General features: G+C 41.5%; 3 protein-coding genes and 1 pseudogene across 3 annotated transcripts in view; all 4 read left to right on the top strand.

Annotated features, from left to right (window-relative positions):
• The window catches only part of LOC128615567 (protein shisa-6-like), an 85,922-nt gene extending 82,218 nt beyond the window's left edge, over positions 1-3,704 (top strand). The window contains exon 8 of the mRNA XM_053637762.1: positions 3,142-3,704. Within this exon, the coding sequence (XP_053493737.1) occupies positions 3,142-3,704 (563 nt within the window). The remainder of the gene's footprint in view (positions 1-3,141) is intronic.
• A 19,074-nt stretch (positions 3,705-22,778) lies between these two features.
• LOC128615621 (transmembrane protein 238-like) lies at positions 22,779-25,937 on the top strand. Its single transcript, XM_053637848.1, has 2 exons — positions 22,779-23,277; positions 25,855-25,937. The coding sequence occupies exon 1, from the start codon at positions 22,846-22,848 to the stop codon at positions 23,269-23,271; it is 426 nt and encodes a 141-aa protein (XP_053493823.1). The 5' UTR covers positions 22,779-22,845; the 3' UTR covers positions 23,272-23,277; positions 25,855-25,937.
• Positions 25,938-28,373: 2,436 nt separating this feature from the next.
• Positions 28,374-29,910, top strand: LOC128615615 (dynein regulatory complex subunit 3-like; annotated as a pseudogene).
• A 9,458-nt stretch (positions 29,911-39,368) lies between these two features.
• Positions 39,369-48,980, top strand: LOC128615564 (forkhead box protein K2-like). The gene is made up of 9 exons (XM_053637760.1): positions 39,369-39,856; positions 43,144-43,335; positions 44,354-44,495; positions 44,589-44,735; positions 44,850-45,043; positions 46,530-46,732; positions 46,835-47,026; positions 47,111-47,305; positions 47,413-48,980. The coding sequence occupies exons 1-9, from the start codon at positions 39,549-39,551 to the stop codon at positions 47,601-47,603; spliced, it is 1,764 nt and encodes a 587-aa protein (XP_053493735.1). The 5' UTR covers positions 39,369-39,548; the 3' UTR covers positions 47,604-48,980.
• Positions 48,981-72,089: the final 23,109 nt, after the last annotated feature.

The raw sequence follows: 72,089 nt of genomic DNA, 5'->3' as shown, positions 1-72,089 counted from the left end.
GTAACCAACAACAGGACCAACAGTAACCAACATTTTAGTAATTAAAATGAACCACACCTCTTTATTGTTACATTTAATGTTGTCCATGAAACAAGTCAGTTCCTGTTCTCACTTACGTTATAACAGCTGTAAACAGTCATTCCGTCACCTGCCCTCTGTTTATTCTCTCTCTCTCGAAGTTAATAAGACATAAAAATGGAGCCTGTCGTGTTACCAAGAAACCGCAAAGAAGCGTAAAACTCCTCCCTCCTGAAGATGTCGATAAACTTAGGCTACTTTACACGACAACCACGTACTAAAAACAGAAAAGGTTTTTCCTTCGCACTTTCGAAAAGTTTCGTGCACAGACAAAACGGTCCCCGTTCACATGGATCCATGAAAACGACTAAAAACGCTGTATTGTGCACACCAGGCCAGTAGATGGCGATGTCACTTTGTAAAGAAACACTACACGCCGGCGCACATAAACATTCACGTCAACGTGTCCGCCATGTTAATCCGGGAAAGACTGCCCTATAAACAAATATGAGTAAACGGGGAGCTGTGTGTTTTCTGGATAAAAAGCACCATAACGTTTACATTTCTCAAACGATTTCAATGGTTTATGATCTACGTGGAGAATAAAAATAGTTCTGTCTCCAGTTACTTACAATCTCAATAGCTAGTCTTGGAAAATGATTCATTGTCATAAGGGATTGTGAAAATTCACGCTTGTCCAGCACGGATCCGGCTCATTTTTCTTGGTTAATAAATGCCGAGACGTCCCTAATGTAATATAATGTAATGTACATTAAATGTGCATAAAGGATTTTTCATTGTGGAAATGGATTTTTCTGTCCTCAGCCCCATCTTTTAGCTTTTCTTGTGCTCCAGGTCAGAATTCTGTTAACAAAGCTCATTTTTAAATACTGAAAAAAATCGAAATAGTGCATCTTTAAGTATTAATAATAGATCATCACTGTACCAAAATGGAACAAAATCAGCAAATACAAATCGAATAGTGAGACGCTGGCAGTCCGTCTGCTATCTATATTTCATTAGCAATAAAAGGATACAGATGTACTATACAGATATGGAGCACTGCGAATGGGGCTGTCGATGGTATTTCTCTAACGGATGAGTAAAAAGACGAAAAAAAAGATGAGAACTGATAAGATTTGACCAGGTTGAGAGCTTGAGACTTTCTTATGGCAGCAGTTCGCATGTAACTTTAGTCATGCTCTCAAAGCAAGGGCAACTTTCCTTACGGCACCTAACCATTCATCAACTCCCATGAGTTACCCTCTTCTTACGTTCCTACAGAACAGAGAAGGCCAGGAAATGAGGACACACTCTAAAGGTGTCACAATGGAGGACATGCATATGGGGGAGTTTTGGAAATACTCGGCCCAAGGGAGAAACTTACTCCAGTTAAGATTAAGAGATACAGGCTTAATCTCCAGCTGGATTTCTGGATCAGCAGCTCATATTGTCAGTGGAAAGTATAGGGAATATAGGGAAAGCATATCATGGTCTTTGATATTAAAAATAATACAAATCTGCAGCTTCAGTCTTGAGGATTATTGATGTCTCTAAACTGTACTCCCACTTCCTTTGACCTGCATCCTAGCAAATATTGTTAGTTTTTAGGGCTAGCTTGATGACAAGGAGTTCCCAGTTGTCCGTGTAATCCTTTCCCTGTGCTAGCTCTCTCTAAGCTATAATCTCAAAAGTTATTACTAACACATGAAACGGCCTAGGTGGATGAGAATGTTGTAGAATATAATCCAAGTGTTGTAGTGTTGAGAAGCCAGCTGAAACCAAGGACACGAAAAGTTGGAAAATGCCAGGCTAAGGCACAGACATATGGCACCAGACAGTAGGTCCAATTAGGGGTAGCTTTAAAGGTCCTTGAATTCCTAGGAAATGTGCAGTTTCTTGAGAGGGCTGATTACATATATGGAGTTGGCAACCAGCCCAATGGTCCTGGTCACCTGATCATCTTCTGTATCATTGGTGTGAACTTATATGCAACTGTAGGGATTGGATGGGTCTTGGATGTACGGAGCTGGCTGGAAGGATCCCACCAGGATATGGAGAGCTCACAGCAGATGCAGATCTATAAGATCTATATCTCCCCATAGTCCCAGAATTGATTGTTAGCTAAAAAAGGATGTTATAGTACTATTGTAATATATTATTTGCTTGGTGAGGTTGGTTAAAATCGATGGATTTTGCATGCTCTTGTAGTATGTTAACCTACAAAATAGGCGGTGAAATTAAGTGGTTGAGGGATGGTGAATCAATTAATAGTTCACTCTGCACCTCCTCCCACAGGCTGTGGTGTAAGGCCATAATTAGGGCGTCCTCATTCCCGCAACTGTTGGCAGCTAAGGTGCAGCAAGGCAGAACAAAATCTGCTGCTGACATATTATATTTTGAGAGTCTCAAGAGCTGTTCCTCTGAGTTCCTGGCAGGTTTGGAATGCTCAAATATGGGCCTGGACAGGGTGATTAATCAGTCATAGAATTGATGCTAAATAGCTGCTGCTTAAACCGTAGAGCTGAGAGTAACTAGACTAATAGCAAAAGATGTCTTGGAAATGTTTGCGACTGGAAACCCCCAAAGAATGATGGGCTTCAGGTCAGTTGTTGGTTGAGGTCTTAGTAGATGAGGTGAGCTGGTGAAGCACTTGTTGTCGTTGCTCTTACGTTAGCATTTACATTTGGCAAATAGTACTTCTCCAAAAGAGTGACTTCATCAAAAAACATATCTTCATGCCTGCACAGCAAGGTCCATTTGACAGGAGTTGGTACCACAAGTTGGTACAGCAGAAAAACAGTACAAGTCAAAGTTGTTTAGTTTTCAATTAGTGCTAATTTGCATGCTTGGTGAAGAAGTATGTCGTTAGTCTTCATTTGAAGACAGCCAGTGACTCAGCCAGGGGAAGGTCATTCCAGCATTTTGGTGCTAGAACAGAGACAACCCCAACTGGGGTTGAATTGGTAGTAAGGAAAACAAGATGGAACCCAATGACCTGCGACTGCTGGACAGTTGCTGCAAAGTAGTGAATAGAACATTACGACACACATAATGTCTCTCCCTCTATCCAGAATGAATAAGGACTGGTGTGAACACAATCTTTGCTTCTTTGTTTCTCAGGTGAGGACGACTATTACGGGAGGAAGTTCCACCTACCTGATGTGACCCCGAAGCTGGTGAAGTTGGCTCCGGAGACACCAGAGCACCGAGTGAGGCCACGTCGTGTGCAACGTGCAATGTCTCAGGACCATGTCCTCTCACCTGTCGTCTCGCGCCGTGACTATGTTGCACCCGCATACACATTTTCGCAGGATATGCTCTCGGCCGATCGCTTGCAATCCCGGGATCCTTTGCTCTCACCGGACAAGCTGCTCTCGCTGCGGCGAGCCGATTTCCGTGAGAAGACGATGGCTCGTGCACTCTCGCACACGGACATCTTCGTGCCTCCCACGCCCACCATCGAGCGACACCACAGGATAGCGAAGGCGCACTCACACTCGCAGCAGAGCGATGGTGCCGGCGACGACGGGTACAGGGGGAACGATGGGCTGCTGAGCGTCAGTGGCAACAAAAGGCAGGCGTTCGCCTCAAGACGGACACACACAGTCGACCACTTGCAGTACATACCTGGACATCACCATCATCAGTACCGCACGGCCAGCAAGAATGAAGTGACAGTGTGAAAACAGGGACAGAAGGACAGAGGGAGGAAGACAGAAGCAAGCATCTACATTACAGTACATGGCAATAGTGCAAAACAGACAGAAAGGAGAATAAAAGGAGGGGAAAGAGGGAGAGATAGAGAAATAAATAAGAGTACGAAGAAAGGAAATAGGAAAACATCGGTATCACACTGCTGGCAAAGCAGAAGTGACAGTCTAAACATAGGGAAAGAGGCAGAGAAAATGACTAAAAGGAGAAGGTATGGATAAAGGTGGGACATTAAGATTACGAGTCGATTTTCTCACAGTTCAGAGTGAAAGAAAGCGAAAGACTGGGCAGGAGGTCACTGAACACTCATTGTGGTAATATAAACAGTGTGTGTGTGTGTGTGTGTGTGTGTGTGTGTGCGCATGTGTGCGCGCGCGTGTGTGTTAACGGAGGCGTCCCAATTTTCAGTTCTCTTCTTCCTTCTGCTTTTGACCTTGACTTGTTCCCGATTTCATCTCGAAGCTTCAGCCTCGACATCTTCTGGGTCATTTGGAAAAAAAGAGAAAGAATACACTTTCCTCCTCATGCCTCCGGCCAATGTAAGGGCTTACACATTAACACAGACACGATCACACCCACACACACACGCACACACACACACACGCACACACACACACACATGCGCACACACACACGTAAGAAAATGGGCTGCAGTCCAACAAAAACCAACAAAGACTTGAGAAAAAAAAACAGGACTGAACAGCAAAAGCCCTGTATTAACTTTATACAAATATACAGTGTAAAGAGACTTACAGTTTGTAATTCTAGTTCTCAGTTTAGCTTTAGAGATTACTCATAGATATGAAGAACAAAAAAAGGTCATGGGTGTGCCATGCAAATGAAAAAAACAAAAACCAAAAAAAAACCAAAAGACATTGCCCCATTTCGTTAGAAGTGGAGTAAAGGTTAAAAAAGCACAATCAATACAGTTAACAGTTGAAACACATATTTTATTATTTTCACATTCTGTCAATTCTTTTTTGGTATATCGACCAGCTCCTATCTGCCTCTTAGAGGCGCTATGTGCCAGTTTTCTTGCGTACAGGATTGTAAATACGCTGTGATAGCTGTAGTTCAGAGAGTCAAGTTAGCTCAGATTTTTGGGTTGTTGTTGTTTTCCAGACCTCAGTGATCTCAGTTTCACCATCCAGTCGTACAGTAAATGTGTCCGTGTGTGTGTGTGTGTGTGTGTGTGTGTGTGTGTGTGTGTGTTTGTAAGGGTGAGTGCATGTATGTGATATTAAAAAAAAAAAAATGTATCGATTATGAACATGTGGTTGAGTCAGACGATGTCTGATAAGCTTTTGTTGTTGCTGTTGTTGTTGTTTTTTTATTTTAGTTTTTTTATTTCTTATTTTAGCAGATCTTTCTCCTCTGGTATTGATACTGATGTCTCAACTGAACCTGAAGAATACCTCTTGTGTTTTTGGTTTTGTTGGTCCACAGTTCAGGTTTGGTACACAGCGTACAAGAATGGCGGAAAGAGTGCTGCAAACATTTCCACCCGTCACGTCGTCACGGCGAATCTCCGCCCATGCGCTCAGCCCCAGATTTGCTAAGATCTAAAATGCCGTTAGCTCATTTGTGTGGTGTACGTGCCAAAAGTGGGCGGGTTTACAAAGAAAGTTCACGTAAACTAGGTCACGTGCGAAGTTAGGGACGAAACCGAGTGGAAATTACGTTCTGGCGTGTGCTGATTCGGTTCCGATCTCAACGAATAAACTATAACCCCAGTTAAAAGCGATGGGATGTGTTTTGACAAAACATGATATGAACACAAAATAAAGAATTTTTTTTTTCATAAAGTATCTATGAACGAAGAGCTTTATTTGAGACATTATATATAATATGTCACCATTTTAAGAAACACCATTGGGCTTCATTTAATGCGCCTGATACAAATCACACAGGAAATGTGGTGTTCATGAGGATCTGGTTATTTGGGAAATTGTTCCTCCATTTTTGCTCCTGAATTTGTGTAAATATCAACACAAGTATAATGCGAACCTCGACCGATCGGCTTCGAATTGTGCTTCTGTTGACGAGTCACTGCGAATTTATATACGGATCGCACTTATCTTTCTCAATTACACACCAACTTAATGAACATTTTGTGAAATTCGCCAGATCGAAAGTGACTCCAAGAACGACTCCATAAATAAAGTTGAGCAAACTAGACTTTCAGTTAGTTTTTCAAAAGTAATGGCACCCTAGAGAAGGAGGAAGCGTGTAGTGTAGCCGAGCAGCTGCAGTGGCTAAGCTGCATTAGTGGAAGATTTAGCGCATGTCGTTCTTAAGGTGGAGCTCTTTCCCAGCGTAGTCGTCATGGCGTTATTTCAGTCTCTCTGTGAGTTTTGACTTTGGTGGAGTTTTATATATGTAAATCAGCTGCGCTGTGAACATAGTTTACGGAGGTGCAAATCGAAGTCTTTGTGAATCCGAATAAGGTATTTAATGGTTCGTCGGTCCGGTTTGTCCACAAAAACATTTACATACGGCTTCACTAAACGATTAAACAATGAAGCCAGTTTAGACTAATGCCTAATCTTGGTAAACCTTCTAATTATTCAAACTTATTAAATGATAAATGTCTTCAACTGGACTTCCACAGCTAAACTAACGGGGTTTTTTTGGTTGTATTCATTTGCACCCACATTTGCTGTTCCTAGAGTGACTTTCAGGCTGCGCATGTTCGTTAAGGAAAACGTGCAAAACCAGACAGGACGTGCAGTTGTGCTCGTATGAAAGACATGGTCCTGCCTGGACCCTGTTAATAAATCATCTTTCAAGTATGAGCACGTTTTTATGCACGCAAATAATCAGGGCCTTTCAGTACTGAATAGTGGTTAGACATGAAATGATGAAGGTTCTGGGATGTATTGGATTGAGACATGTCCAATCAACCGAGAGTGTGTGAGTTTATAAGAGCACCAAATAAGGAAAGTGGACAGTGAAAGCAGGCGAGCCATATGGGGCCAGAGCCACTGAAAGTGATGCTAATCCTGACAAAAAAGACAAATGAGCACCATTAATCCACTAATCAACAAAACCCAACAATAATTAATCTGCGTTTAACTCGATGTTGTTTGCGGTGTATTACAGCACTGATTTCTGTTGGTAAAATAATTACACACACTATACACAATACTGCTATAACAAGCTGACCTCAAGCATAACTGTGTAAGAAATTCAATTCTTCAAACTTGAAGTTTCAAACTAATTTTGTGTAAAGCATGCACGGGAGTGTGTGATGATGTGACCTGTGATTCTCTGTGAAATGTTTTATTGACTGTACAGGTAGTTCTCAGATTGCAAAGCGAGGTGGTGAATGTTGTCTGATACGTGGACTGTTATGATCTTTCTGTTCGGTTCTGTACCATCATCATCATCATCATCATCATCATTATCCTCAGTCTACATGAAGCTCACTGCTGTTTCTGATAAGGATCAATAAAACCAACCAATAAAACATCAAACTAGCATGGTCCTGCTTTTCCTCCCCCCCACTGTTTTCTCTTCGTTTCTTCTCTTTTATGAACAAACATCAGCATTTGGTTTCAAGCTTTAACTGGACGCGGCCTTACCCTGCGTGACGCAGCAGCTCGTTTACAATACGCGCAGGTGGGAAGTCAAAGCCAGCTAGCGACTAGCGACACTCAGAGGACAACATGAGAATTAGAATTGTCGCAGACTTGGAGACTTCACGAGTCCAGGTCCTGCGTCCCGGTTCGCCTACTATCCGTCCTAAATAGGTTAGAATTAGTGTATCCCAAATCGTTGTCTGTTGATAATGAGTATCCCAAACACGCCTGGGTGGTCTACTATTTCTGCTAGATTTTCTAAATGTGGATCCGTGCACACTGTCAGATAATATTGACCACGACTCTTTGTGTGAGGGAGGGAGACGAGGAGGTTGTTTACAGTGATGGTGTGCGTAACTAGGCAACAACATTGTCTTCCATTACAGTATGTCCCAATACTTGCATACTCTTTTGCTACACACACAACAGGATGTACTTCTTCACAAAAAGAGTCTATACTTTTAGCGCATAGTATACAGTGAGTAGGCGAATTGGGACGCAGCACCGGTTATTAATAGGTGTGTGTGTGTGTGTGTGTGTGTGTGTGTGTGTGAGTCAAGGTGTGTGTAATCAGTAATCTGGTGAGTGTGAACGTGAGAGTGACTGTGTAAGATGGGAAATGAGACGTGACCCCCTAAAACTTGATTTTAATCAGCTTTACACCCTCATAAACACACATTTTAACTATTTGACTTTTCTCGCTTGTCTGCTGTGATCTGATTGGTCGAGAGATCAACTTCTCAAACAGTGGTGAAAGCAGCCTTAATCCTGTTACGGGCGTCTGAAATTTTGGCACTCTGTATGTATAATTATGTATAATTACCCACGTCCTTTCAAATTTGCGTTTGACCTCTGTGTAGTCTGAAAACTCCAAATTCAAGGTGCATGCTTTCATAACCTTGTTTATTTTAGTAAAATTATGTAGCATGCATGCTGAAACCATTAATAAATGATAATATATTCAAAGATCAGCTGCTAGGGTCCATACACACACACACACACACACACACACACACACGCACACGCACACACACACCGAGTCATCACATTATACACACTGAGGTGGTAGGAGAGTTACACAAACTTTCCAGTTTTGACATAATTCCTTTCTGTTATTTAGAATTAAATGCTGGCCCTCCCAGTTTTTGTATTATAATGAAATTAAATGAACATTTGCACACAATGATTCACGTTTTCTGCTGTTTTCCTCTCGTCTTTCATTTCATAAGGATGTTCTTTCTGGTATTTTCTCTTCAAAGGTTTGGCAAAATTATAGATTTTGAAAAAAGAGATTTTGAAATCAATGCAAATTGTCATTCTTGGGAAAAAAAAGCGATATATATTTTTTAAATTATATATATATATATATCATCTAATTGCCATCAGTGCACAGGAACTTCAGTGTCGCCTTTGTCTGCGTCGTGATTTCCCCGAAGTATAAATATAAAGTTGCGCTCTCGTCACTAATTACAGAATAAAGAAATTAACAGATTTCAATACAAGACCACGGATGGATGGATGTCGAGTCAGGTAAGGGGTAATACACAAAGGATTATGGTCATAATTGAAAAAAAAAAAAAATCTAAAAGTTTTCCAAAAAACTGTTCCAGGAATCAGACCCGTAAGCATACTGCTATGTAATATATTCTGCTAAACATCGCGATGACGTCACATGACGCGTCTCGGCCCGAATCTAAGGAAACTCTGAGGTATTTTTGAAAAATACTGTGGTGTTTCCTTGATTTTTTTGCGTCCGCTTCTGCGTGACCGCCTTTCCATGTTAATCTTTATCTCTCTCCCTGTCTGTCTGTCTTAATGTCAGCCTGTCTGTCTCTCTCTCTGTCTGTGGCAGTGGGAGACGGAACCGGACAACAGTGGTTCCGCTTCTCCTCAAACAGGAACTTGCTCAGACTGTAAATAGAGGCAGATAGAGCATCTATTATCCCCAGCGTCTATTTGCATTTAGATGGAAAAAGAAACGCAGCAGGTCAAACTGTCTTTGTCTCACTCTCACCCTCTTTCACTGAGAAAGAGACAGAGCAATACAGAGAGACAGACAGAAAGGGGGAGAGAGAGAGAAGGTGGACAGAAGGACCAATGGACCGAAAGACAGGTATAGAGAGACACGGGCACCCACATGAACCTGCATCTGTCTCTCTCTCTCTCTTTCTCGTCACAGAGATAATGAGGCCACTTGTTTTAAAGACTCTGTGTCGTCTCTTTTCCATCATCTCTCTATTATCTCCCCTCCTCTCTAACAGACACTCTCTCCTCCCGATAAAGCCTTTATTGAATTCTCTCTACCTTCTTCTTCTTCTTCTTTTTTTTTTTTAATCCGATCATCTGCTTGCTAATTTCATCATTGTGTGTAGTTAGCCATTAACATTTGGCAGCAGATAGACTCCTAGGGCTGCTTCTCACTATATATGCTGTGAGATAATGGCTTCTGCAGCACGTTAAATGTCCTGTGAGAAGCGATTTGGCCCTGAGCCACTGTCTCTGCACATGTTTTATTAGCGGTTTAGCCGTGAGTACATTAAGGCCGTCCGCGATGCCTTTGTGTTTGGCGTGTTCAGTATGTCATTTCTGACAGTAATATCTAGCAGCACAAGCTCAGCTAATGAGATCCAGCACTCAATAAAGACCCCAAGACATTATACTAAGACCTCTGAATGAGCCTCTCTGATTTGCTGCGGTGCAACTTATCAGACTGTACAGACCCAGCTCATCACGGAATCTAAAACTTTCTGCAAATTCACACCTTTATGAAGAACTGGTCAGGTTTCAGGTCACAGAGTCTCTCTCGGTGTGCTGTGTGATTCTCCGTGTGCTTTTGTTTATGTTTGGCCACTCGCTTTCGTTTTGGTTTTGGTCCTGTCTCCGCACCCGTGCCATCATGAGTTTGTTACCCTAACGTGTGCACCTGTACTGTGTCGAGTTCTTTAATTCGTTGGTCTCTTTATACCCTTCCTGTGGCAAAGTCTCGCTGATTGTTTCACATATTTCAGAGCTTTATTTTCTGTTCTATGTTTATTCTGGTTGTCTGATGGATGATGATAAATTATCCTACGCTTGATGTTCCGTATATACACTATAAGGCCAAAAGTATGTGCACCCCTAATCATCACACCCATATGTGCTTGTTTAAAATTTCATTCCAGATTTATTCCCCCTTTGCTGTTACAATGCACTCAGCCCTTCTGAGTAGGCTTTATACTAGATTTTGGGGGCGTGGCTGTGGGGATTAGTGTTCATTCAGCTACAAGAGTGTTAGTGAGGTTGAGCTCAGGTGCCTGATGTTGGGACATCGAGGAGGATCTAGTTCCAGTTCATCCCAAACGTGTTCAGTGGAGTTGAGGTCAGGGATCTGTGTCTTTTTTGGGCCTCTTAGTTCCAGTGAGGGGAACTTATAATACTAGAGCATGTAAAGACATTCTATACAATTGTATGCTTCCAACGTTGTGGTAAACCCCAAAGTTTGTGGTTTGGGGAAGGAACACATATAGGTGTGATGGTCAGGTGTCCACATACTTTTGGCTATATATGTAGTGCATGCATTGAGCCCCACTATGAGTCTTGGATTTGCCCAAATAAAGCCATTGTTAGAAAAGCTACTCTATCCTATAATCCTAGTCTTAATATCTTGCAAGAATTCTGAAAAGATATTTAGAATTTTTTTTAATGGATTTAAATAAGTGAGATGATTATCATTATATTTTGTTGGAACTGACACATAATGTTGAAAGAAAGGTTGAAGAATGTTAACTCCGCCCCTAACCTTAGCCTAAGTAGCTTTTCATCCATCCATCCATTTTCTATACCACTTATCCTACAGGGTCACGGGGAACCTGGAGCCTATCCCAGGGAGCATGGGGCACAAGGCGGGGTACACCCTGGATGTGGTGCCAATCCATCGCAGGGCACAATCACATACCCATTCACACACTACAGACACTTCAGACATGCCAATCAGCCTACCATGTATGTCTTTGGACTGGGGGAGGAAACCGGAGAACATGCAAATTCCAAACACACACACACAGGGCAGCGGCGGGAACTGAACCCCCAACTCTGGAGCTGTGAAGCGAACGTGCTAACCGCTAAGCCACTGTGCGGCCTGTAGCTTTTCACTAAGGAGTAAAACACTGTGTGTTGTGCTGTTAGAGTAAAATACTGAGTGATGGTGTGCTGTGATGAAGCAGGATTGCTGTTACCGCCCTAAAGTGGATTATTTTCCCCTAACAGCATTCCTCTTACACCACAGCGATTTGCACATTTATATTAATTAAAGGGCAATACGTGATCATTTTTTCTATTTATAGTTACATTTGAATTTGCACCAGAGAGAGAAAGGATAGAGAGAAAGAGAGAAAGGAGAGCGAGAGAGAGAGAGAGAGAGAGAGAGAGAGAGAGAGAGAGGAGAGCGAGTGCGAGAGAAAACGAGAGAGAAAGAAAGAGAAAGGAAAGCAAGAGAGAGTGAGTGAGAGAGAGAGAGGAGAGCGAGAGAGAATGAGAGAAAGGAGAGTGAGAGAGAGTAGAGAAAGAGAGAGAGAGAGAGAAAGGAGAGAGATGAGAGAGCGAGAGCGAACGAGAGAGAGAGAGAGAGAGAGAACACTTGAGTATGCACAGTGCCTGCGACATCAAAGTCAAAGTGTCGCCTCTTAAGCAAGCGGAATTTATTTCTGCTCCCGCTGGGTAAACAGGGAGCGTTAAACATCGTCTGTCTGCAGAGTTTGTGGCTTGTGATTGTGTGATTACACTGACAGCCAATCACAACACTCTCCTACATCCTCTCTCACAACTCACACAAACACTCCAACACTCACACTGACGACACACACACACACACACACACACACTCACATCCACACACTCACACTGATGACACACACACTCACACTGACGACACACACACACACACACACACTCACATCCACACACTCACACTGACGACACACACACACACACACTCACACTGACGACACACACACACACTCACACTGACGACACACACATACACACACACACACTCATATCCACACACTCACACTGATGACACACACACACACACACTCACACTGACGACAGACCAGACAACGTCCTCAAACACCAACAAGACCAAATCACACACACACACACACACACACACACACAGACTGAACACACACACACACACACACACACAGAGACTGAACACACACACACACACACACACACACACACAGAGACTGAACACACACACACACACACACAGACTGAACACACGCACACACAAAGACTGAACACACACACAGACTGAACACACACACACACACACACACACACACAAAGACTGAACACACACACACACACACAGAGACTGAACACACACACACACACACAGACTGAACACACACACACACAGAGACTGAACACACACACACACAGACTGAACACACACACACACACACAGACTGAACACACACACTCAGACTGAACACACACACACACACACAGACTGAACAGACACGCACACAGACTGAACACACACACACACACAGACTGAACACACACAGTCAGACTGAACACACACACAGACTGAACACACACACACACACACAGAGACTGAACATACACACACAGAGACTAAACACACACACAGAGACTGAACACACACAAACACACACACACACACACAGACTGAACACACACACACACACACACACACACACACAGACTGAACACACACACACACATGCACAGACACACACACACACACGCATGCACAGACACAAACACACACGCACACACATGTGCACACAGACACAAACACACACACACACACAGACACACACATACACACACACACGCATGCACAGACACAAACACACACACGCATGCACAGACACAAACACACACACGCACATACATCCAAACACACACACACACAGACATCCACACACACGCACATCCACATGCACACACACACACATGCATCCACACACACACACACACACACACACACACGCACACATACGCATCCACACACACACGCGCACACGCACACACACACACACAGGTTTAACTGTGGATGTTATTTCAACACCATGCATAACATGCTGTAGGTTTCAAATGAAATAAATCCTGGACTCTGGTTGGTCAGAAGGTGTTGATTAGTTTTCTAGAACAGCGACTCTGACAGTAGCGCAGGTTTATACTAATACACTTGTTCTAATACGTTATCGTTTCTATAGCGACAGCTCGTTCACAGGGACGCGTACAGCGAACGCTCCACTGATAATAAACCGATTTTTTTTTAAACACTAATGTGGTGAAGTTTTCTGTAAGGAGGAATGTGTTTATGTAAGGATTAGGGAAGGAGTCTCCAGTGTCAGCGCTGTAACAGTCCTCAGCACAGAGGAGTTTCCGCTTTCTGCAGTTTCTCAGTAACACGACAAGCGGCGTTCTTGTTCTTCACTAGAGAGAATAAAGAATAAAGACAGACGCTGCTGAGGGACGACTGTTTACAGCGGCTATAACGCCCGTCAGAACAGGAAATTCTAATGTAGCTATTAATGGATAAAAAGTACGACATTTTCTTCTTTACTAATTAAAATAAAGCTGTAATTGTTGGCACGTTGCTGTGGTGTAAGAGGAATAAAGAGCTCACACTGACTCAGCACCACACACACTGATTTATTCCTTACGCAGCAGGTGCTAATCAAGCTGTGTTTCTCCACATCGGTTACTTTTTCTAAAACGAAAATTTTTTCCTCGTTGATTGAATTTATTTTGTTCAGACTCTCTGTGAATAAACTGTGAGGACTCGGGCATTTCTATTCACACATAAAACACCAAGGTGATGGAGAACAGCTTCTCCATATTCTCTGTACGTGTCAGACAATTAAGACCTACCCATCCTGTCTATATAGAGAGGTGTGTGTGTGTGTGTGTGTGTATGTGTGTGTGTCGCTTTGGGTAAACAGATCAATGGCTCAGCTCGGTCTTATTTCTGACAGATTTGTTTTCTCTCTGCTCTAATTGGACAAGGCAGCACTGCTGTCTCTGTTTCTCCTCAGACGCACACACACATGCATGCACGCACACAAGCGCACACACACACGTGCACACTCAAACCCGGACACACACACACCTGCCTGCTGCATCTCTTCTCGCATCCCAATGATGGAATTGGTCGTAGAACACAACTTTCACCAGGAGACTACAGATCAGTGTCCTTTAACACACACACACACACGCACACACACACACACACACACACACACACAGAGTTCCACCTGCACAGTGATAAATAAATAAGGAGCTACTGTCAAACACAGCAGTGAAGACAAACATGCCACAGTGTACCGTGTGTGTGTGTGTGTGTGTGTGAGAGAGAGAGAGAGACCAAGGACACTGTCCCACTCTACACTCCCACACACACACACACACACACACACACACACACACACACACACACTTCTACACTTGTCTCTCAGCACTGCACTGACTGAAATGACATGAAATGTCTCCTGGGAATGAATCAGACTCAGAATCAGACTGAAATTGATTCGTTTGGTTTGATTGCTAAAGTGGGCGTGGCTGAAAAGAGGGCGGGTCTAAATACTGTACATACACCTAATACTTGTCATTGCTTTGAACAGTGACACAGTGACAACAAATATCCGAATCACTCAGATCAGGTACACAGATCTGCTGCTGAGTAAATAATTACATAATCCGTGTATGACATCAGTCACTTTAGTGAACAGTGTTAATGTTTATTTACTTCCCTTTTGCTTTATTTCCTCCACATACCTTCAACATACTGTATTTCTGCAGCTATTTGTTTGTTTGTTTTACTTGTTTTTATTTTATTTTTATTTTTATTTTATGCTTATACATAATGTTTATGATTGTGTATTTATTTTTTATTTATATGTATGTTTGTTTATTTATTTAGTATTTTTAATCTTTCTTTAATAAATCTAAATCACTTTGAAATTCTGGATGCAAAAATATGAGGAAGAAGAAGAAGAAGAAGAAGAAGAAGAAGAAGAAGAACAACAACAACAACAACAACAACAACAACAACAACAACAACAACAACAACTCTGAAGTAAATAATAATTCATTTTATTCCAGCTCTGGTATCTGTTTTTACACTGCAAGCAGAAATGAGAAAACCCTCTGACTGCACTTAATATTCTGCCATATAGCGTTATATATATATATGTACTTCTATTGACTAACAGCCTCGTTCCCGCTCTTGCCTCTCATCACCCCCTTCTGCCCCCTCCCCCCCCCCATACTCCTCCCTGCAGCTCCTGTTGTGATTTCTGACAGAGTGTCAGTGTTTGAGTTATTGAGCCGCTCCTCGTCTCTTCCTCTCCTCAGAAACACGTAGGAGAGCAAGATAAGGAAAGAAAAAGACAGAAAGAAAGAGTGAGATAGAAGCAGAGAGAGAAAGCGAAAAAGAGACAGAAAGAGAGAAAGAAAAGGAAAGAAAAAAGATACATTGAGAGAGACAGAACTGCATTGCCCTCTAGTGTCACATCAGCTCTATTACATTATTCCTGTCTGTCTGTCTGTCTGTCTATCTATCTATCTGTCTGTCTGTCTGTCTGTCTGTCTGTCTGTCTGTCTTAATAGAATACTTTTCATTGTGTAAGAACAAAAAAGTACACACACCTATAGAATTAATAATAAAGTAAAATAAATTTAAAAAACAATCATTCAACAAATTAAAAATAATTAATTAAGCATAAAATGAAAATATGAATTGAAAATTAATGAAAGATACTATCAATTAAATACCAAATTAAAAATATGTTTTGTACTTTAAAACTACTACTACTACTACTACTACTAATAATAATAATAATAATAATAACAATTATGGTAGTATTATTAACATCAGTAGTATTATTGTTATTATCAGTACACTTATCCACAATGCACCTGTGCTCTCCTGTTACTCCCCAGCTGTCAAGTGTCATTCGTGGTATCTGTGTGGAAGTGGTGTTAAAGGATGTCATTAAACATCTCCCTGCTTTTGGCCGGATCTGTGTGTTTCTGACTGAATAAAGAGAATGAAGAACAGATAGAGAAGGAGAGAATGAAATAAGAGCTGAGGAGAGAAAAGAGGTCATGGAGTTTCTGCCTTCATTAACATCTAAATGGCTCATTAGTGCTAATTAACCACAAACAGAGAGAGAGAGAGAGAGAGAGAGAGAGAGAGAGAGAGAGAGAGAGAGAGAGAGAGAGATGGAGAACAGAAATAAGAAGCTATGACAGTTAGTGTTAGTTTGTCACCATGGCAACAAATCAAAAACTAAAGAAGATCACAAGATTACCATATGAGGAAGACACAGAAATTTAACAGAGAATTACAACAAATTTATTGAGAGCTACATTGCTAATGCTAATTGAAAAGAGTGAAAAACAATAAAATGATGTGTCTGTGCTGTGTGTAAACACTTGGCTTGACCTTGGATTGTAAAATATGTCATCAAAGCTAATCAGGATGCCAGTTTCCAGTTCATCTCTCTATCAACATCCACCATTGTTCATCAATCCATCAAACATCCATCAACATCCATCATTCATCTATCCATCCACCATCGTTCATCTCTCTATCAACATCCACCATCGTTCATCAATCCATTAGTCATCCATTTGTCAATCATTCTTTAACCATTCATCATTCACCAACGATTCATTGTCATCATCATCTTCATTATCATTCCATTAATCATATGTTCATCATCATCATAATTATCATCGTCATCCATCAGGATGAAAGGGTGAATGACTGAGTGGGAAGAACGACAGAAGGAAAGACTCACTAAATTAGATGAGAGGAGTGAGTTAGAACCTTTCTTGGGAGAGAAATCTCTCTCTCTCTCTCTCTCTCTCTCTCTCACACACACACACACACACACACACACACACACACACACACTTGCCTTGTGGACAGACTGTAAAGAGTGTGTGATGTGATCCGTTCGTCTCGATCTGAAGCTCTGATATCATTCAGTTCAGCGTTTCAGGTAAGACTCTAATTATTTTATTTTTTAAATATTTTGCAGATTAGCAGTTGGATGTTTTATTTTATTTTATTTTATTTTATTTTATTTTATTTTATCTTGTACTGACCATTTTGAATTAATATAAAACCAACAGATTTCCCTTCATAATATATTTGGGGATTTTGTCATTTCTAAACAACATACGTAAGTGGGTTTCTCTTCATTTTATAATAATAATAATAATAATAATAATAATAAAAATAATATATTTATTTTACTGTATTTTTATGAGGGTGTGGTCTAGTAAATATTTGATGTCTTCTTTGCATTTTCTGCAGTTTACTGTTAAAAATGAAAGTTTTTCTTTTATTTCTCAAATTTTCCTTTGTACATCACCAGTCATGTAATACATGTTTAAGAATTTAAAAACCACTTATGACTCAAGTATGTTATTTAGTACTCTAGTAGTGGTTATTTATCTCCATGGAACTCATACTAAATGTAATTATTCTCTGTTTGTCATTACTAAGCGCAGCTTGCTTTATTTATTGCATTTGTATAGTTTTTTATTAAGTTATTACGTTTCAATTCCTAAGTTTAATTTAGATATTTATTGATCCATAAAGTCTGAGTCCGCTACAATGAACTGTTTTCCTTTCACTTCTTATGAAAAGATAATTATATTAAATTCTACATTTTACACACAATACCATCTTTATAATGTAAGCAAGTAAAAAAAAGTTGTTTTTACCAACACACTGGACTGGAGACACACTGAACTGGAGACACACATGACGTTGGTGAGGCTAATAATGTAATAATTATAATTAAAGGGTGTAGCAAATACAGTAGGAAGGGACTGTGACAGAGCCCAGCTTGTATTATACATCTCCTGAAACATGAATAAATGAATAAACATGAAGGATACTGAACAATGGGGCAACAGAGCAAGGTAGTGCAACTTTGGCAACACATGGGGGAGCTGTGAGAACAGAGAGAGGTTAGAGCCTGAAGTGGAACATTGGAAGCCAAACTGGATTAGGGGTACATACAAAAACTGGACCTGGATCAGGACCTAAGACAAGGGATGGAATGAGAAATTAATTGGAACTGCATTGGTGTCCAAATAGATCTGAGGCCAAGACAAAGACTAGAACCAGATCAGGAACCTGAGGTAGGTACAGGACTATTGCAATGTGGTGTAAGCAGGACACAAGTGTGTATACGCAGAGTGTGTTTTATTAGAGTGAATCCAATGATCATCATCAAAGTCCGTTAGGGGGGCAGGATACAGGCAGACAGCAACAAACCAGTGATCCAAAATCAGAACACAAAAATAGGCATGAACCAGAAAACCAGAGCGCAGACTTACAATGAAGATGCCTTCACCACTAGACAAAGACACAACAGGGTATAAATAGACAAACTAATTACGATCAAACGAGGGATCAGATGGACACAATTGAGAAATACACTAAAGAAAGAATGGGGCAGAGACAATACTAGAACCAAAACAAAGACACATGTCAAAACAAAACAAACACAGATGATGTGAAATCAATATAAATGACATGGGAACTGTGCCATGTGCTGAGAGAAGGGAAAGGGTGACAGCTAGAATTGGCCAATAATGTTACTATATTGCATGAGAATGAACTAGAACTGGATCAGGGGCTGTGACCAGTATAGGAAAAAGAAAGAGCTGGCCAGGAGTGGGACTGAAACTGTAGCAAGGGCCAATATGGGTCTATAGCAAAAACAAAGACTGGAACTAGATCAGGAGATGAGAAATGTATGGCTTCAAGGGTCAAAGTCAGGTTTGTCCAATCTTATGCGGAAAAGTCTGGTGTTGATGCAGGCTTTCATTCCAATCAACCAGAAGCCACACCTGGGTCTACCGGAAGCCAAGCTCAACTGATTAAACAGGTGGAATCAGGCTCCTCCTTGATTAGAATGAAAACCTGCACCCACACTGGCCGCTTGAGGATATGATTGGACTCCCCTGGTCAAAGTGATGTTGCCAAGTGAAAAGCAAACACTGGAAATGGAGCAGGGGCTGAGACAGGCATGGTACTGCAGCTGGCTAAGAAAGGGACTGGAACTGCATCAGAGGACAAAACAGATCTAAGGCAATGAAAAGGACTACAATTTGATTAGGGGCTGAGACGAGTACAAAGGCAATGGAACAGTATCAAAGGCCAAAAAAGATCTGAGGCAAAGACAAGAACTGGAACTGGGAATTGGAATTGGAGTTGCCCTGTGCATCGGAGACAAAACAAATCTGAGACATGAACACGACTGGAGTTGGATCTGGGGGTGAGATTGGATCTGGGGATACAGGACTGGAGCTAGCTGAGACTGGTACTAGAAATACATGAGACGTTAACCTACATTACAAATAGAGATGTTGGAACTGAGACTGACTCATGGACAGGAGTATAGATCAGAGATCAGAAGCAGGTTTTAAGACTAAACATGTGGCTTACTTGACTAAATCCTTGAGGCTTCCAGCCAGGTATAGTTTTTCAAGTATAATTTTTCTTGAGAGTTTATGAACAAACATGGCAGCTTTGTCAGGGTGCAACTTTTCAATGCAAGATTTTTCTTTTTTAGTTATTAGTAGTGGACATTTTTGGTGTGTTAAGCTGCCAAGCTTATGTCATCTTTCTATCACTTCACAGTTTACCGGCCATGCCGTCATCATCGTCTCCTCTGGAGCTCATCGCTCTGGCCGAGCACTCTCTCTCTATTGCTCGTTCTCTCTCTTTCTCCCTCACTCCTGAGCCGCTCAGTCCATACACCGATGGCACGGTGCTCAGCCTTTCGTGGCACGCTGGAACAGCGCGTAATACCTGCGAGCTCTACCGCAACGCCATTGTGCTGATCACCACTGGGGGCAGTGTGCTGATCGGTGGCCTCGTCTTCACTGGCCTCTACTTTGCTGGAATATATAAAACATACGCCACCATCCTGGGCCCTGTCATGCTCTCGTTCGGACTCATGGTGCTTGTCATTGGCATAGTTCTGGTGCCCATTACTCAGGAAATGAGGCAAAATGCATTTAAGAGAATGTGCAGCTGGTATGGAAGTCAATACTCTGTGTAGGACAAGAATATAGGATGTTCACGGGAAACTGTACAGCATATTCAATTCAGTTCAATTCACGAAGCAGCTTTACGGAAATCTGGATGTAGAATAACACTCCTAATGAACAAACCAGAGGAGACAGTGGTGAGGAAGAAACCGTGAGAGCAACCAGAACACCTCTTCTGGTTGACACCAGACATTGGGATTATAAATCATTACCTGCCGCAGGTGTAGAAGAGTAAAGACAAACGGTACTGCATGTGCTGAAAGGATGTTCAGATTTGACCTTATTCAGAATTGCCGACTTAAGTCTAAAAATTACACTGATATTCACACTGCGTTCCTTGTATTCAAAGTTAGGTTACAAAAAATATCAGGGCTAGATATTAAATCCTCTATTAAATCCTCACTGCACACACTTAACTATGAATACGGCCCATTGTGACTAAATGTTCTGGCATGAGCTCAGAGGACAGACTTTATTATTACCGTAGACACAGAGATACACCGCTAGAAGTTCCTCCTACCTGACCGAACAACTGCACTGGAAATAATCACAATATCGTGTTCGTTCTGCGTGTAGGAGGACCACGTTTTCATTGTAGTGCAGTAAAGTGCTGAGAGTGCCACACTAATAGCTATTCACCAGAACGGAAAGAGAAATTTAAGCACAATCAAATAAATGATCAGCGTTCTGCATGTCGAAATCAATACTCGGCCATTCACAGAAACTGATTTTGGCGTTCTAAGTGCTTCAGCTATAGGAACTTCACTCGGAGCTCACACTAAACCGGATGCATCTTTCAGACCCATGTACTGTATATGTATTACATCACCTATTGTTTAAAAAAAATAAATAAAAGTTTTATATAGTATAAAAATACCTCTTCTCATTCTATTCTTGGAGTTCCTGCAAACAGAACGACTTTAAACACTTTGAGCGAATACGACTGGTGTCGGGTTTGAACAACATGACTGTATCACATTCGTCATTCACCCTACCCATAATGCACCTCATCGCTCTCAGGGTTGGAGAGAGTTTAAAAAATACAGACTGACTGTAAATATTATGTTTATGATGATATATATATATATATATATATATATATATATATATATATATATATATATATATATATATATATATACACACATACTTTATATGAAACATTAAAGACATTATATTTAATATTGACGTGATTTAGCTTGTAAATTAGCTTACAAGCAGAGTGGCACTCATTATTGCTTCAACTACATATTAGTCCATTCATATTAGTCACAGATTGTAGTGTATTGTGTATTACACCTGACAAATATGAAATATGAGTAATGAGAAGAATGAGGATTTATATAAGAGTACCATAAACTGCAGTAATTACTCTAGATTACTTTATGAGAAACATATACTGTAGACTGTATACATAACCCTGTAATATGTCATTTATATTGCTCTAAATTACACATGGCGACTAACTGTAATTTGTCGAAACAGACTACTGACTACTGATTGTGTGATGAATGAGTGCGGGATTGACCCGCAGTGTTGTAAAGACTGTAGTAAAGAAAATGTAGAACAGCTGAAGCCAGTCCACGTTACACTGTTTAGTCAGACCCATCTTTTTCAGTGCCTCGGCTTCGGCACACGTTACGTTTTACTCACAGCACACAGAACTGGACGTGACCTCTAGCACATTTGCTTAGTGCAGACATTTTGCATGCAGGTGCATTTGCCTGGTAAATGTCCATGTGGGGTGAAATACTGACAACGTGCGAGAGAATCTGCCTTGTGCGCCAGGAAGTGCTGAAAACATGTCAGGATGAGGTCATTCATGAGAACTGTACCATAACTGTATGACAATACACACATTCATTAACTGATCGATTGATTGGTTGATTAATCGATTGATTAATGAACTAATTACTTCACTGAAAGTAACAGCAGTTATTATGAAAGTTATAGCTGCTATTATGTTCTGTAAGGAGGAACAGGAACTACATTTTTGCCGATGTGCCTCAGCATTAAATGTATTGTAACATTAAACATAACTGTAAGGAATAATATGTATGATGTGTTGTTTTGCAATGCGTAAAAAAGTATAATAGTTGGAAATTGCTGTGGTATGAGAGGAATTAAACACTTAGGGGTGTGCTGGTTGGGGGGGGGGGGGTGGATGGGGCGTTGGGGATTAGTTTCAGGGTGGTAACAGTAGCCTAACTCCGCCTCATCACACGTCATGACGCAGAGATAAAAGTCGCGTGTTGGGGAGTTTGGAGAGTTCGCGTCTTTTCTGGACTTGATGGCTATCCATAAACAGGAGACCGCACCTGGCGCGCGCTGTAGGAGGTGCAGATGACGTCACGCAGGGCGGTTACCTGCTGGGTAAGGCGGTTTAAGGTGCAGGCGCGCGCTCTCGGACTCCTCAGCATCCTGAGTGATGGAGCTGAAGCGGATTATAGGCCAGTGCGCCCCGCTCTTCTTCCTGGCGGTGACCTTTGACCTGGTGGGCTTCATCGTGCTGCTGGTGGGCCTGTGTGGGTCCCTGCAGATTGGAGGCCGCTATTACGGGGATTTCCTGGCGCTCACCGGCGCCGTCCTCATGTTCTTTGGCGTGGGAATGTGGGTGATGTGGTACGCGGGGAACCTCGACGCAGACGGGAAGCGCAGCGGCTTCTGGCGGATCGCTAGGAGACTGACCACGCGCCTGAGCTCCATGCGGGGGAGAGGAGACAGCGGGAAAACCGAGGAGGAGGAAATGGAGCAGGAAATGGAGGTGGAAGAGGAAGATGATGGAGGAAAGAGCGAGAAAAATGCTGCTTACACCAACGAAGCGTACGAACCTGCGGACAACGAGACACCGTGAGAGCAGGCGAGTTCAGCCTCATCATCATCATCATCATAATCATAATAATCATAATAATCATAATAATAATAACAACAATACTACTACTACTACTACTACTACTAATAACAATAATAACAACAACAACAACAATACTACTACCACTACTACTACTACTACCACTACTACTACTACTACTACTAATAATAACAATAATAACAACAACAACAATACTACTACTACTACTACTACTACTACTAATAATAATAATAATAATAATAATAAGTTAATAAATCATTTAGTGTTAAAAGGGATTCTTCAGGGGTTCTTCCAAATGTTCTTATAAACGTGTCGGACAGGGAAACTCTCTGTTTTAGGGTTCTACCTAGAACCTTTAACAGTTCTCTCAGAGTGACGAGATCTAGACCTGTTTCTCAGCGTGTATATTTCATATCCTAATCACAGAACATGCTGAATAAAAAAACATAACATCTAGAGTAGGCCAGAATAAAAAAAAAACATAACATCACTATACTGTACCATTACGCAATACAATAATAACTTTATAATAATAAATATAATAATTATAATAATAATAACAATAATAAAATATATGATGGTGAAATACACCGAACAGGCGGCTACATGCTCATACTCATGAGTCTAAAAATAATAGAAATAATGTTAATTGTATTAATAATAATACAAAAGAATATTTTGTGGAAAATGGAAGTTATGTAGAAAAACTATACACTTTTGTGACACCTGTTTACAATAAAGACATAAATAACTTGTTTACAATAAAGAAGTCGAAATGTCAACAAAAAAAAAAACTAATTCCTTTGACTAACTCTGGTCTAATATACTACTATTATAATATTATATAATGCAATACTTAGTGTACATGATAGTGTGATAAAATTACTAAACTGCTATTATGCTTATTAATATTAACAATGACAAATATAAGGTGGTTAAATAAATATTATCTGCAGTTACACGCTCCTGCTAGTATTGTTACTAATAATAATATCGATAAAGCCTCTGATGATGAGTCTAAAGATTGCAGAAATAATAATAAACCAACAAAACGATTAAAAATACAATTTATGTTCTAATAATAGTAATAAACTACAGCGTCATCAATTACTGCTCCTGTATTACTGCTCTGCTGTTACTATATAGTGTAATTTACTTATTAATGTACTTATTAATGTACTTATTAATGTGCTTACTAATGTACTTATTAATATACATATTAGTCTTCATTTTAGCAGTATGAGTTTAAAGTATTATTTCTGAAAATAAACCTAGAGTGTAAAAGTGTGATTTTCATTCCCCTCAGATCTGTTGTGTGTGTGTGTGTGTGTGTGTGTGTGTGTGTGTGTGATGGTTTCTACACTTAATTTGTGGTGCTGAATTATTGATATCAGTCTGATATGTGGTCATGTGATGTCGGTGTGAACAGTCTCAGATTAGATTTCATTTAACGTTTCCATCTCCTCCAATACAGGGATCATTAATGTGTCAGAAAGTTGGAGGTGTTTTACACACTATTTACATTTAGAGAGTGAGGCTGGTGTTCAGGAGAACACACACACACACACACACACGCACGCACGCACTGTAACCAGCCTGTAGAGTGAAATGTAAAGATGTATTTAAAGCGGCTGTATGTAAATGCATGGAAACAGCAGTCAGGAGCATAAAGTCAGACGTCGCTGATTCTACACAGACCGACACATAATACACGCAACACAATATATCTCAGAAATCCTCTTTACTCTGAATTTGCTAATGCCGGTCTGTAAGTGCAGCTGTTAAACTACATCAGTGAATGTTTAGAACAAGTGACTGTTGAAACAAAAAAAACACAACGTACGTGAGTGAAAATCACCCCCGAGCATTTCATCACGTTACACATCTATAGGAACTTAGTTCTTTTAGCTCTCGCACGTCATTCAGACGGGATAGAAGAAGAAGTCTTTATCACATATACATTAGAGCACAGTGAAATTGTTTTCTTCACATACCCCAGCATGTCAGGAAGTTGTGGTTAGAGCACAGGGTCAGGCATGATACAGCACCCCTGGAGCAGAAACGGTTAAGGGCCTTGATCATGGGCCCGACAGTGGTAGCTTGGTGGTGCTGGGGCTTGAACCCCCGACCTTCTGATCAGTAACCCAGAGCCAAGCTACCAGGTGTAAAGTGGAGTTCTGTCTGTAAAGAAATGACTGAAACATTGGGGCTAAAACCCCTGAGATACTCTGAGAATAATCACGTTACACTCCTCCACATGGGCAACTAATCCCGTCTGAATAAAGTCCGATCACATAGTGTTACTATCGAACCCAACACGTTTGCAGTGAGAGGAAACACTCCACACACAGTGCATGTGTCCACTTCAGCTTTACACACAGTTTTATTTATTACCTTCTCCAGCCGGAGCTCGTGTTTTATTTTATTTCTGATAAATGAAAGTCACAGACATTTCATTTAGATCTTCTCATTCTACATGATTTAGCCTGGATGGATTTCGTGTGTGTGTGTGTGTGTGTGTGTGTGTTTAGATCGCATTTTAACCACTCCTCTTTGTGTTTTCAGGTTGTACGTGGAGGATTTGATAATCTCTGGAAAACAGAACTCGTCACTTTATTTCACTGTGTTTCTGCCAAAAAAAAAAAAAACACCCCTGTACAGATTTCTATACACACATACACTTACACATGTAGTGTATCAGGCACACTTTCTGTGTGTGTGTGTGTGTGTGTGTGTGTGTGTGTGTGATAGTGATCCAGGGGAAATGTTTGTTTGTTTCTCCTCTAAAGTGTCGTGGTTGTTTACACGTGTTTATGCGAAGCTGTAGTGACTGACCCCGTGTGTTTGCTCTGTGAGTTCTGCTCCAGCGAGAGGATTTTGCAGTCAAACCGGCCGAGCCTGGATGCAAACGTGTGTTTACATGAGCTCAACCTATACACTGTCTCACCAGGAACTTTTATAATAATCATAATACCAGACCTTTAGAGAGAGAGAGAGAGAGAGACAGGAAGTGAGAGTGGTCAGACAGGTTTTAATGAAAAGCTCGTGTTTGGTTTCACTGCACGCTGGAAAATCACCAACGTCCAGAAAGTCTCGCCTTCATCACTTCATCACTCAGTTTCACTGACCTTTCTTTCTTTCTTTCTTTCTTTCTTTATTCTCAGCTTTGAGTCACTGTCACTTTACCTCATCATTAACAGTGTGTGTATCAACATACACACAACATGCACCTTGACCAGTTCATTTAATGTGCAATAATATGATTTGTATAAATAAAGAAATATCTCATTGTTTACATCTAAAATAATTAATAAATGTGTATAAAGATTTCCAATTTGGTTGTTTTGTGTGTGTGTGTGTGTGTGTGTGTGTGAAAGGAAATTCTCTTATATCATGTACTCTCATATTATGAACTGCTATCAAATACCTATGATGAATGTATACATTTAATTACCTCTTTAAATAAGATGATCAACTGCCATCCTTTATTATAGCTGGCACATGTATTTTCTGTCTCTTGAAAAGACTTATTTTCATGTTCTGTGTGTTTGTTTTGTCTATCTGTCTGGCCCCTGCACCAGTAGAAACTGTCCATGAACTGCTGTTATCAATGTGTATAAATACTCTTGGTCTGCATGAATAAACTCGGATGTCTATTTGAGCGTGCATGTGTCCGTGTGTGTTCATTTAGGCTCCCCAGATCGATCTGAAACGCTCTGAGGAGAACCACACTTTCTAAGCACAGAACTAAATGTTAATAGAAGTAATTGTAGAACAGGCTGAAAGGCATGACGGAAGATCTGAAAGGCATAATCTGAGATTCCTGAGATACATGGAAATCTTACAGTGTGATAAAGCCAGTTTTAGGTTTGATATTCGCTGGATATTCACTTTCCCCTGTCCTTGTTCTATAGAGGCGACAATCTTACACAGATTTCAACACCAGTAGTTTTAATAATATTCAATTATTTTATACGGACATAAAACATTGACTCAAAAACGCCAGCGTGTATTAGAGCTGCAGAATGTTTCACACCTCAGAATGCTCTGACCCGGTATCACTGCACAAGGTGCCTAAGGGACCGTCAGGCAATTCCACCCACTGAGTTAAAACGTCAATGCATTTATTAACAATGACATAAGTTTTAACATACAGAAGTCATTTAAAAACACGTGTTTACATTCTGAAAGCTGTAGGAGAATTATAGCGAGATGTCTGACCTGTTCAAATAATTGAGTACTGTATTTGTTTAAAGGGAGGTATTAGCAAAATCTCACCTGTAGTACATCAGTTTGGCCACTGGGGACTTAGTACAACTTCTGGAATGTGAAAAAACAAAAACAACATTCAGGTGAGGTGCATGTCATTGTGAGCCTGGATAGAGCCTGCTAAAATACATCACTGCCGTCTTCTTTTACTGATGTTCAGTTATGTAGAGACAAACCGCTCCAAGTGGAGGATTATTCTGGGATAAAGAACAAATCTTCTGGGCTGCAGCGCCTAATGCCCAGGCTGGTTTACTCCCCTGATCTCAGGGGCATTTGTTTTTTGTTGTTGTTTATTTGGTTATTTTTTTATTTTTTTTTTTACAAAAGTCCTCTTCCATATGAATTTTAAAGTGCTGTAGCAGACCACAGAGAGTTTTACAGATGAACAATAATCGGACAGCAGCTGTGTGTGTTGTCTCGCAATCACACTGAATAAAGAAACTCAACTGTATCTGGTATGTTAATGGAAGACAAAAAGGTCCAAGTTCTTATTTACAATTTATTGCTTCTGGGAGAGTTTTTATAAATATAATTTAAAAAAAAGTCTAAACTTCTACAGAGAATCACTCAAACTAATGGGGGGGGGGGGGGGGTGTCAAAAAGCATAAATCTTTGTTTTACTCATAAAAAATGTATTCTTTGATTTTATATCATGATATCATGACCTTATGATGTTCAACAACAACAACAACAACAATAACAACAACAACAACAACAACAACAACAACAACAATAATAATAATAATAATAATAATAATAATAATAATAATAATAATAATGTTTTATATATTGTATGTGCACCACAAATAAACATCTTAAAGATAGACCATTTATGGCACTTCATCTCTAACCGAGCTTCACCTCGACAATAATAACATCGAGAAGATTTCGGGATTAGAGAAGCTCACTTGAAGGGTTGGATACATTCCTGAAATTTCAAGACCTGAGTTTGTTCAACATTTCTGTAGTTAATAGATGCACTGCAGAACCTGCATATCCTCTCACTTGGTAACAATTTGATCTCGCAGCTTGACAGTAATATACCTAAGAAAATGTAAGAACCTGTGCACAATTGAGCTTTCTGGAAATCCAGTCTGCAAAGATGAAAACTACAAAGTTTCTGTGGCTGCGTACCTGTCATACCTGTCAGACCTGGTTCACCTAGACTACAGGCTACTAGATGACCGAACTGGACAAAAGGCACAGTACCAGTATGGGAGCACAATTGAGAAGATAAAACACAACGAACTGCAGGAGCAGAAGGCAGCAGAGGCTCCGAAAAGATGGAACAAGATCTTCAGCTGCCTAAGGAAGAGTTTGTGGAATATTTGAACGGGCCTCATCTGTTTGGATACAGTTGGAGGCATTATTCATGCAGACTTTTGAAGCAGGTGCACAGCAAATGCAAAGGTAGAATGAGATGGAATGCTTCTTCACCTGTTTACAAAAGGTCATGGCTGACAATCAGCAGAAACGAGCTCAAATAGTTGCTGACTTTGAGAGGTCCAGGAGACGGGTGATGGCTGAGATGCAGCAGACCACAGCTTGTTGAAGGTCAGAGTCAGAAATGAGATTGTGCAGCTTCGGGACACTCTCCTGACTCTGGAGCTGCAACTAGTGGCTCAGTTAGAGGACATCATTCAAAACTTTGGGAGAAACATCACAGGCATGGTTGGAGAGGTATGCGCGAGGCATATTTGCTCAGTGTCGAGGTCTGGAGAACCACCAACATGAGAAAGTGCTCGAGACTGCTGTGGCAACACTGCTGAGAGCTGGAGGAGGATTTGCCTGATGATGTGCGCTTGCTCTTTGTGGACGAAGACACGGTGATCGACGTGGCCAGCGAGTCACATGACACACACCTGCAGAAGTTTGACAACAGAGAGGATGAGCTCTTGGCATGGATCAACAGCACACTAATGAAGACGATACATGATGACAAGGTTGAAAGGAATCGCGAACGCATCTCAGAAATCCAGAAATATGTTGATCATGTTCGAGACCAGCTGGAGGAGACACTGTTACCTGATTACCACCAGTAGGAGGAGCAGCACTGGACTGCATGGTAAAACCTTTTAGTCGACTTAACTTAAAATAATAAGTAGCCTTTTACAAGTTTAGTTTTTTTTCAGTAGAAAAGTTTACTTCACCAATAAAAAAGTAATCTTAACTTATAAGATGTAGTTAGGAAAACTTAAGTTTAGTCGTCTCAACCTCTTTATTCAACTAGCATTTAAGTTAGACATATTATATATTCATAGCACATTAAATATTAAATAAATACAACTGTAATCCAAAATGAGAATAAAAGTATAAAACGAACAAAAACGCAGCGTTATCGCACCTCAAAGGCCCAGTACGTTTACTCCCTGCAAACACAAACACTTACAGTACAAAGCCTTGTACACAAACGGAAAATAAAACGCGGTTCAAATGTATTTCAATGTTAAAATTTCTGCCTCACTTGTCAGCAACAAACAAACAAGAACAAATTATATTGTTACAAAAAAAACATGCTGTATTGTCTTTTCTTCAACAATTGTAATCAATAATTCAACAAACTACCTGCAACACATTACCGTTTACTTTTCTTAGACCTGTGCTCCACAAACACACACACAACACTGATGAAGCGCACAATAAAGCGATATCACTGCTATAAAAAGAACGTGTGGTTATGGTCAGCTATAAAGCCTAGTTTACAGTGTTATCTCACCTGAAAATGAAAATGTGATGATTATTTACATCCCCAGGTCATCCAGGATGTTTACATCTGTCTGTCTTCAATCGGAACACAAACATAAACGCAAACGAATGGGCGCCAGAACTTTGTGTCCAAACAGCAGATAAAAGGCCGCATCAAAGTAATCCATGCACTTCCACTGTGTAACCTGATGTGTTCTGGACTGAACACACGTGTTCTGTGGACACGTCTCCACGCTGCTCCTCGGTTACAGTCAGAACGCACGGTTCTGAAATACTGCACACTTCACCGAGGACCTGAACAGTCAGTGGTTCTGATCAATACTGTGATGTCTCATGCTGCCTCATCAAATGATTTTTCAGGTCAGTTCCTCTTCTGAACGTACAAACAGGATCAATACACTACCCGGGTACGAGACTAAACCTGCTGTAGTGTCCGTACCTCAGTGCGGAATGCCTTGATGCGCTGATTCTACTGGTGTCGTGTTCATTTTATTGAAAGTTCCTAGACTAGATTGCATTAAGTGTTTGTAACAGCAGGACAGTTTAATAGGTACATGAAGAAAGCACATTAAACAGCACACGCAACGGACACGAAACCCTGAGCGTCTTAAATGAAGTTCTCTTCAGCTTTGAACAGTACATTTCCTGCAGCAGCTCTGGGACTTCCGCCATCGTTCTAACGTCTTTCAATAAAAACTCGATTTTTTTCTCTACTGTAAAGCGACGCTGCTGCACAGCTACCATTTTATTCATTTAGATTTTCAGCGTGCAGGCCACAGGTTGAGAACCGCTGCCGTAAATGACATTCAAATCGGCAAAATTCGCCAAAAGGCAAGTGGTTTAATCATGAAGAGAGCCGTCGACTCATCCACCCACCTGATTCCAGCGGAGACCCCTGACCTCCTGTACTGTAGGTATGAAACGTTTATTTTACTTCTACTGTTACAATCTTTTCTCTCCTTTCTCTAGACAATTTATTTTGAATCTTTCCTCATTTATTGGGTCTGGAAAAGTGTGTGTGTGTGTGTGTGTGTGTGTGTGTGTGTGTGTGTGGCCTCTTTCTCACACATAAAAGCCAGAACGTTTGTGATTTGTATTTTTCACACCTGCAAGCTTCAGACAATAAATTTGTGAAAATCTCGTCTCACACACACACACACACACACACACACACACACACACACTTATAATTCTCCACCTGCAGCCAGTAAAAAACACAGAAAACACCCCTCAACTTGAAATATCAACTCATACACTTGGGTCGGTTTCTTCAACTACCAGTCCCTTCTCCGTTTACTGAGCGAGATCAAGTCAATAATGTTCATGTTCTGGATTCTTTCAGCTGCTTTTGTTGTAAAGGTGTGTTAGAGATTGTGTTACACTGGATTTTCTATAGAGGGTTCTCCCTATATTACACAATAGTGTCTGCTCTAACACACACACACCCATACTACCCTCATGGCAGGTGTATGGGTGTGCTAGTGTGTTTGAGGTCAGGATTCAGGATTGTAAATCTTCAGGATTATCAGTCAGAGACATTTTTATAAATCCCTTCCGTGTGCGTGTGTGTGTGTTTGTGTGTGTGTGTATGTTAACGTGGCATCAGTGTCGTCACACAGGCAGGGCGAGGACACCTTGCTCCAGTCGGACTCGTTAAGCAAGCGCAGGAATGCTGCATATCTCAGCTGCTGTCTGCTTTCCAGCACACGCTGAGATCTCAGCTCCAGAGCGATGGACTTCACCAAGCGTGTGGGACGCTGCTTCGGCTTCTTCGTCTTGGCCATCGTGCTGGATGTGGCCGGCCTCGTCCTGTTCCTGCTCGGCATCTTCGCCCCGCTCAGCTTCTGGGATTTCTTCGTGCTCTCGGGCCCCATCATCATCTTCCTCAGCCTGCTCTTCTGGATCTTCTGGTACTTGGGGAACATCAACGTGCCCTACCAGCAGCTCCTATCCTGAAGGAAAGGAATGGAGGAGTGGAGCAGAGGGGAAAGAGGGATTGGGGACTCTCGAGTTTACGAGCAAAGGGGAGAAATCAAGTACTTTAGGGGACCTGTGGAGTGTACGCTATGGTTTAGCACAGAGGTAAGATCCAGATGAATACATTACTACTTTCAGATATGAAGATGTTTATATCTTGGCCTTGTCCCAAGTGGAGTGGCAAGTTTCATTCTGAGAATGTGGAAATTATAATAATGACAATAATAAGAAGGATTTGAGCAACTTTGTCCTGAGAGGTTCTAAATAAAATCCAAAATGTATCAAATGATGACTTTTAACTCGTCCCTGCCTCTTTTAAGGCCTTGATGTGTCACCTGAGGTTTTAAGAAATAATTCTGAAGTATATATATATATATATATATATATATATATATATATATATATATATAAAATCACAAGAATTGAACTCTCCATATTTGGTAACACTTTCTTCTTCTCCGTTTAGGGATCTGCTGTCATCATGACGTGTCAAAACCCTGCATGAACAATACACCTTGCACAAGACTGTGATGAACTCCCCAGGACTCAATCTGCACTCTGTGCACTTTGTTTAAGGCTGCTTGTTCTGAAATTGGAACGAAGCCGAGTCAGTGATGGCGCTGGTACTGCTCTGTATTTAAATATGAGAAATAAATGTGATTTGAAGGCATGAAGGTGAGTTGAAGTGGGTCAGAGTTATACTGTACAAAGAATTCACTGTAAACATTATAATGACGATCAGATTCCAGGCCAAAGCTGTCCAACTGGATGAGCCAGTGTGTGTGTGTGTGTGTGTGTGTGTGTGTGCACACCCACTGGCACACACCTTGCATGTTTCAGCACTCAGGGAACCTCTTATACTGAAATTACAAGTTACAAGAACAGAAACCAGAACTTCGGATTTATTTGGTGTGTGATGATGATGTCACTGTTGTGAAATGAGATCTTCATCTGTGCTTCTCTCTCTCTCTCTCTCTGTCTCTCTCTCTCTGTCTCTCTCTCTCCCGTTCTCTCTCTGTCTCTCTCTCTCTCACTCTCGCTCTCTCTCTCGCTCTCTCTCTCGCTCTCTCTCTCTGTCTCTCTCTCTCTCTTGTTCTCTCTCTTGCTTTCACTCTCTCTTTCGCTCCCTCCCTTCTCTCTCTCTTGCTCACTCTCTTGCTCTCACTCTCTATCTCTCTTGCTCTCTGTCTCTCTCTCTGGTTCTCTCTCTCTCTCTCTCTCTCTCTCTCTCTCTGCCTCGACTGCCATATTGTGTAGACCAAAGGTTACTTTAGAATAAAAGACACACCTCCTAAACTCAAAACAGTCAATGTTACCTCCTTGTGAGATGTCGAGTTCTGGATTGTGATTGGTCAGAAGGCGTCGGTTAATTTTCCATTCAATTCTAACTCAATGTCTTGATTAGCATAAAATAAAATAAAATAAATCAAATGGATTTAGCATCATTATCCAGCTACCTGAACGCAGCAGTCTGATAAGATTAAAGTGAACTAGCGTAGCTTAGCTGTTGTTTACTCAAAAGCTCTCGAGCGGTAGCTAGCTAACAGAAAAGAGCCAGGTTTTGTAGCAGGGTAGCGAGTGGTCGAGAAACAGGGCTGCCACATAATTAAAAGCTGTGCTGGAGTTAAGTAGTGAGTTAGCTGACGCTAGATAAACTACTGATCAGGGTTGTGATTGGCTGATCAACTCCACTGAACTTAGCCGACCCTGGAACAACTCTCACTGGAGAAACATCAGATGCGGGAAGCAGAGAAGTGTTTCTCCTGAGCACGCTGTTAAACGTGATACTGCAGGACTTGATTAAGGCTGGTGCAGAGAGCCGTATAGGGTCCCTATGGAGTGATCATATTGCGGTTTAGCGCACGCCCTGAGCTTCACCCAGGCTTTCAGGGAGAAGCCAGTAAAAGCTTCCTGATATAATTACAGGCTGTGTAATGTGGAGTGTTAGACATCGACCTCTGCCCTTAATCTCTGCTTTTAATAAACAAAACTCACCAAAATCTGCCCCAGATGCGTCTTAATCTACACCACAGAAATACACCACGACTCTATCCAGGATATATAATCTTCCTTACATTTTAAAAACACTTACTGGTTCTGTGAAAATCCGAACTGATATAAAGAATAGAACATTCCCAAATAACTTCTCTTATAGGATAATAATGAACAATGATGCTGAGGTACACTACCACCCCCTGAAGCTGATTATTCTCCTGTAACAGCACATTCCTCTTATACCACAGCAATTTGCCAACAGATATCATATTTATTTATTAAAGAATGATATGATGTGCTTTTTTTATCTGTTTATAGTTGCATTTAATGTTGTGGAATGTCCTCGCTTATATTATAGCAGCCAGCCTCTTTATTCTCTCTTCTAGTTAACAAGACAGAAATGCAGCTTGTCGTGTTACAGAGAAAGCGAAAAAAGCAAAGCGCTGACACTGGAGACTCCTTCCCCAGATGTTAAATACACATCTCCTTAAAGAAACCTTCACCGTGTCAGTGATTTTTAATCCGTTTACATGGAGCGTCCGCTGTACCAGGCCCTGTGAACGAGCTTTTGCTATAGAAACGATAACGTATTAGAACGAGCCCATTAATATAAAGCTGTGATGTGCAGCTGCACTACTGTTATAGAAAACTAATCAACTCCTCCTGACCAATCAGAATCCAGAACTCAACAGCGCTAGTGTTAGGTGGAATAACTAATGTTTTGTTTCAATCTTTAAAACGAGCACTAAAGTATAATAAACTCTCTCTCTCTCTCTCTCTGTGTGTGTGTGTGTGTGTGTGTGTGTGTGTGTGTGTGTGTGTGTATTCATAAGAAATGATTGGCTGGTGAAATGTTCAGACTGTAACGTTACATGCTGCAGTGTGGTTGTAGAGTTTTGCTCAACTATTAACTTACTGTTCTTGATAGATAGACAGACAGACAGATAGACAGGTAGGTAGGTAGATAGATAGATAGATAGATAGATAGATAGACATACAGTCAGACAGACAGTCAGACAGACAGATAGATAGACAGACAGACAGACAAATAGATAGATAGATAGATAGATAGATAGATAGATAGACATACAGTCAGACAGATAGATAGATAGATAGATAGATAGATAGATAGATAGATAGATAGATAGATAGACATACAGTCAAACAGATAGATAGATAGATAGATAGATAGATAGATAGATAGATAGATAGACATACAGTCAGACAGACAGTCAGACAGACAGATAGATAGACAGACAGACAGACAAATAGATAGATAGATAGATAGATAGATAGATAGACATACAGTCAGACAGATAGATAGATAGATAGATAGATAGATAGATAGATAGATAGATAGATAGACATACAGTCAAACAGATAGATAGATAGATAGATAGATAGATAGATAGATAGATAGACATACAGTCAGACAGACAGACAGACAGATAGATAGATAGATAGATAGATAGATAGATAGATAGATAGATAGATAATGTCCTCCCAAGGTTTCTCTTATACATGAACACCCATAATGGGCCATCTGATAGATATAAAGGGGGGATCAGAACATAAATTTATCCTAAACCTGAATATAAAAATAGCTGATACAGAGTCAGACCATAACTTTTGTTTGCCTGTTAGTCTTTCAAACCTAACCACAAGATGTTCCAACATCTGCACATCACAAATATCATCTCTCTCTCTCTCTCTCTCTCTCTCTCTCTCTCTCTCTCTCTTCTCATGTTTAAAAAATTGCAGCGATATCTAAAAGTAGTGCGTTAATGCAGATCTTTGTGGTCTTTGACTGCCATCTAGCGGCCACATTATGTAATAACACTGCAATGTTCTCAAGATTTTAAAATATATATTATAAACCCGCATGTTGATCAAACTGATAAAGTCCCTTCAAGCATACAGAAGGTTTGTTTAGGTAAAATAACGAGCACCTGTCGATAATCATTTTATAATTGATCATTTTTGTTAAAAAAAAAAAAACTGGCTGTACTGACCCCACTGTAAGTAATACACTAAGGAGACTGACTGACTACTGACTGATCCCTCCATCTGAAAAGGAAAAAAATATATCTTATCATTCGACTGATTGTACCTAATAATACAGCACCGTCTGTGTAAGGTTTAGTTTCAGTTTGTCCTCGTTATCTGAGTGATGATTACAGAACCCTCCAGCAGGGGGCGGTGTGCAGGTCCGCTGTAAAATCAAAAGAACACGAGCTGCTGTTTTCCCGGTTAGATGGCCAGCTCACCTTCTACAGGAACAACTTTCTGAAGGGAATTTGTAGCGAGGAACCCTGGTGAAGCTTCTGGGGTTTCTTCATGACTGTAAATGTAATTCAGCGGAAGCTTTGGAGCTTTACAAACAGAGAGCACAGTGTCATCTACTGCTGGTGTGAGGTAATTACAGGTAATTGAAGTCTCAGTGAGGACTTTTATTCTGAGCCAATCGTCTCTAATTGAACACTTGCTAACTTGTTCAGTTCAGTTCAATTCAGTTTTATTTGTATAGAGCTTTTGACAGTGGACATTGTCTCAAAGCAGCTCTACAGAAATATATAAATTCAGGATATCATATATATGGGTGTGTGAATGTGTGTGTGATTGTGTGCCCTGCGATGGACTGGCACCCTGTCCAGGGTGTACCCCGCCTTGTGCCCGATGCTCCCTGGGATAGGCTCCAGGTTTCCCCGCGACCCTGAAAAGGAGTAAGCGGTTGAAGATGGATGGATGGATGGATGGAATTTATCCCTAATGAGCAGCCAGAGGTGACGGTGGTGAGGAAAAACTCCCTGAGACGATATGAGCAAGAAACCTTGAGAGGAACCAGACTCAGAAGGGAACCCGTCCTTATCAGGGTGACACCGGATAGTGCGATTATAAATAAATACACCCCTTCTATAAATGTGCTAATACTACATGCTAAAATAGTGCAGTTGTAAAACCAGGAAATTCATTACAGTTTCTACATGAAGTCTGTTTTGTTGAACTTTTCCACTGTTCACTGATGGAGACTTGAGTATAAAACTGTTTGTGGTAATTGTAGTGCTAAAGGTATCATAGCATAACTGTTCTGAGGTCCAACTGAACTGAGGTCCAAAGCATCTTTATAGTGTTTAAGTGGTACCATCCTCAGTAATTTCAATGATCTTTAGGCTGCACCATGTGGAGCCATCCTCAGCATGATGAGAACTCCAACCAAAAGTAGGGCACCAGGATGGATCAGGCAGGTCCAAAGAGCAGAAGGAGTCGGGATCACTGGTGTGTCAGGAGTAGCATGTGTAGCTCGACTTGTGGAGCAGAAAAGCTCAGGATTCACATCAAAGCCACACGTTCAATGTGAGCTCTGACCTGATTTCCCTGCTTGCTGTAAGCCTTTACTCTCTCTCTCTCTATATAATTACTTTTGTGTATAAGCTAGCTAATTTCACCTACATTCCCTCTACACAAACACTCCTGCTATAGAAGTGTATTAAAAAACGATCTGATCCATAAACAATGATATATCTAAATATTCAAATGTACTATGCCACAGTGCTGTTGAGTTCTGGGCTGTGATTGGTCAGAAGGTGTTGATTAGTTACAGCACTGACAATAGTGCAGGTTTATATTATCGCGTTTTCTTTAAGGAGTCTCCAGTGTCAGCGCTTTGTAATAGTTAGAGGTAAAGCCATAATTTTAAGGTTTCTGGCATCTTCATGACAGAGGGGTTTGTGATAACACAACATAAATGAATAAATATATTTATTTATTTTTTAAGATATGGTGTGCATTTTGTTTACAATATTAAACCTCTGTTTATAGCAGTTTTGTTATTTACTTATTTTGTTTCATGCAGACAGAAATGTATATTGTTTTGCACTGTTTGTGATTCACAAACAAAAAAAATGAGTCTTTCAATCATAATTTTATTCACAATATTCCAAGCATGGAATCGTGACCGGAGTCTATATCGCTACACCCCTAATATTTATATCCACACAACAGCCTGACCGCGCTATGAATTGTGGGTAGCGAGGTGTGAGGTCCTGCTCCATCTGCTGCAGAGGAAGTTGGAGGTAAAACCCGGAGCGGATCTTCAGGAACAGGCCCAGAGCCTGCTGAGGAGGAATTCATTCATTCATCACTATAATGAGGCTTTAAACGGACATCTTTAATGTGGTGACGTCATCCGCCATGATAAATCAACATCCCATTCAGATTGATCACATTTATTAATCTCTGTATGAATTTTATTTTAAAATATTTATTTATTTTAAAAGTTGTAAGGTATTTTAGCTCTTGGTGGGGGAAAAAATTAAGCAGAATAATATTTATCGAGAATATTTACATGTAATTATTTACAGTAAAAAAAAAAAATATTAAACTTAAAATGAGTGTTTGATTGGCTTTTTGTGTGCCAAAGACCTGGAATAAACATTAATCAAGAAAAACAAACAAACAAACAAATCAAACATATTTTTCTACTCTAGCTTTTATTATCTGCTCGTTTTCACTGCCATGTTACTTTTACATGCCTAATTACTGCACTGTTATTTATTTTTACACAGGTTTTAAAAATGAAATATAGTTTCAGTCTATATTACTATCATTTCCTTCTTTCCGTCATGTTTGTATTGATTTAATTATTATTATTATTATTATTATTATTATTATCTGCCTATTTGCCTAGTGTGATATTTTGTCTACTTCTTGTTGCTTTATTGTTGTTTACACTTCACTCTGTCAGTTTAAAAGTATTAAAAGTTTCTGTACAAACTCAGTTCACTATCATTTGAATAACGTTCTTTTCTAAGTAGAATAAAATGATCTGAAAAATTTCGTGTCGGTGTTTAAAGTTTAAAAAGTTTAAGTTAAAAAAAAAAAAAAAGTGAAAGGCTCCGGTTCCGTGTTTTGTTTACACTCGGCCGTGTTGATGTACGGCGCAACCGACCTTCACCCCAGAAACCGCCCGTGTTCCTCTCTCCTATTGGCTCACATTCGAATTACAGCCTCTCCGTTTTTAGGTCTGATTGGACCGCGCGTGTGTCAATAACGCAAGCGCGGCTTGTGATTGGTTCTCTTCCTTTCTCCTCCCGTGCATCTTTCTCTGAGCCGCTGCTCCGCGGTCTGGCACGTTTACGCTTCTCCTGTCCAGACCCTGCTTCGGTTTTATTTGATTTCAGCTGGAATTTCTGGACGTGCCTGTGAACAAATACTAGTTTTATAGCGACGTCGGCTATAAGGAGGCGTCAGGAGAAAGCATCGCGTTTGTTTTGGGCAGTAGGTGAGGATTATACGCCGTTGTGTGGGGTAACATGGCGGCGGTGTCGGTGGGGGTGAGCGGGTTGTCCGGACCGGCGGTGGCCCGGCTGGAGGGCCGCGAGTTCGAGTACCTGATGAAGAAGCGCTCGGTAACGGTGGGCCGGAATTCCTCTCAGGGCTCCGTGGATGTGAGCATGGGCCACTCCAGCTTCATCTCCCGCAGGCACCTGGAGCTGTTCACGGCCGGAGAGGAGGACGGGGCAGGGGGGGACTTCTACCTGCGCTGCCTCGGGAAGAACGGCGTGTTCGTGGACGGCGTGTTTCTGCGCAGAGGAGCTCCTCCGTTACAGCTGCCCCGAGTGTGAGTGCGTCCACCAAACACACACTTTCACTATCGGCCATGTGCCTCTCTCTCTCTCTCTCTCTCTCTCTCTCTCTCTCTCTGCCATTAGTGTTAGTTACACGCACGCGCGCGCCCGTGACCTAAACTCATCTGCCTGCTAGCGCGTGAGCTCTATCCCTAACATAAATAATCATCATTGTTTAAAACTGCAAGATCATTTTTTATGTAGGCACGAAAACACACAACATTTTACTACAGCGTGTTATTAAAACGCAGAAATCGGCGCTCGCGCGTACTGTTTATCGTTATCGTTATTGTTGTTGTTTTGACTCTTACGTGGCGTGGCGTGGCGCACGTGCGTCTCCTGCATCCCCATGGAGTGTTTCACGATTACAAGACAGTTTAATAAGTAAGTAAGTAAATAAATAAATAAATAATCATGTTTAGAGCGCGCGCGTTGTTTTTTTTATTGTGAGGTTTTTCTTTCATCACGTTAAAAAATAAATAAATATATATTACACTAAACTACACTCTCAGCAGCTCATCTAATTAGTCTGTTAGGTTTGAGTTTAATTTCAGTTCACTCCTCTCTCTTTCGCCACAGATAACTGCCTAGCATTAGCATTGACGTCATCCATTCATAAATAAACACTAGAAACGTAAATGTTTTCGATTCACTTACTTTTTCATTTCCATAAAATTCCCTCGAAGCCCCGTTTTATTCGTGAACCGTCGCTTAAAATCACACACGACTTATTTATTACTAGTTTTATTATTGCTGTGTGTGTGTGTGTGGTTGATTTGTGTAAATGATAGGTTAGTGCAATAGAGTAAATAAACAGTCTGATTTCTGAGCACAGTTTCAAGGCTGATGTTAATGTCTGATACACACACACACACTTTGTACCATTTATTCCGAACAGTGTTTTCTGTTTCTCTGCACCACCAGCGTTTCAGCTCACACGGTGAGACAAAACACTTTACTGTCATAACCAGAAGCTGTGTGTTTGTGTGTAAACCACACCCACTTCCTTGTTTGTCTTTAACAGCAGGTGTGTGTGTGAGAGAGAGAGAGAGATGCTAATTGGAGGAACCAGAGTTTCACAGATGCAGGACAGAGGTCAAAACTGCCAAAGTGTCTGCTTTAAATCCTGCAAATGTCTTGTGAAGGAAAGGAGAAAGTTAGGAAAGCGTGTGATAAAGGATTGTTTCGGACATTAACACATGAATGAACTCTGATAAATTTGTAAAATGAATCAGAGTTTTATAAAAATCAGAAAAGAGAAGTAGCTGTTTCTGTATTGGGCCAATAACGGCACAGGATAGATAAATGAAGTGTTGTCAGTAGTGTGTGTGTGAGAGAGAGAGTATAATGGTGCAGGAAGGTCAATCTCAGGTCACACACTGGTGTAGTGTTTGAGCTCTTATTGGTTCTGTTAAACAGAAATTTCACCAATTAGAATTAGCACACACCTGCTGTTAAGTTTGTGCGGCAGAGAGAGTCCATTTCCCAGGGGAAGGGGGGTGGGTGTGTGTGTGTGTGTGTGTGTGTGTGTGGTCAGAGAGGAAGTCCAGATGTGCAGTGTGTGTAATATCTCACACTCTGACTCGTACACAGGAACAGGAAGTGGTGTTTAGTGCTGTTACAATCCTCCTCCTGCATCAGTGTTGATCCAGACACCGAGTTATAGCACAGTGTTGAGTTCTGCTCTCTGATTGGTCAGAAGGTGTTGATTAGTTTTCTACAATAGCAAGTCTGACATTAGTGCAGGTTTATATGAATGCTCTTGTTCTAATACATTATTACACACACACACACACACAGTGTCAGGGATTCCAGAGATTTGGGGGCTGGGTGAGGTGGTGTGTGGATGTGACCTTCACACGTAGCTGAGCTGAAGGGGATGTGAGTACGCTCTCACACACACACACGCGCCACCTTCTGGAAAATATGCACTGTTTAGAAAGCCAAACATTCCTTTGCTAACAAGTGTCTCACTCTATATATACACGCACACACACCTCCTTAACAGTAGATGAAGACAAACCTTGTTTGTGTGTGTATATTCTTTATGGGTTAGTGTATTTGTGCATGCGGTGTGTGTATGGCTCTCTGTGTGTGTGTGTGTGTATGGCTCTGTGTATGTGTGCATGCAGTGTGTGTATGGCTCTGTGTATGTGTGCATGCAGTGTGTGCATGGCTCTGTGTGTGTGTGTGCACACATGCAGTGTGTGTATGGCTCTGTGTGTGTGTGCGTGCATGTATGTTCATGCTCTGAAAAGCAACATTTGAAAGGTTTCCCATGATTTGGTTGAGTGTGTGTGTGTGTGTGTTTGTGTTTTTATGGGTGTGTCATGTTGTGATGTTAAAATGCTTAACAGCAGCTTCTTGTAAGGACTTGTTTTTCTTTTCCTTGCACAAATGTTTATACACACACACACACTCACGGCTGGGACAGGAGTTTGGGGTGACGCCAGTCGGAGTGTCGCCGTTCAGCTGCAGTTCAACTCAAGTCGCTGCGAATTCACTGTAAAGTGTTTAAATATGTTTTGTCAAAAAAAAAAACAAAGTTAAAATGTAATAAAAAGCTCAAACAGCAGCTGATCGCACGGACCAGAAGCTATCGTAGTGGGTGTGGCCTAATATTCTAATGAGACGTATATCTAAGATGCCACCTGTGACATCACTCAAGCAACTAAACACTAAACGCAGGGTTAGAATTGAGCGATTATCTCCAAACCTCGACATGCTGTTCATTTTCCGTCTCTCTCGCGTGTTCTGTGGAATTTGGCCGGAGCCAGTCGGCGTGCGTGTCCTTTCTGAAAGGTGCTTGGACCCCGCAGATCGCTGATTGTGGCTATTTGTGTGATTCTGTTCTTTTTTATGGAAGTTTCCTGTGCGTCTAAAATGCTACAACAGGTAAACACACAGGGTTTAAAACCATGAACATGCAGGACTGTGGCCATTATACATAACTTACGCCTTTTATTTGTTTTCTAACATTAGATTTTTTCACTTATTTTATTGAATTCTTTGAGTTTTGGTTCTGTGTTTCTGCATCTCCGTGCTCGGCTGTTTACATCTGCCACTCGGAGTGTTTACAACCTTAGTTTATCAAGAGAACACTTAATTTAGCACAGTCTTGAGACAAACACACATGCACGCACACACACACAGCCTCCAGGGCCTCGTTATGAGACACACCACTATGCTGAGAGTGTGTAATATGATGAAACATTATTCATCATCATCATCATCATGTGTTTTTATTTCTCTACTCTGTTTCCCGTGTGTGTGTGTTTAGGTGCACATTCCGTTTCCCCAGTACGAGCATAAAGATCACCTTCACAGCATTGGGGCAGGTGAAGAAGGAGCCGAAGGAGGCGGAGTCTCCGGTGAAGGCGGTGCAGCCTCAGATCTCGCCGCTGTCAATAAACATCCCTGATAACATCGCTCACCTAATGAGCCCTCTACCCTCGCCGACTGGGACCATCAGGTACAGACACACAATCCTGTTACGGATTTATTTAAGGAAGGTTATTTAAACGTGTATAAGGATATTTTGGAATGATCTTTCAACATAGATATAATTTGGTAAAGAGGTGAAATATAGAAATGCATGTACTAAATGAGGGAAGTAATAAATAACAATCAATGTGATGAGGTTGTAAATGTCAGAGTATGAAAGTCATTGATTGTTCTGCTAGCAATTTTTTATTTTATAAATACTGGACAAAAATCTCTGAATTTATAGCGAGTCTACATCTAGGGGTAAAAATAAATAAATCGCGTCTTAAAGTGCTCTATGAGGCGATATATTTTGGCAAATCATCCATTCTTACAGTGTGTACTGGGAGCGAATGGATCGGGGTAAAGGGTGCCAATACTTCTACACTCTGTGATGTGTATACCTAGAGTTAAAATAGAGAGAGCACGATTGTCTCTTGTACAGTCTGTGATATCGCGGCGTCTAAAACAGGAAACCTGTGCGAGTACGTGTAGAACAGACGGCTGGGAGTGTAAGATGCTGTGGAGAAAACTTATAAACATTTTATAATTATTATTATTATTATTATTATTATTTTTAAAATTCTGTCACTGTGTACGTTATAACAGCTTCATACCAGCACTGCTGCTGAGAGGTGAGGTGAGACTGCAAGCTCAGCAGAGATTCGAGGTCGGCCATACCAGTCAGGGTCCCGCGGTCCGGTTCTGGCAGAGACGAACAAACAAACGTTCCGATCTGTGGAGTGTGAAAACGATCAGCGCCAGAGTGTCGTATTAGCCTGAAATAGAGCTCCAAAGTCGATTCCGCTGCCTCCTTCTTGAGCGCTGTAGATCACAGAGGGTCGGAGCTTCACGAGTGCAGATGATTTCCACTGTGTTGAGGGCTCAGGCTCTTCAAGAAGGAATGTGATCATGTGACCAGTGTGCTCTCTGTAATAATTTAAATCTGTGTACATGACGGTACTCAGAATCATCCCTTCCTCTCTCTCTCTCTCTCTCTCTCTCAGTGCGGCGAACTCGTGTCCCTCGAGTCCCCGTGGTGCCGGTACTTCGGGTTATAAACTGGGCCGCTTCGTGTCCTCAGACCTGCTCAACGATAACTCCCAGTCGGAGAACGATAAAGAGGCGTCGGGAGGAGACAGTCCCAAAGTAAGAGCTCCTGCACGCTTCCCTTCATCGTGGAGACTGTTGCGATGGTTAAGTCATGTGATCTGTAACCGTGTCCTGTCCGTCTCTCTGCAGGACGACTCTAAACCTCCGTACTCGTACGCTCAGCTGATCGTGCAGGCCGTCACACTCGCTCCGGACAAACAGCTCACACTCAACGGCATCTACACACACATCACCAAGAACTACCCCTACTACAGGAGTGCAGATAAGGGCTGGCAGGTCAGCCTCACACATTAAACACCACTTCACACCACAGTGCTGGTGAATTCTGCAATTTCATTGGTCAGAAGGTGTTGATTATTTTATTAGAATGTGCGTGTATGCGTGTTGCAGAACTCGATCAGGCACAACTTGTCTCTGAACCGGTACTTCATCAAGGTTCCGCGCTCTCAGGAGGAGCCGGGGAAGGGTTCGTTCTGGAGGATAGACCCGTCCTCGGAGGGGAAACTCGTCGAGCAGGCCTTCAGGAAGCGCAGACCCCGAGGAGTTCCCTGCTTCAGGACCCCGCTCGGACCCCTCTCCTCCAGGTGGGCGGAGCTTACGGACAAATCCAACCCAGTCGCAGGTTTAACTTGTTCAAAAATCGGAATGTCGCTTAACACTTCTGCGAATAAAGCAGCATTTCCATCCCGCGTGTTCGACAGAGCAAAATCCTCACTTCCAGGGAAACCGGCGCAAAGAATCAATACATTTCTGAGCCGACTATTTGTTGAGGCAAGGTCACATGACTTTTTAAATTTATTTTTATGCGGATCGAGGAATTTATTCGGTAAACGTTAGAGATGTAACTGTATGAAAATTTCATATCGCGATCATCGTGACCAGAACTCTCCCGGTTATCAGTGTGATCACGGTGTTGTTGAAATGTCCTGCAAATGTACAGGACGTACTGATACACACTGAAACCGTTTAAACAGGGTTTATATTTGATTATAACGTGATGGACAGTTATCATTAGGCTCGCTGCGATCATTTAGTCCATTTCAGTTAGAACACGGCGGGAGGCGGTGACGGCGCTCGGGAGAATTCCCAGCCTTTGTGGTTTTAGATTTTATTAAAATGCCGAGGGAAACTTAATAGAAGATGGTGGGTTCATTATTATTCTAAATGAACTAAATGAACTCTGACTCCTGCTGATCTGTGGTGCGACTCTGACTCATTTGGTTCGTGCTGAATTGAGCAGACACGTTAAGTTTTTAATTGTAGCATCCGTTTTCACGCTCAAAAAACAATGCTGCATCCTGCGCCTGGGTCACATTTGTGCTGTGTGTGTGTGGACACCATATACCGCGAGTTTTACACATCACGATAATCACACACGGTTTTAATGATGATTAAATGCGACACTGTAATACTAACCGTGGGGGAATTTTATGGCGGTTTATCGTGAAACTGGTGACGTTTCATCCCTAAACATGTTTCCATCACGGTTCACACACGTCTCAAAATTCTCATGAAGATACCCGGATGAAACACTGCTGAGGTGCTGTGGCTCCACCTGCTGGCTGTTTTCTCATGATTTGTTTCATTTTTATTAAATCAGTTTTTTCATTTTTTTTTTGTGGGTTGTTTTTCTTCTTTCCCCCACCAGGTTATTGCTCCCTTTTGCTCTTTCTTTTTCATTTTAGTTTTGTTCTTTTTTTTTATTATTCTTTCTTGCAACATTTTTTGTTGCTTTTATTGTTTTTTAAAATTCCTTTTGTATTCATGTTTTATTTTTTTAATTTGTTTTCCCTTCTTTCCTTGTTTCTTTTTTGCGTCAGTTTTCTATTTTCAGTTCTTTGTCATTTTTTTATTCGTACAGTAGTTTTACTCTTTAATTCTTTTTTACATTTTTTTCCTTTCTTATAAAAAACTAACTTTCAGTTGAAAAGAGAAGATTGTAGACTCCAGTTTATACCAAAATAGACTTAAAACAGACTGTAATCATCGTTTATATTTTCACTAACACACGTTTAGATTAGATGTTTATCCTTAATTTTTTCAGTTCTTTGACCTTTGACCTTGTTACAGGAGTGCCCCAGCATCACCCAGTCATTCCGGCGTTCTCTCCGCCCACTCCAGCGGCGTCCAGACCCCTGACAGCCTGTCACGAGAGGGCTCACCTGTTCCCTTGGAAACAGACTCCACCCCTGCCCCACCCCCTGTCACCGCTGCTGCCATACAGCCGAAACTGGCCGTGATCCAGGAGGCTCACCTGGCAAAGGCCACGCCCGGTACACGCCTCCTGCTACATGCTAACCTCAGCTAGCACATAATATATGTCATGCTGGACATATCATAAATAAATAAATAAATAAACAAACCTGTGTGTGTAGGTTCTCCAGTGAGCAGTGCTCCGGTGTTGATAGCAGTTCAGAGACCCGTGGTATTCTCCTCTTCCTCCTCCTCCTCAGCTGCTCCTCAGACTCTGATGCAGACTCTCCATGTTCTCCATCAGATCCCCATCAGCGCTGTTAAACCTCCACACACTTCTCAGGAGAACGGAGCGCTGCACTCAGAGGGCAAAGGTCAGAGGTCATGCCCTGTTGTACAGGCTGTACAGAGGTGTGTGTGTGTGTGTGTGTTCACTATGTGTCTGTATGTGTCTGCAGTGAAAGTAGAAGCTGTGCCCACCATCACCCACACCTCCATAGGCTCGGCCAGTCGAATCATCCAGAGCACCACGGCCACGCCCCTCCAGACGGTTACCATAGTGCAGCAAGCCCCATTGGGTCAGCACCAGCTGCCAATCAAAACCATCACACAGAACGGCACACGCATGGTGCCCATTGCCACGGCCAGCACAGGTACACACACAGACACGTGATTCTTGGTTAATGCTGTTAAGCCTGTTTCAATTACTTATTCACCTGTGTGTGTGTGTGTGTGTGTGTGTGTGTGTGTGTGTATACAGTGTCCAGTCCCCTCCACCTGTTGGCAGCCCACGCATCCATCTCTGCTTCTCTGCCCACTAAACGACAGAACGGAGACATCGAGCAGCCTGAGTGTAAACGACAGAAAATGGAGGAAAAGCAGCACAGCACCGCCTCTGACCCAAATGGAACGGCCGCTATGGACACGCCCGCTGCTGTCAGTCATGACTAGGCATCAATACCAGCCCCGCCCCCTTTCCCATCAACTCCATCTCTTGCTGTCTGTCTTCTCCCCCGACCCCATCTCTCTTTCTCTCTCTCATATCATGTCCGTTAATGACTGACTGTTCAATACAAAGCAAAAAAAAACCGCAAAACCATGCCCATTTATAGACTCCGCCCACCAGCCTCTCCAGCTTCCTTATTTCCTCTTTTACACCAAACCCACATTTCATCATCTCCCAGAAGACTGCAGTGCATATTTATATATTTATACACACACACACACACACACACACACACACACACAACGACTATATCTGTGATCTGAGCTCACTTGTCTGTACTTACTCGTGTGTGCCTCTCTCTCTGTGTGAGTGTGCGAGCGTGCGTGTGTGTGTGTGTGTGTGTGTGTGCGTGCATGTGAGTGTGGGAGAGCAGCATCTCCTCCACATTCCACACCCCGGCAGCTCATCTGTAATACAACTCACGAGACACGATCGACAACCTGACGAAAGAGAGGGGGGTGTGTGTGTGTGTGTTTCGCGTAGTCTAGTTTTATTCATCAACTAAAGGGATCAACATCTACTGGCAGCTAAGCCCTCAAACACACACACACAGTGAGATATGCAGTATTTTGTCATGTGGAGCACACTTTTTTGCTTTTTTTTGTTTGTATTTTGTGGACGTTTACAGTGACAAATGAATTTCCATGGAATTGTACGTCACACAGACCAGCCGCGGAGGATATCGGACTCGCTCGTCTTCATATTCGTTTAAGAAACTTTCCATTTTGTTTCTTTTAAACAAGTTTTTTTCTTTTTTTTCTTTAAGGAAATATATATATATAAATATATAAATATCGAATAAGTGTTCGTTTTCCTCCTGTCGAGTCCTAGCCTCTCTTCTTGCACCCGACTTTTCATACTTTCATATGTAAAAGATGTGAGATTGTGATTTTACAGAAGTCTGATGCTGCAGCTAATGTGCTAATAACAATAAACACACCTGAGCCGGCAACTGAAGATAGCAGCTAGCAAAAAAACTCTACGTCTGCATCTCGTCGTCATCATTCCTCCCTGGTCATGATGCTTGTCTGTAGCAGGCTCCGAGACACCATGCTTGGATTTGAGTCCATATAAGGGATTGATATTCAGGATTTAAGCTCCGCCCAGCAGCCTGCAGGGTTTCCATCCCTGGATGGATGTGGCTTTAGTTGCCTCAGTCAGCGTGCTCCGGTCTATGCACTGATTGATTGAATGTGTGCCCGAGGATGCAAGTATGGAAAAAGAAGAAAAAAAAGATAGGTGTTTGTTCTGCTTCACTGGGAAAATGCTTATTTTTTTCCTCTTTTTTTTTTTATTATAAATTAATTTAAACCCTTTAACAATTTTGCCTCCTTGTGTTTCTTTCGCACTCTTTCATCATGGAGTTGCATGGTCGGGGCTGTGGAGCGGGATGCATCTTAAACAAACTGTTTGGAGTTCTGAAGAGAAAGAAAAGAAAAGGAACACGCTCGTCATGATGTCAGGGAAGGAGAAGGAGGGGGAAGCGATGGGATGAGAGACATGGCAAACTGAAAGAGAATGGGAAGAACATGATTGGGGAGGGATCGAAAATGGGAATATGATGGGGAATGGAAAGTGAGATGAGAAGGGAAAGTGATGGGAAGGGGATGTAGACTTTGAAGGGTGAATTATTGAGAGTGGGCTAGAGAGGTAGAAGGAAAAGTTAAACAGGGATGGAGAGAAAGGAAAAACAATGGGAAGGGATGGAGAAGTGGAAGGAGTAACAGCGGGAAGGGATGGAGAAGTGGAAGGAGTAACAGCGGGAAGGGATGGAGAAGTGGAAGGAGTAACACCGGGACGGGATGGAGAAGTGGAAGGAGTAACAGCGGGAAGGGATGGAGAAGTGGAAGGAGTAACACCGGGAAGGGATGGAGAAGTGGAAGGAGTAACACCGGGAAGGGATGGAGAAGTGGAAGGAGTAACACCGGGAAGGGATGGAGAAGTGGAAGGAGTAACACCGGGACGGGATGGAGAAGTGGAAGGAGTAACAGCGGGAAGGGATGGAGAAGTGGAAGGAGTAACAGCGGGAAGGGATGGAGAAGTGGAAGGAGTAGAATCGGGAAGGGATGGAGAAGTGGAAGGAGTAGTATCGGGAAGGGATGGAGAGGTGGAAGGAGTAACACCGGGAAGGGATGGAGAAGTGGAAGGAGTAACATCGGGACGGGATGGAGAAGTGGAAGGAGTAGTATCGGGAAGGGATGGAGAAGTGGAAGGAGTAATATTGGGAAGGGATGGAGAAAACAGCAGTCTGTTTTAGAGTAATCCAGAACTAGTTTTGAAGACAGTTCTGTGTATAATCTGTTACACTTGTGATGGATGCCCAATATTTGCATATTGGAACATGACTGGCTCATAGCTTTTATGATGCAATAACAGGTCCCTATTACCTCTGCTCATGGCAGTTCTTCTCATGACCACAAGGGAATAGTAGAAACCCATAAATGTCCATCCATCCATCTTCTATACCGCTTACTCCTTTTCAGGGTCACGGGGAACCTGGAGCCTATCCCAGGGAGCATCGGGCTCAAGGCGGGGTACACCCTGGACAGGGGGCCAATCCATTGCAGGGCACAATACCCATAAATGTCTCCTGATGGATCTCCAGTAGTGTGCAGCTGTGTGTTGGTTTTTCAAACCCAAAAAAGTGTTTTTTCTTCCCCATGTTAATAAACCAGGTTATTTCGTAACGAATGAATTATATGAACCTGCTGTTGATGTTCAGGAAGATTCTGATGTGATGTAGCTCTGTGATTATTACCATGGTGAGGTGTGTCTTAGTCTTTGTCTGTGACTGGCTGCCTCTGTCTGTCTTTGTCCATTGTGGCATGTATGTCTGTTCTCTCATTGTCTGCTTGGCTTTCACTGCCTGTCTGTCTGTTAGTAGACATTTCAAAATGAAATTTGGGTTTAATACATGTTATTTAGATGTTGTTATTGTTGTTGTTTACCAAACCAAGCCTCAGTTAATCAAACCGTTATTGTGACAAATTATTTTAGCAATCAGGAAATAAATGCTGGAGCAAACTGATAAGCAGTGCAATAAAATGGGACATGACCAGAGTTTCCACTTACAGCTTTATAAAGATAAATTTAGGAATTTCAAACATTTGACATTCCTTGTGTCTCTGTCTGGTTGTGTATTTGTCCCTCATGGCCATAGAAAGTAAAGTGTCTGTGTGTGTGTGTTCATGAACACATCTCTGTAGCTCACAGGCGTGGGAGGCGTTGCCCTGGAGACTGAGAGAACCGAGTAAAACTCTGGAAAATAAAGCGAATGGATCTTCACACCTCACACACTGTGTATGTGTGTGTGTGTATACACAGGAAACGGAGTGCTGTTAGTCCTCATTCTTCTTCCTCTTCTTCCCATTGTTCCCTGCTCTTCTTTGCTCAGTGCAGTCAGAAGTGTTTATGGTTCAGAATCCACACACTTAGTTTTTTTTGTCAGTGAGAGCTGCAGTATGGATTTTTATTTTTATTTTTAAACTTTATACATTTTAGACCATTTCAAATTAAAGTGTGAAATGAAACACAATGACAATGTTGGAGAAATAGAATTGCAACTGATGAGGTCATAAGTGATGTCACAGCAGCTGACCAATCAGCAGATTTGTTTCAACAAACCTTTCTTTCTTTCTTTCTTTCTTTCTTTCTGCATCCATTGATCAACAATTGCATTTACAAAACATCCCCTCAAGCAGCAATTGGCGGGGTCCAAGCACCCTTTCCCCGGAGCTCCCCCAGTGACCTGTTGCACCGACCAAAAATAAATAAATCCCAGGAATAGATTGCAAAATGAGGTCTAAGTGGGTAGATGGTTAATGGATAGTAAGGCTGTTCATGGCATAGTCCAAGACATTAGTACAAGAAGCAAATCTTTGTTTCAGTATCAGATCTTAACCCTTTGGGGGATCCTTTTGGGTTTTATACCAAAATTACATGAGGGAAGGTTTAAGGTTACGACGTTCTACAGGAGACCCAAATCCAGATGTGCAGATTCAGCTGAATTCTTTCGACTAAAATTAATTCAACTTGGTGGAGGAAAGAAAGAAAAAAAAGGACTGCCGATAACACATCAGACCGAGCTGAAAATGATATTCCCCCTTTATGACATCCAGGGGAAAAATTAGTCGAGGTGTTAAGTATCTCAGAAAAGCAGGGCGGATGATGTTCGTCATTTGTGTGTGTGGTTTTTTTTTTTCCAGAGGTATTTAATTATGTAGACTGATAAAGGGGTTTTATGAATCCTGGTTACTGAAGACTACTAAAAGCTGCTCCTGTTTCAAGAATTGCTGAAACACTGAAATAAGACCTAGAGGAAAGGTTAAATGAGGTCAATCATGACTCTATAATTTACTTCAGTCACAGAATCATGATCATGTTTAGTATATGTGTATAGATTTATCTAGGTCTGTATTGTGAGTTGACACCATGGTGAGGTGTGTCTGTAATGTTTGTTTGTCTGTCTGTCTGTTTTAGTCTGTTTACTAAGACAGGCATCTGAGGTTACCTCAGTGAAAGGATAAGGTAAAGGTTAAATGAGGTAAAGCTGTAGGCCAATAGGTTCAAATTGAATTGAAAGCACAAAAACATGACATAAAACCGTGCTTATCTCAGCGAGGATTGACATGAAGGGGGGAAGACGTAGCCCTCCAATATATTTCGAGCAGAAAATTCGATTGTCTGCATGAAGGAAGAAGTATATAAATCATACCCTGCTGCAGCACGTCTTTAATTAAATGGGAGCAAGGCATCAAAACAAGTTCTTCGAATTCCTTGCCAATGAGAGTTTTAACTGGAAATCAAGCTCGGTATCATTAAAATGCACTGACGTTGCCAAAGGCCATCTCAACTTGTTGCAACTAGCTTTGATTGTGACATATCATAACGTTAAAGCTGCAGGCTCATGCAAAACAAATGGTTCTAACCCAAGGGTTTAATGGTTGCCTCTTGAGTATGCCTTTATATCTTTAGGAAATTTTATGATTGGGGTAGTTAACTGAATTCAAGTCCAGTCTGAGCTGCTAATCATAAAAGTGTTCCGTTTAAATCGAAGTCGAAGTGCTAGAACAGCCAATAGCATTCAAGATGCGCCACAAACCCCGCCGAATCTAAACAAACCTAGAAGTAGCTTAGCGAGCTAGCTAAACAGTGAAGAAGTTAACGAGGGCGTTTGTTCAGCTGGGGAGGATTTCTCACCGCCACCTTCACCCACGCTTTTAACCAGGATGATATTCTACACCATGAGATGCCATGTTGTTTTGGAGAAGCCTGTGTGTTTACAAAGAAATGGCAATCATGTAGAGGACGTTTTGCTAAAATGTGTTAATTTCCCCTACGTATAGAGACTTTTGGTGACAGCCTGTATTTAAACACACTGATTCACTGGTGGACTAGCGGCTAGCACGCGGCGCTCTCACCTGAGTTCGATTCCCAGTCAGTAAATGATAAAGATATTTATTTAAGTACAGTCTACACGGGCACCAAGTTAAAGTGCACCCATTATGGTTTTGAAACGTGCCTAATTTTGTTTTAAAGCTCTCATGCAATAGATTTACATGCATCTGAGGTCAAAAAACACTTTAACGTGCTCATAATTTAAATTGCAGCATTACTTTTTTCCCCCAAGTGTCACAAACGACTCATTCAATGATCCGTTCTAAAGGATTCTTTCTAAACTCCTCCTTTCAGAGAACATACTCTGCTCTGATTGGTGAGATGTCTGAGTCTGTTGTGATTGGTCTACTGCTTACAGTGCGTGTCAGGAAGCCCACACCGTAACCGAGTTTCAGCTCTGTCTGAAAAAAATGTCTATTTTACCTTACCAACTTGAGCCCAAGTCCAACAATGATGCATCGGAAGATCAACCGAACCACCATTGTGATGAGAACAGGATGTTTCTCAGCGGTAAGTTTATATGTAGTTTGACAATAACGTGAGTTAGCCGCTTACAGCTGTACATTTACATTTATGGCATTTGGCAGACGCACTTATCCAGAGCAACTTACATTTATCTCATTTATACAACTGAGCAGTTGAGGATTAAGGGCCTTGCTCAAGGGCCCAACAGTGGTAGCTTGGCAGTGCTGGGGCTTGAACTCCTGACTTTCTGATAAGTAACACAGAGCTTTTAACCACTGAGCCAGCACTGCCCCACCACTGAGCCACCACTGACCCACCACTGACCCACTGTGCCACCACTCACCCACCACTGCCCCACTGATCCACCACTGAGCCACCACTGCCCCACTGAGCCACCACTGCCCCGCTGAACCACCACAGCCCCACTGTGCCACCACTGCTCCACTGAGCCACCACTACCCCTGCAACACAAAACCACGCATTTGGAACACTTGGTAGAAAATATATACATAAATAATGAATCATACTTGCAGGTTGTGATTCAGATGGTCAAAATAAAGTGGGTACGCCGCCGTCTTTAACGAATAATTGTTTTGCAAATCCCGCGTTGACTTCAGCTAGATTTGAGAAGCAGTCGCCAGTGCGGGAACACGAACGAAGCTTGGAGTTGAACTGCTGTGGTGTCATTTTTAAAATGAATTCTAACCACCGACGCTTTATATCCTCGTCCTTTGGGAGTCTGTGCAAAGTGGTTTTGCTTTCGCAGCACACAAAATAATGTCTTCTAGACACAAACCTATCTCTTTCAGTACGCAACCTCAGCTGTAGTGTTTGAGGGCGAGTCGAAGTACACTACATAGGTCAGTACAGGAAGTGAGTCTGGAATTACAGATGACTCGTTTCAGCTGTTCAGAACCAGTTCCTTCTGTTGCGAGAACTCCGTTTTGTTGTGCACTTTTGATTTTTGAAACTTTGCAGATGTTTTTACATTCACAAACAGCACTATATACACACTACATGAAAGGGAATTGAGTACAATCAACATGTTAGTTATGACGTACGTGACAGAATGTTGATGTATCTCAATATAAAAAATGGATCTGGTGAGCAGTCAATGCTAAACATAATTAGCGTCTTCATCAACAAGTTATTGAGTTTTGTGTCATTCGCATCTATCAGTATTCCATTATTTTGGTGTTAAAGAGTCGTTTGTTACTGATGTAACCAACACAACTCAGATAAATGTTGATATTCTTGATAGTTTCGTCTCACTTCCACTGTCACTGTGTCTTTATGTTGTCCATATAAAAGACTTAATGAAACGACACAGCATGTTGTGCTGTGAATGTAATTAACAATAATATATGAATACCAATCGTGAATATCAAGTTACTGTTGATATTTAAACCTTGGATCAGTGGCTCTACTGACAATACAGTCATTACTCATTCAGTAGTGATAGTCATTCACGTGTATTAATCACTCACACACACACACACTCCGGTCCTAGAAAAGAATGGCATTTTTATTATTCCTTACTCAGGAGTCAGCTTGTACATCATAAACACACAGAGATGAGGACGTGCTGCTGTGACACCGAGAGAGAGAGAGGGAGAGAGAGGGAGTGTCTGTGTGTATACACCTTAACTGCTGCAAACTGCTCAGGCTCAGCTTAATCACATAAACCACTCCTCAATTTGACTAGCGGTGCTATGCTAACCATGGACTATGGTTTAGCAACACGTCCTAATAGATAAATGGTGTGTGTGTGTGTGTGTGTCCACCGTGAGGCGCTGTGTAGCTGAGAACCTGGTCTCTCAGGAGTGTATAGTGTAACTAATGAGATCTGACTGCTGAGTGCCTTACAGACCTCTACATGAATCGCTCTCTAATTCCATCTGTCTGTCTGTCTGTCTGTCTCAATATCATTCCATGTGTCTCTCTCATTCTGTCACTACCCGTCTCTCTCTGGCTGTGTCTTTCTGAGGAGCGTGTACTGCAACTAATGAGAACTGATTGCTGAGTTACTTACAGATTATACATCGTTCTCTTACTGTCTGTCTGTCTGTCTGTCTGTCTGTCTCTCTCTCTCTCTCTCTCTCTCTCTGTCCGTCTCTCTCACTGTCTCTCTCTCTCTCTCTCTCTCTCTCTGTCTGTCCATCTGTCTCACTGTTTCTCTATCTGGCTCTCTCTGCCTGTCCGTCTCTCTCACTGTCTCTCTCAGTCTGTGTGTCCATCTCGCTCACTGTCTCTCTCTCACTGTCTCTGTCTGTCTGTTTGTCTGTCTCTCTCACTGTCTCTCTGCCCATCTCTCTCTGCCTGTCTGTCTCTCTCTTTGTCTGTCTGTCTCCCTCTATTTGTCTGTCTCTCTGCCTGTTTGTCTCTTTCTGCTTGTCTGTCTCTCTCTCTGCCTGTCTCTCTCTGCCTGTCTGTCTCCCTCTCTCTGTCTCTCTGCCTGTCTGAGAAGTATGAAGCACAATTTCTTTTCCTCTCTTCATCTCTCTATTATCAGTTAATCATTTATGTTTCAATTTTCTCTGAATGTCACCTTCTTCCCCATATCTTTCTTTTTTTTATATTTATATTTTTTTTCTTTTTTGCTTTTTTCTTCTTTTTATCCAATTTGTTCATTTCAAGGTAGGTGTTTATATGCAAATAATAAACAATGTGTGTGTGTGTGTGTGTCTAACTAATTAAAGTGTATTAATGAAAATGATTATGTTTCAGCCTGCTTACATTACATGATGTAGTGAAACACAGATGCCATGTTTTTAATATACAGTCACCCAAAAATGTATAAAAATTGTAAACACAATTTAATTTATTTTATTTGAGCGCCCAGACGGTCTACATATGACAGCTGTCTCAGTACAAAAGGCTTGGTAAAGGCCAGCGACAAGTCAACTGAGCATAATACTCACAATGGCTCTCTGTGTGTGTGTGAGAGAGTCGCTTAAGTAGTGTGGTGTGATTGAGAACAGGTGTGTGTGATTAGTCCTCAGGAGAAGGTGCCGTCTGTGTATTCCATTGGGAGTTGTAGTTGTCGGCCATGTTTGTAGTTCGTGGTGCATTCTGGGAAATAGTGTGGCTGGTTTGCCGTGACATGACAGGTTACAAATCAGTTGAAGTTAATTTCAATGTTACGTTTTTTATTACATTGCATACTTTTTAAATTACATTTAAAACCTGTGTGGTGTTCACAAGCTGCCTTGTATTTTAAGAGTTGACCTTCGTCGTCCCCATGACCTTGGGAACCCTTTCACAAGTTCCCTCGAGGCTGCATATTAAATAAACAGAGAGGTGATGTTACAGCTGTCTGAGAAGCCAGCCAGCGTATGAGTTAGGCTATGGGGCTAATGTAAACAACACAAATTTGTTTTGGTTAACCTGTGATGATGTAAATGTAATATGTGATTATATAATTCTATAGTAACGTGATTGTGTGATTAGGTCATAAGCAGTAACATCCTCTGGACTGAATTTCATTCTTCTGTACAGTGATTATGAAGCACACACAGCGAAAACACTTTACCTTTTCATGCTGAAGGCCATTTCTCCTTTGCTCTTCTGCTTAGCCATGAATCTGTTCCATGATAGGTTTGCTAACTACAGTAACTGGTTTGATGCAAAACTAGCCTTCAATTGGAGCCAAAACAAATAAACAAACAAACAAACAAACAAACAAACAAATGACCTAGAGGCCTGTTTCACGAACCTGGTTTAAGTGGCTACCCAGGTAAGTTCGAGTTTAGTTTGAGCAAATTCTGGTTTTTCGGTCTCGACAAGGTGGATTGTTTTTTAGCCGGTTTCGTTGCCATGGTACACTACACAACTAACCTGCTCTGGAGCAGGCTTTATTATGGGTAAGAAAACTCAAACCCAACTTGGACCAATCAGATGTGTCTGGCTTTCATGTGCACGTGCACGCTGAGTAAACCTTGATCCAGGGTTAAAACCTGGGCTTACTGAAACCTGTTAATCTTAATTAACCCAGGTTTGATTAGTTTAGTTTTGTCAACTCAAAACTTACTTTGCAACTCTGAGTTGGTACAACTTGCTTCGTGAAACTCAGGAGCTGGGTCATTCATGGCGTAAAAACAAATTTACATGATGTAATTATATTTCAGCAGTTGGATTGCTCTTTATGGTAATGCACGATTATCAACATTATTAGGAGGGCAGATCGTGTGAGGGTGTGGTACAATGTGTCTTGTGTGAAATGGTAATGGATCTGCTTTGGGACACTGATAATGGTATGGCAGCCCTTGATTACGAGAATCACCAAACGCTTCAGCATTCCAAATGTTCTGACCTATTTGTGATCTGGATGTCTCTGATTGAATTTCTCCAGAATCATTCAGGCTTACGGGGAAATGTGAGGACTTCCTCCTATTCCATCTGCTAACTGAGAATGTGTGTGTATAAAAGATGAAGAGATACATTTTAGATTATTCTCATCACTCTTTAAATATTCTTTACACTATTTCAGTATACTAATGTTGTGATACAACTCACATGGTAGAAATAGTACAAGAGTGTAAGAAAAGAACACACACTTCAGTTTCAATAATAATATGAAACCAATAGGCACCCAATGAAGCATGGTATATCATACAGTCCCCTCTGAAACTATTGGACTGGCAAGGCCAATTCATTTGTTTGTGCCATACACCAAAATGTTTGAGATCTTGCAATAACTTCATCAAGCCTGCGATTCACAGACATCACCAAACTGTTAGCTTCTTTTTTTGTGACGCTTCTCCAGGTTTTTACTGCAGTCTATTTCAGTTGTTGTTTGTTTTGGGGGGTTTCTTTCTTCAGTCCCCTCGTCAGGAGGTGAAATGCTGCTCAGTTGGGTAAGGGTCTGGTGAGTGACTTGTCCAGTCTAAAACCTTTCACTTTTCCCCTGATGAAGTCCTGTGTTGAGGTGGAAGTGTGTTTTGGATCGTTTTCTTGCTGCATGATGAAGTTCCTCCTGATTAATTCCTGTAAACTTCTGAATTCATTCTGCTGCTACCATCATGAGTTCATCCTCAATAAAGATTAATGAGAATGTTCCAGAAGCAGCCATGCGAGCCCAAGCCATGACGCTACCTCCACCATGTTTCACAGATGAGCTTGTATGTTCTGGATCATGAGCAGATCCTTTCTTTCTCCACACTTTGGCCTTTCCATCACTTTGGTAGAGGTTCATCTTGTTTCCAGAACTTTTGTGGCTCATCTCTGTATTTCTTTGCGAATTCCAATCTGGCTTTCCGATTCGGGCTTTGCACGGCTGCACAGGTGACAGCCAGCCTAAAGTCCTGGTGGATATCGAGCCCGTTACAGGCTTTTGTTTTTATTGTTACAAGAGCTGTCTCAGACAGGTACTTAGTGCTGAATGGTAGAATCACCCTTTTAGCTGCGTGTTTGACCAGTCTGGGTGCAACAACGTGTCCTTTGACAATCGGAAACGTTTTGTATCCGTTCTCGTGGAAAAATTTCTTTGGCACAGAATCGGCTTGAAGGTCAGCGAGCTCATCTCCACAGCCGAGGTATTCCACGTCCTTGAGACTGGAAATGTAAGGGTCCATCACCCATGATTCCTTTGATAAGTATACGTCAACATCGGAAAGATGGGATTTAATTTCCTCCTGAAGCATGTTCATAAGCGTGCCAAGTACACTCAGAGGCACAGTGCATCTCGAGATATAGCCATGAGTTATCAGCACTTTTACGTTTCTTAGACATGATTGCTGAATAAAATAGTGATGCTCGGACTACAGGAAAAATGAGCTGCTAGCTGAAACTGATTGAGTGCGGGTCATTGACGCCCCATGGGGGGTGGGCCCGAGGTTGGGAACCACCGGTATATATAGCATGGTTGTTTTTAGCATAGTGTGGAGTATGCTGTATTGCATAGTAAATAAAATTGAGTGTGCTGTATAGTATTTAGCAAAACTCACATCTAATTTAATTCTGTGCTACATGTCGGCGTGAGCATCTCCTTTCTAAAGCTAATCCTGCAGGGTCACTGTTCACTGGCATTGAAAGCTGGACATTTTACACACACACACACACGCACGCACACACACACACAGAGAGCTTGGGGAATGATGTAGCTGTGTGCAGTTCCCAAGGAAACGCTAACATCTCCTTCACTGTGTGATGCATCCTGACAACCAGCATGAGGAGTGTGTGTTTAGCTTTTACTCCCTTTGTCTTTTCTCTTTAGTGAACCCACGGTGAGAATAATGAGGTGTGTGTGTGTGCGCGCGCTGGGGTGGAATGGTATGAAGAATTCCTGGTATGATTAATTCCCGGAATGGTAAATTCCTGGTATGATAATAGTCTCGATGTCATGCTGTGAGACTGCGTCTGTTTGTTTTGTTTCACATCGTCTCATGTGGCCATCTCCGAACGCACATTCCATCATCTGCCCCAGTTCCTAGGAGACGAAAATCCACGACTGGAGCGCCAGCCGTTTTTTTTTTCCATGTAGGAAAACATTTCCTGTTCTGCGAGTGTGTTTCAGCTCCATGGAGACGTTTCCTTAGCTGGGTCTGGACAGCGAGTGTGTTTGCAGATCAGCGGCAGGTGAATTTTTCCCTCACCTGCTGCACAGGTGTCACACTTATCACCAAAACAAGAACTAGGACTAACAGGTTCATGAAGGGTGTGGTGACATGTTGGCACGACAAACCCCACTTCCTGTTCTGCTCCTGTGTGCAAAGTTCGTCAGTAAAATACAGGAGTGTTGTAAAGGCAAACCTTTAGACATGAGCTCCGCCGTTCAGGTGCCTTTTGAGGCCCCTCCCTGGCATTTACATTTACATTTATTCACTTAGCAGACGCTTTTATCCAAAGCGACTTACAAATGAGAATGATACAAGCAAAGGATATATTGGATATTTTCCAAAAAGTTATTTCTCTGCGATAAGACCCAGACAAACACTTTGTATTCGAGCATCACCTTAAGCAGTAATTCCATTTCATTGTCATTCCACACCAGAGTGTGTGAGCGATTGAGCCAAGCGCATTCACATAGTGTCACACCTCTCCGCTTCGCTCACATGCTCTGGTTCACACATCGTCGTCTATGCAGTTTTTCATTTTAGACCTTCCAGCTCGTTTTGGTGTTTTCCCGCAGTTCGAACCGTCTACGTCAATACCGCAGTGTTATTCTTGAAGCGTTCGATATAACAGTTTATGGTGTACTATCGCCACCTACTGGATCGGAGGACTCGTGAGCATTTTCAAAGCTTTTTTGCTGATATATTTCCTCCTGATTAATTGGGATGCATTTCTCTGTAAATTGTCAGACAGAATGTTCCGGTAAACTTCTGAATTCATTCTGTTGCTACCATCATGAGTTCCATCATGAATAAAGGTTAGTGAGAATGTTCCAGAAGCTGCCGTACAAGCCCAATCCATGACACTACCTCCACCATGTTTCACAGATGAGCGTGTATGTTTTGGATAATGAGCAGATCCTTTCTTTCTTCATACTTTGGCCTTTCCATCACTTTGGTAAAAGTTAATCTGGTGGCTCTTCTCTGTATTTCTTTGCGAATTCCAGTCTGGCTTTCTGATTCTGCCCTGTGGAGGTTCTTGTGATGTCACCGCCTGTTGTTTTTTGGGTTTTTCTTCACAGCTCTCACAATGTTTCTGTCATCATGTGTTGTTGTTTTCCTTGGCTGACCTGTTCGACCCAGAGTTTTACTTGGTTTATACTATAGACAAGTAAGCTAGCTAGCTGACTAGCTTATAAGTTTTACTTTGCGAGCATGTAAAACCCTCCAGGGTTGGGAGTTTGATTCCCACCTCCACCCTGTGTGCGCTGACTACACGTTCTCCCCATGTATCCGTTGTTTCCTCAGGGTACTCCGGTTTCCTCCCCCAGTCCAAAGACATGCGTTATAGGCTGATTGGTTTTCGGTGCTGTAGGTCCAGTGTGACTGAGGTGCTGTAGGTCCAGCGGTGCGGTAGGGTCAGTGTGACTGAGGTGCTGTAGGTCCAGCGGTGTTGTAGATCCAGTGTGATAGAGGTGCTGTAGGTCCAGTGTATAGTGCTGGTGAGTATACATTTTAGATCTCTTATTTTATTTTACTTTATTTATAATTTTAGTTTTAGTTCTGTGTTCTTTTCTCATTTAATCTTATTTGATTAGCCCGTTCTCTTGTTTTGTGGGTTTATTAGCATTTTTATCTTGTCTCATTGCATTAGTTCATTTTATTGGGTTTTGTCCCTGTATAGTTATTTGTTGAGTTATTGATTCTATTGTACAACACTTTGGTAGCCCTTGTGGTGTTTTAAATGTGATTTTTAAATAAATATTTCTTGACTTGACTTGAATGGTGACGTTGCGCGAGTTATTTATACTCAGTGTGCTAAGCCTGTTTGCCTGGCAGATGTCTGTACATACACACTGCGCTAATAGCATTAGCCTTGCTATTTCTGCCCTTTTATCAAGTCAGTAATGACATCAGCAGATGAACTAAAGTTAGCAGCAGGTTTAAACGTGGATTTTTAAATATGTTAGTCGGCTTCTTTAAATAACTTTGTGTATATACGTTTAGCAGTCTTTTCCAGCACTAATCTTGCAATATGGGTATTTTCCTGTTTTCTCTTCTCAGCATAGTAAAGGGTTTGTTTGGATTAGAAGAATTCGACTCTGGTAGCACGAATAAATCTACACAGGACAGGAGTGTGCTCTAATTTTAATCCCATTTTGATTTTAAACCGACTACGTAAAAATCTGTTACAGTACTCGTTTACAGAAAATGTAACTGCAGTAAAACATTTTTCTTTAAAAAGAGATCTGATATTCCTGTTAGGCTTCACGTTCCATGTAACTGCACCTAGAGTCAGTGTAGTTTCTCACTTTTCCTGAAAAACCAGTAACACAGTTCCATGGGTTTCACACTTATCTACAGCATGGGATACGCAACAAGGGAAACGGTGTGAAGAAGACTGCGTAAAAAATAGTTACAACTTAGAAACACTGGAACATTGCTGTTCATAATTTCATGACATTTATTTTAAATCTAATTTTTAGTTAGTATTTAGGTAGTATTTAACAGGCCATTAGTCATGCAAGCTGGACTTACAGCATTCAATGGAACGTCTGCTACATTTTGTCAATAAATAATAATGAGTCTTTATTAATCACGTATACATTACAGCACAGTGAAATTCTTTTCTTCGCATATCCCAGCATGTCAGGAAGTTGGGGTCAGAGCACAGGGTCAGCCATGGTACAGCGCCCCTGGAGCAGAGAGGGTTAAGGGCCTTGATCAAGGGCCCAACAGTGGCAGCTTGGTGGCTTGAACCCCCAACCTTCTGATCAGTAACCCTGAGCCTTAACCACCAAGCCATCACTGCCCCAAATGTGCCTCCAGACGTGCCCCAAAAGGCATTTGACTGACACGTGAGATGACTAATCACAGCCCTTGTCTTAGCTTTCTGTTGTTTGCTCATCACTAACTGCTTCACACAAAACTAATTACATTTACACCTGATTCTTGCTTCAAAGATCTCAGTATGTCAGTGTCAGAAATTTATTTTCCTGTTGAAAACCCGTTACACAGACGCGCAGAGAATGAATTGCACTGCAACCTTCCAGATTCTGAATCTCGTGGCCAGAAAAGTGTGCAATGGACTATCAATCATCTGAGGAGGAGACTCGCATTGCTATGTAGCAGAGCTACCACCAGAAACCAAACATTTTACTGTGCCATCAAAAAATATATATATACGGCATATCCTTTGTCAAATTTGCATGTCTGGTATTTGTGCTCACTAGAGTTAAAAGTTTGGTTAAAGATCTGCTATGGGCAAACAGTAAAAAGTTCTGTATGTGATCTGCACTGGAATTTCATGCAAATGATATATGTGGGACTTTCTCACCAACTCACCAGCCAATCAGATCATCCTATTTTGAGATGATAGATCCTAACCACCGCCCCTAAAAGCCAGGAGACACAGTCCAGTCCAGTCCAGTTAGTCACGTTCATGTTGGTCTTCAAGCAGAAATGAAATCAGTGCTACAGACAGGACAGGTGGATATTGTCCTCAGTTTGTGTTGTTTATGTTTTTATGGGATTTGAATGAAAATAGACATTATAATTGAACAGTCACACTTTCATTACAACATGATAATAATTGCTTGAGGATTTATTTTTAGCAGTGAATCCCTGCCAGCTTACAAAGGATTATAAGGACAGTTATGATGATTTATGAGTATGGGCTTCATAGTAAGTGTTTCTTCTTTACCCAAAAACCAGCTGCCTGCTGCTGAGATGTTTCATGGTGTTAAAAGCATAAGATCCTGACACTCGGGTCGATCAAATACTGGGAATTTATCAAACTGTTGTAGTCATGATTTATATCATTTCCACTTCATAATCATTTTCAGAATTATTATTTTAAAGCCATTTTTCTCTCTTTCTCTCTCTCTCTCTCTCTCTCTCTCTCTCTCTCTCTCTCTTTGTGTCCATCTGTCTGTCTCTCTCTCTCTCTCTGTCCATCTGTTTGTCTTTCTCTCTCTCTTTCTGTCCATCTGTCTGGCTTCTTTCTCTGTCTCTCTCTCTGTGTCCATCTGTCTCTCTATCTCTCTCTGTCCATCTCTCTCTCTCGCTCTCGCTCGCTCTCGCTCTCTCTCTGTCCATCTGTCTGTCTTTCTCTCTCTCTCTGTCCATCTGTCTGTCTTTCTCTCTCTCTCTGTCCATCTGTCTGTCTTTCTCTCTCTTTGTGTCCATCTGTCTGACATTCTTTCTCTGTCTCTCTTTGGGTGTCCATATATCTGTCTTTCTCTCTCTCTCTCTCTCTCTCTCTCTCTGTGTCCATATGTCTTTCTTTCTCTCTCTCTCTGTCCATCTGTCTGTCTGTCTCTCTCTCTCTCTTCCTCTCTGTGCCCATCTGTCTGTCTTTCTTTCTCTGTCTGTCTCTCTCTGTATCCATCTTTCTTTCTTTCTCTGTCGGTCTCTCTCTCTGTGTACATCGATCTGTCTTTCTTTCTCTCTCTCTTTCTCTCTGCCTCTCTCCATTTGTCTGTCTTTTTCTTGCACAGCCTGTCTGATTAATTAATTACAGTGAGTGGCTGTTCTGAAAAGATCTCTCGTCTTTGTCCTTCATGTGTGAATAATCAGATTTCCCTCTCTCCTTTGATCCTCTTCTTTTCTTCTTCTTTATCTTCTTACATGCTGTCTTTGTAACCCTTTACCTGCAGCTCAAATCACACACTGAAATTCTACACTGTGGTCTTCATTTATTTTAGTTTCGTTTAGTTCAATTTGACCAAAAACCTTTACAATTTTCAACTTCCCATTTTTATTCATATTTATTTATTTTTTTTTACCACATGCTTCCATTCGTTCCTTCTCCTTCTGACATACAGTATTACTGTAATTGTTAAAAAAATTACTTTCCCACTAATTTGATTTTATGTTCCCTTACTTTCCCCTCCCCTGTTAAATACAGCATTTCTGTCAGTTTAAAATATAATCATTTATTTTATTGTATTTTTTCCAGATGCTTTATCTAATATCTTTAAATATTGCCTCATACAGTGGCAGACCTTTAATCTCATGTCTTTCATCTCTGTTTAATGTTATTAATCCACACAGGACGTGCGTGTTTGGATTTATTGGAGATGTATTTGATATATTCTGTGTGATCACCTGTATGCGGACGTCTCCACTTCGTCCCGGATCCCTGCCGAGGACGATGATTGGTATTTTTTGTCCTTGGTGAGGTGAGGTCCAGTTGCTGACGCACGCCAACGCTAGTCAGAGGCAATGATTACTCTCATTCCCTCCTCTTCAGGTTTCCTTTCTTTTCTTTCTTTTTTTTTTTATTCAGGTGCGAAGGCTTAATAAATGATTGAAGGTTGTTTCATGTTGAGTCACACAGAGCTCATTATAAAAACAAGTCACAGTGAAGCTCGGGACCATTTGCTCTTTTCATTCAGCAAAACCGTTTATCAGAAACGAATTTTTTTTTTTTTTTAAAAAGAAAAAAGTTCTGCTGATGGATAATATTCATGGACATGTAGAGAAGAGTCTGAGTGCTGATAATCATGAAAATTCACACTTCAGAGCTTTAAAAGCAAAATCAATCAAAATCAAAAGAAATCCTGTCAGGTTAGCTCATGCTAGCTAGCATTAGCAGTCAAGATTATTGACATAAACATAATCCTTTCAGAAATCCTGTCAGATTTGTTTGTGTTTGTGATCTGGCTAGCATTAGCAGGTTAGCTAGCTCAGATTTATAACACGAGCACTGCAGAAATCCTTTCGGTTTAGCTATTGTTAGCTAGCTAGTTAGTGTTAACAGTAAAAATAAATAAATAAATAAATAAATAAATAAATAAAGGTAAACACAATCTCCTTAGAAATCCTGTCAGCTTAGCTAAACTTATCTAGTTAGCATTAGCAGGAAAAGATGAGTAACATAAACATAATCACCTCAGAGATTCATTCAGGTTAGCTAATCTTAGCTAGCTGGCAGAATCTGCAGAAAGTAAGCGTATATGAGTTTTATCGGCTTCTTTCTTTCTTTCTACAGTAAAACATCTGATTTTTCACCAGAACCGTTCTGGTGCTTTCTAATGGGATTTAATGTGTGTCTAATGGTCTGTAATAGGAGAGCTTGTTCCTAATGGTTTCTGAGCGCTTATTTAATATTATTTTCATGCTAGCCGTTTACCATAGGGGGAAAACAGACCCTAGTTCTAGCGGAGTGATGAAATTCTAATGAAATCCTTCAGGAATGTAACCGAGTCTAATGTTTTTGGATCATTAACACAATTATTTATTTGCTAGTAAACATGATGAGGTTTAACTACAGTATGTTGGGTATTACAGGCATTTCATCTACAGTATATACACACATACTCTGAGACACAGTACTGTTCCTCTAGAGCCATGGTCTAACACACACACGGTCCAAAGTCTGGCATTCTGACCCTGACAAATCCGTTAGCCGTGCGCTAATCTCTCATCTGCATGGCTGAGTTCATGTAATCCATTAGCGTGTGGCACTGTGCACTGTAGTGCAGGGTTTGGTGTTCAGGTGTGTTTATAGAAACTCAACCTTCAGTCTTCACCTAAATATCAGCGCTTTATTTCTGTTGCGTATAACAATTTTTTGTTTTCCATGCTCCTGCCATCTTTAATTTCTAGTTTGCTTGCTAACAGCTTGAGAGGGATCTCATATAGGATTTACATTGTTATATTGTTTCCTCGCTGATCTATTAAAGCCGTGAGAATATGACGCTACCATAGCAACCGTGATTTTGTTCATTTCTAACATTAGTCAGATTATCAGATTAGACTGTTCTGCATTCAGAGTCTGTGGCTCTTCACCCTGCCATCTGCGATATGGTCTGGGATTGGTTGAAAGCTGTGGATCTTTTTTTGTGACATCACAAACAGAGCTCATATGTAGCTCCGCCCCTATTCAGTTTAGCACTTACGTACCGAGAAATAGGATCAAAAAAAAAAAAAAAGTGAGGCAATTATTCAATATCAGCATCCAGGAGGACTCAGTGATGTCATCATAGCGCTGTAGAAGCCTTCTCTGAGCACGAGCACTGGGAATTATGGGTAATTTTGATATCAGATGTTGTAATACTAGCAGATCATGGAAGCGATAAGGCTGACAGTTTATGACTGCAGACGGGTAGCGAGACTAATAATCGTCAATCAGTCAGGGATGGACGGACAGATAGAGGGAGTGGAAGAGAATGAGGAAGAGAAGAGGTGGATAATGTATTGTGACTGTGCATTCCTCACAGAGAGATGGAGAGGAGAGGAGAGGAGAGGAGTGGAGAGGGCCTCCTGTCTCTGGTGGTTAAGGATTTAATCACATTGTAGAGAGAAAGAAAAGACGGAGAGATGGAAAACTCAGTGGAATTGGATACGCTTCTTCCTCAGCTAGTTCCAGTTTACTGTTTTAGAAGGACAACTCGTAACTGTGGATTCTTCTCATCCTGTCCTCTAAGACCTCTCATTACATGTGTATGGAGACGTTGCAAAGACAAATAAAGCAGCTAGCATACATTGCTAAGCTAATACGAGAACGAAGCTGAGCGCGTACCACGTGAATCGTGCGACCGATTTTCACTCAGATTTGTGCGCTGTGTAATCGGTGTTGGCTTTAGATGCTATATATAGCCACTACTGTTTCTCATCTGGATGATAAACAAATAAATTTCCTGGACAGGTCACACCCACAAGAGACAAGAGTAGCAGTTGGTACACGCCCACAACCCTGTACACAGGGTTACAGAGGAGTAAAACCAGCAGGAACACTACAGGAACCTGAATCGTCTTCCTCCCTTTCTTTCTAACCTCATGCCGAAATAATTTGCATACTGACCATGACATCAGAGATCCTACCTCATTGCACGTTGTGCGCTTCTCTGTCTCTCTTTCTCTCTCTGTCTCTCTGTCTCTCTCTAACTCTTTGCAGGTGCTTAGTTCTCACCGGATGTCATGTGATCAGAACAGGGACGTGTGGGCGGAGTTAGAAATAGTGCTGCTTACTGATTGGTTGTAGGATCATGCTGATGTTCAGTAGTGTAGTGAATGTCTGATGAAGCTACTCTCACTTTCCTAGCATTCTCTTCAGACAGTTTTGATCAGAAACATCAGTGTTTTATTGTACAGTTGAATGTTTTGATTTGTTTACCCAGGAGAAACTCTGCCCTCTTCGTCTGCTTCACACTCACTGTGGTTGTTCAACACGTGGGGTATGGTCTGTGTATTTACCTGTTCGAGTGTTTCTTCAATAGTGTCTCCGCTTTCACTCAGATTAAAGTATTGGCACACACATGATGCAGACACGACAAAGTTACTGTAGCAGCAGTAGTAGTATTTTATTTCTGGTCTCCAATCCACCTCACACCTTTCAAACAGACTCCTCCTACTTTCACAGGTAGCAGTTACGAGATGGGGAAGGGGCACAGCAGCTCATAAAGGGTTAAAATAAAGGGACCCGTGAAAAAGCTCGATATCTGTCCTCTGTGATTTGCACTTTCTCACTCGATCTGTCGTTTTTGTTTTTTTTTATTGTTTATGCTGTCTCTCTGTCATTCCCCCCCCCCCCACCATGCTCCTCTCCCTCGCTCCATTCCAGATTTTCTGTCTAGCTTGTTCCCTGCGTGCAAAAGTAGGTCAGTGTTCGCTTTGTATTATTCAGCAACTGGAGGGAGACAGAGTGAGACAGGCAGAGAGTGAGACAGGCAGAGAGTGAGACAAGCTGAGAGTGAGACAGGCTGAGAGTGAGATTAAGGGAACTTTGCTGTGATCTCAATGATCTGGTGTACGCTCATCTGTGTGCATGTGTGTGTGTTTGTGAAAGAGACAGAGAGAGAGAGACACACACACACAAACACACACACGGCCAGACTGTAACTCGATGGCTCATTAGCAGAACCGTCAGTGAAAGGTTGTCTGCTAAATTCAGATCTGTGTTCAAGGGACACCACATACACACACACACACACAGACACACACACACACACACACACACACACACCCCTGCTTGGCTGTACATAGTGTTCCTATGTTAGAGGAAGTCCGTGCAGGAACACAGCCAAACCAGAGGCTGCGGTATTGTGGGAGAAAAAAATCCACTGCCTAGAGAGACGGAAAAAATCTCACACACATATTTTGCTGCTACTGTGAACACACACACACACACACACTACAGAAAATACATCACTCATACATTTGAAGTTGAAGAACAGAAAGAGACTCTGGAATGTTTTGTGCATTAATAAGGAATGAAAACACTGAAGATTAAAACCCAGTTTGTGTTTATTTCTGTGTTGTTTATTTAATTATTTATCTTTTAATTTTCTTTTCCATCATTACATTAGACAGGCACTCCATCTAATGATCAAGCATTAAACTTCAAGTTACAATTCATCCCGATACGATTTCCCAATTTATTTCCCAAGATTGTGGCACAACGTTCAAACATGCACATGAATAAAATAAAATAAAATAAAATAAAGTAAGGAATTTACATGAATGGCCCACTCTTATTCTATTCACCGTCCAAATTTTCCAACAGTTTCAAGTTCAGACTCTACTCAATGACATGTCTCAATATGGCCGAATCCTCAGAACTTTGGTTAGCGCCCGATGCTAAGTGTCCTAACGGTGTCATTTTAGTTATACGGGGTTTTTTTTTTCGGTAATCTAACAACATATCTGAGGTAAATGCTGATGTTCTTGATCGTTCTGTCAGGTTTTTCCCGTCACTGCACCTTTCTGTCATGTGTCTTAGCACACACGGTACGCGCTAGCTGTGCGTGTAAATCAGCCAGTGAAATGAAATAACAGTGAAGTGCCTATAGGGTACAGTTGCCTAGCAACCACTTGACGGTTGAGAGTGTCTAGTGTTGTGACTTCACGTTTCACACTTTCCAAATCGTTAGCTCCGTTTAAACACAGCGTGAGAGAAACGTTATTCAGGTGAAATTAGGATAAGGAAGTGAACAATGCACTTGTGCTGTGTTAGTGTGTCAGCATCCAAACAAGAAGAGCTAGCGTTAGCAGTTTAGTGCCAATCCATCACAGAGCGTACGTGGGCTAGCGTTCAAAGGTTAGCGTCTGTAGTTGGAGCTGTTTGATGGACTCGTTCCTGCCCTGTAACGTTTCCATCTGTTATTCATAGACGTGTTTTGAGGTTTAGGAGAGTTAATTGTACAGTTTACTATGCATTCAGTTAAATATGTATGGATTCACTGCCGCTCTTCTTTCAGTTCAACTATTTTAGCTGGTTTAAACCGTCATCAAATCATGGGAACGCTGTTAGAGAACAAAGTTCCTTGTCAGAAATCAAGATCCCTAAAGCATCTTGCCGAGTGACTTTGATTTCCAAGATTACTGCCTCAATGTGCAAAAGATTAGTTTTTATTTTAGCACAATTTTTTGCTACAATCTTATAATATTTTTTGCGATTGTGAATTCACTCCTATTTATTCTATCACCTGTATATACCCCACCTTCTGCACACTGCATTACCCCCTGCATAGCTGTACATAGCATCTGCACCATGTCTGTTCTGTCTTAAACTTTATTGTGTCTTATATACATTATTAATTCTTCTTCTTCTTCTTCTTCTTCTTCTACTTCTTCTTATTATTATTATTAATGGGGGCCACGGTGGCTGAGTGGTTATCACGTTTGCCTCGGACCTCCGGGGTTTGTTTCCTCCGGGTTCTCCGGTTTCCTCCCCAATCCAAAGACATGCGCTGTAGGCTGATTGGCATCTCTAAACTGTCCGTAGTGTGTGAGTGTGTGTGTGGACGCGTGTGTGACTGTGTCCTGCAATGGGTTGTCACTCCATCCAGGGTGTACCCCCCAGTGTGTCCCGAGTCCCCTGGGACAGGCTCCAGGCTCCCCGCGACCCTGTGTAAAAGTGGTACAGAAATTGTATGTATGTATGTATGTATGTATGTATGTATTATTATTATTATTATTATTATTATGTCTCTTGCCATCATATTTGTGTATGTTCTGGAAGCTTTACTTACCAGGTCAAATTCACTGTGTGTGTGAGCGCACTTCGCAATAAAGCTCGTTCTTCTTCTTCATCATCTTCTTCTTCTTCTTCCATAGATGTTTATGTTATGACTTCTGCATTAATGAGTCAGTACAAAAGCACTTTAGATCGGAAATCATTGAAATGTTACAGAGAACCGTGTGTGTCAGTAAATGGAGGAACATGTTATGTAACAGAGCACCGTGACACCCAACATTGACTTTGTTTACTACTGTTTCATTTCATTATTTTTGAAGACATCTTCGCTTCACTGCATTACATTGCACATGCCTAAGATTTTTGTACACTACTGTACATGCACTTCTGGTCTTCATGGACGCTGCTGTAGCTAGCGAAGCTTAAATAACTAGCTAAATACATGACCTGACAGGTTATATTGGCAGCGTATATATATATGTATATATATATATATATATATACACACACACACACACATATATATGGCTGAGTCGCAGTGAGGCTCAGATAATGAGAGGAGGCAAATCTCACAGAGTTCATCAGCAGAACATTTACTGCAGCTGCTTCAAGATCCATCCTCAGGTAAAGAGATTCTAATGCTAACACAGAAAATGTATGTGTCCTGTGAGGGTAATGTTACACACACACACACACACACACGCTGGATTGAAACTGTGCAAATCATCTGTGTGATTTCCATGCCAAGGGAAATTTAGGGGAGTAATTATTTACCATGCAAACGAACACACACACACACACACACACACACACACAAACTGATTGTGGTTATTTCCTATTTCACATCTTTTTTAAGAACACTTTAGAATAAATAGCACATCAACCTGCAGCCCACCCCCACACATACACACACACACACACACACACACACACACATACACACACACACTTCCTCCCCATCCTATACATCCACTTATCCACCTCAGTCTGATGATCCAACAATGCACAACCTCTCTCTCTCTCTCTCTCTCTCTCTCTCTCTCTCTCTCTCTCTCTCTCTCTCTCTCTCTGCTGATGTGGGTGGTGTGGGCTCC

The sequence above is a fragment of the Ictalurus furcatus genome, chromosome 12 (genome assembly GCF_023375685.1).
Source record: "Ictalurus furcatus strain D&B chromosome 12, Billie_1.0, whole genome shotgun sequence".
Classification (NCBI taxonomy): domain Eukaryota; kingdom Metazoa; phylum Chordata; class Actinopteri; order Siluriformes; family Ictaluridae; genus Ictalurus; species Ictalurus furcatus.
Note: the sequence above shows the minus strand (reverse complement) of the source record. Positions and strands in the feature narration are given on the sequence as shown.

Coding starts and splice junctions, on each gene's coding strand:
- LOC128615621 (XM_053637848.1), top strand. CDS start 22,846: ATGGAGCTGAAGCGGATTATAGGCCAGTGCGCCCCGCTCTTCTTCCTG.
- LOC128615564 (XM_053637760.1), top strand. CDS start 39,549: ATGGCGGCGGTGTCGGTGGGGGTGAGCGGGTTGTCCGGACCGGCGGTG. Junction 39,857..43,143: donor CCGTTACAGCTGCCCCGAGT/GTGAGTGCGTCC, acceptor GTGTGTGTTTAG/GTGCACATTCCGTTTCCCCA. Junction 47,027..47,110: donor GCTGCACTCAGAGGGCAAAG/GTCAGAGGTCAT, acceptor ATGTGTCTGCAG/TGAAAGTAGAAGCTGTGCCC.